Source organism: Triticum aestivum, chromosome 2D, assembly GCF_018294505.1.
Source record: "Triticum aestivum cultivar Chinese Spring chromosome 2D, IWGSC CS RefSeq v2.1, whole genome shotgun sequence".
Taxonomy (NCBI): Eukaryota; Viridiplantae; Streptophyta; class Magnoliopsida; order Poales; family Poaceae; genus Triticum; species Triticum aestivum.
In genome coordinates this window covers 567,441,912-567,514,000 of record NC_057799.1, presented here as the reverse complement: position 1 = coordinate 567,514,000, position 72,089 = coordinate 567,441,912, and the positions used below count along the sequence as shown (strand labels likewise).

The window sequence follows — 72,089 nt, the reverse complement described above, 5'->3', positions numbered from 1 at the left end:
TGCGGACCCTACGGGTTCGAGAACTATGTAGACATGACCGAGACACATCTCCGGTCAAAAACCAATAGCGGAACCTGGATGCTCATATTGGCTCCTACATATTCTACGAAGATCTTTATCTGTCAAACCGCATAACAACATACGTCATTCCCTTTGTCATCGGTATGTTACTTGCCCGAGATTTGATCGTCGGTATCCTCATACCTAGTTCAATCTCGTTACCGGCAAGCCTCTTTACTCGTTCCGTAATGCATCATCCCGTAACTAACTCATTAGTCACATTGCTTGCAAGGCTTATAGTGATGTGCATTACTGAGAGGGCCCAGAGATACCTCTCCGATATACGGAGTGACAAAACCTAATCTCGATCTATGCCAACTCAACAAACACCATCGGAGACACCTGCAGAGCATCTTTATAATCACCCAGTTAGGTTGTGACGTTTGATAGCACACAAGGTGTTCCTCCGATATTCGAGAGTTGCATAATCTCGTAGTCAAAGGAATATGTATAAGTCATGAACAAAGCAATAGCAATAAAACTTAAACGATCATTATGCTAAGCTAACGGATGGGTCTTGTCCATCACATCATTCTCTAATGATGTGATCCCGTTCATCAAATGACAACACATGTCTATGGTTAGGAAACTTAACTATCTTTGATTAATGAGCTAGTCAAGTAGAGGCATACTAGGGACACTCTGTTTTGTCTATGTATTCACACATGTACTAAGTTTCTGGTTAATACAATTCTAGCATGAATAATAAACATTTATCATGATATAAGGAAATATAAATAACAACTTTATTATTGCTTCTAGGGTATATTTCCTTCAGGTATAACGCTGGTGCTTAGGCGGAAGTCGCCTGCCGCTCCTCGGCCAGATCTAGTGTCATGGAGGTGGATATTGTAGCAAGGCGCACGCCGAGCTAGACGTCTCGGTGGTGGGTTGGAGTTTGAATCTCTTCCAAGGGACCGGTCAAGCCGAAGCGTGGGAAATTCCGGCGCAAAAAGTTGTGTCATCGCCGATCTGATCATCGGTGACACCATCGAGTCGCTTTGACTACTCAGAGGGACCTGCATGGGCCACCAATGATATCGAATCCGGCAGATCTCAGGTAGGGGCCCCAATCTGGTAGTCTTAGCTAGATGGTAACAAGACACAAGGGGACACTGCTGTTTACCCAGGTTCAGGCCCTCTCGAAGAGGTAAACCCCTGTGTCCTACTTTGATTGTAATGATGGATGGGGTACAGAGTATAGGTTGATCTACCTCGAGATCGAGTATGAATGAGTTGGCCTCTACGGTGTACACCCCTCGGCTTGTATAAACGCCAGTGGTACCTGGTGTTACATAGTCAAGATTGCATATGAAGTTAAGTATGTTGAAGATTGCATTCGTGCTTGGGAGCATGCGCCAAGTCTTTGGGAGATTCCTCAGGGGGCCTGATGACTGTGGCCCACTGGCTGATTGTTTTGGGGGTCCTCGGCCAGGCCCACGCGCATTGGGTACGAACATGGTTTGCACCCTCTAATTCAGGACACCATCACGGGGGTTTAACCTCCTTTTAAAAAACAAAAACTAATTTGGTTAAATGCTATATCTAGTGTGTATGTTATTTTTCGATAAAGGGCGGTTTGTATTGATTCACAATGTAGCATCAAAGGGGATACATACATAATAAACACACACCCAAACTCTGCATAATTAAGATGCACACAACCAATATTAATGCACACACACAAAGGATCATGTTGGCAAGTAACAAAGTCATAGAAAACCAAATCTATGCCTAGGATGAATAAAAAGAAAAAAATGAAGCGAACAAAAAAAAAATATTCATGAGCACTAGCACCCAGGACATATTTTTATAGAAGAAGCCCACCCAATTGACGCACTAGAAATTTGCTTCCGACGAGATTCAAACTATGGGCACAGGGTGCACCACTGTGACCCTTGCCACACCTAGTTCTCAAGCGAACAAAACAACAACAACCATGGGCATCAACTATCTCTTGTCAACACAAGGACTGTAAGAAAGGTTATCGAAAAGCAACGCCTTCGTAAAAGAAACGATGCTCAAATGCCACCGTCGCCGGATCCAACCACTAAAAGCTATATCGTGGGTTTTCACCCTAAATATAGAGTCCGAGCAAGTTCAAGTCAATGCCTTCAACAATGTAACGGCGAAAGATGCCGACAATGCCAGGTATAACCAACTATATGTCATTAGGGTAGATTACAAACTTTGTTCCCAGCTCGTTTCGAATAACAAACTCGTCGAGAGGAGAGCAGCGACGAACATAAATACTCCCTCCGTTTCAAATTACTCGTCGCAAAAAGATGTATCTAGAACTAAAATACATCTACATACATTCATACCTGCGACAAGTAATTCGGAACGGAGGGAGTACTGCATAATTTCACAAGGAAACCGTAGTCAACACTCGGCAGTACAAGGCAAGCGTACAACTCTCCACGAAGCTCACCTCCCCGTGAGGGAAGTGGAGGCCAAGGAGCAGAAACTGCTGTGCTGCCTAGCCCCTCCCGTGAACAGCAACCCGACGTCCGGCAGCTCCATCTCCTGCTGATTGCCGCCCGGAGGCCAAACAAACGCAGGCTTATTAACCGGCGGCTCCGGCGCTGGGGCACCATCGATCAACACCTGCACCGCCGTCCTCATGGACGGCCTCTCCCTCGGGTTCGGGTGGCAGCACGCCAACGCCAGCCTCACCGCACAGTCCACCTGCGCCTGGTCAAACCCGCCGCCAAGCAACGGGTCGGCGGCATGCAAGGCCTTCCCCTCGCCGTAGAGCCTCCATATCCAGTCCACAATGTGCATCGGCAAGGGGTGTCGCGCTCCCCCGCCGCTCGAGTAATCCTCCTCACCACGGTGGTCGCTGTCGTGGATGTAGTGGTGCTGCACGGCGTTGCTGGGGCTCCTCCCGCTGACCACCTCCATGACGAACACCCCGAACGCGTAGACGTCCGTGTCGAGGCTGGCACGGCCGGTGAAGAAGCTCTCGTACGCCATGTAGCCACGGGTCCCTGCCACGACCTGCGTCGAGTGGTGCGTGACGCCGTCGTGCTGGATGACGCGGGCGAGGCCGAAGTCCCCCAGTCGCGCGTTGTACTCCGCGTCCAGCATCACGTTGCTGGCCTTGACGTCCCTGTGCAGGATCCGCTTGCTGCTCCCGTGGTGCAGGTAGTCCAGCGCCGACCCACGCCGCGGATGATCTTGTACCGCCGCTCCCATGTGAGCTCCGGGGTGTGCGTTGACGCCGACATGGACGAGGACGACGCGGTCCTTTCTCTGGCGTAAAGGAGCTTGTCAAGGCTTCCCATGGGGAAGTACTCGTAGACAAGCAGCAGCTCGCCCTTCTTGTGGCACCAGCCGATCAGCTTCACGAGGTTCCGGTGTGACAGCTTGCTGATCGTGTTCACCTCCGCCACGAACTCCTTCTCTCCCCGGTTGGTGTCTTCCTGCTTGTCCGTCGACACCCGCTTGACGGCCCCCTCCAAGTTTATCCCATCGACGTATCCAAGGTAAACAGTGCCAAAGCCTCCTCTGCCGAGCTTGCGGGTAGGACTGAAGTTGGCAGTCGCACGCCTGAGCTCCCTGAGCTTAAATTTGACCGGACCATGTGCGTCGATCATCTTCTCCAGGTTGCGGTAGGCGAGCCTTCTCCGCCGCGTCAGCCTTCTCCACATGAACAGCCCAGCAAACAAACATATAGAGAACACAAGCAATGTAACCAGAGCCAAAAGCACCTTTCTCCAATGCCCTCTTCTAACTTTGACATCGATGTCTACTGTGGTGAAGTTCCATGACTTTATCTGGTTCAGTTGTGTGGCGTCGCCTGTGGAACCTGTGAACACCAGATATATGTCGTCCACTAGATACTGTGACAAATCAATGTATATATCTCCTTTGAAAAGATGCTGTCCACGGATGCTGTACTGGACTAGAAATACTCGAAGTAACTGTAATGTGCCGTGGTACCTGATACTGACCCATACATCTGACCCAGTTGAGAGGAAGATGGAGAGATTATTAAGCGGGTATTGCCGAAGAGATTTGATGCTGTTGATGTCGATGCCGACATGGTTGCCGTCAAGGTCATCCTTGTAGCTCTTCCTCGTGTCAAATTCCACGGCCACTACTCGGTTCGTCTTCACGCCGTCTGTCTGGTTGTTGCACACACCCAGCCACTGACCGCTGCTGTTGCTGGGCAACGACGGATTATTGGTGAGCACGAAGGCCATACCTTCTCCAGTCCCGTTCTGTGGGAGGATGTTGAGCATCAAATCTGTCCTGAAGGAGTTGAGCGCCGTGCGCTTGCTGTTCCACAGCTTGAGGGTCTCCTTGGCGTACACCACTCTCCCCGACCGGTGGGTCATGTTGCCGGCGTTCGGCGTGATCTGCAGGGAGTTGTTGGAGATTCCTGAGCCAGGGCTGAAGCTGAAATCATCCCTGTTGCTTGCGTTGAAGTTGGGGTAAGTGAACTGCAAGCAACTGCAGGTTCTGCCTAGGATGACAACAGCTGCACAAGCTATGCAGAAGAAGCTCGGCAGGCTGCTGGTATTGGGCTTTGTCATGGCTAAATGGTTCCTGTAGCTTCCTGCAACCTTCTCAGGGAAGAGGAAGATACCACTTCAGGTCAATGGACGAGGGGATGAGTTGACAAATACTTGGAAGAGACATGGTCAATGGGACTTGTCTGTCAGGTACATCGGCCAATACTATTTCTGTAGCTGCAGAAAAGTTACCAATTGTTAAACTAATAATCTGTGCAAAATGTTCAGCAATATGCTACTCGCCGGTAATATATTTGACTAGGTGATCATCCCCTTTTCTTCTCTAGAGACAGATTAAAAGAGGCGTGTCTGGGAGGAACGACGACGCTGTTGAACAAGTAGAACAGTGACATTAACATAAGAAAAACACTAAGAGGGTACAGGAAACTGATCCCTGAAGAACTTGGATAGAAATTTCTTTCATCTAACAATTCTTTATTGAAGATGCCTCATGAATGTAGAACTAGTCTTTGCGGCTGTTACAACTTTTAAGTGGTACCAGATTAAAAGAGGGGTGTCTGTGCGGAACAGCGAGGCTGTTGAACAAGTAAAACAGTCACATTAACATAAAAAAACACTAAGGGTACAAGAAATAGATTGGCGACAACTTTGATAGTGCCAGCCCTGAACAACCTGGGTCCAAATTTCTTTCATCTAACAATTATCTATTGAAGATGCCTAGTCAATGTAGAACTTGTCTATGGAGCTGTTACAATCAAAGAACAAAGGCATTGCCAATTCAAATATTCGCAAGTTATCCCCCCAAAGGGAAAGTTTCTCTATGATTACAATTTCTTGGAGTATTCTAGTTTGCTTAAATGCTATCTTTAGTGCGCGTATTTTCAATTATCCTCATAATGTCTTGATCTAGCGCTTAACATGGAAGATCATATTGGACCAGAGTTTTTCATGCTACGCTATATAACATGAGGCCAATTAAGTCTCCCTTTTTCGTTCTCCATCTGTAAAATCAAAACTGGAACAGATTAAAGTGCATTGTAATTCCTTTAGAAAATTTGAAGTGACTAGAAATAAGAAGTTAAGAGTACTATTGGTCGGACCAAGCCATATGTATCCTAAATGGAAGCACGGATAGAAATGGAATCAACGAAAGCCAAATCATTTTTCTCACATGTCCATCTTACTGCCAGAAATTTGTGAACTTAAAGATTTCACTTCTCACCGTAAAAAACTAACGTGGGTGGTGGCTGAACCCATCGCACCAAGCTGACAACCCTGCCTGAACCGCCGCTTTTCCATGAGTCAGTGATCTGCTGTTATTTATCTCAGCCGCCATGGTAGTACTTTTCTTCTTATGTTTATGACTTATTGTGGCTTTGTGGGACTCCAAGGAGTTTGATCTGATTAGGTCGCTTAAACAAGCTGAGGATTGATGTTCTGAGTTTAACAAACTAGTTGCATTTCTCTTGAGCCCGATTATGAAAATTTGCTATACCGCCCACATGACTTTCAAAGAAGTCAAATCTATTTCATTTGATATCCTCTAGCAGAACTTCCAGCCCTCACAATTCTCCCCTTCTTTTTAAACAAATAACAGACAAAGCAAATATGTGCCATCCTTTTAAAAACTACATTCAATCCGATTGCACCAACAGTATCAACTAATGCTGACTAAGCGTTTTTCAATTGGCATTCCCCTACCAGAAAATAACGGTGACAGAGTTGGTATGGGCCTTTAAGGATATATCTTCTCTGAACAGCTTCTTGAAAATTGATCGAATGCACCGTGGTAGTTATCTTTGTGCAACCAATAGCACTAGCGTTGGCCACGCTCTCCGAAGCTTCCTTCAGTACATCGCCTATGTTGCTGATGTCCATGGTAAATCATGTATTCAGATATTCCCCCTGCGTGTATCCATAAGCTGACGCCTCTTCTCCGTGATGTTGCGGCTAGTCCCCGAGGGATTGTGTCCAATGCTGGACCAAGGCCTGGTGACGGGCTTGTACCACCGCTAAGTAACCCAGGATGATGCTTAGTTTCAAAGATGACATTCTTGATCTCTGCTGTGATCTGAACGTTCTTGGTATGCCAGAAGTTGCGCCAGATCTCCTTGGCTCCTACCGGATTCATCATTTTCCCCATGATAGACTCAGAGAAACAGGAATTGAGAAAACTGTATTGCCCCATGGAATTTGACCACCACGGCCTTGACTCTGGCTGTAGGCTCATGAAAACAGACCAAGCCACACGGGCAACTCTCCGGCACTTACAGGATTCCAAGAATGCCCATGTACATGGAGACATCATCACCATCAAGAAGTCGGCACAAACTTGAATGCAGAACACTCCAATGAACAATGCATAGGTTATTGCAACAATAACTCCACTGTAAAACCTTACTTGTTACCCACAAGGCCACAAGGAAGAGCACAAAAGCAACTACCAGTGAAATGTGAGTGAGACAACGGGGTACAGCCCCAAGCCATGTTCAAACCACCCTTGCCTAGTTGCCTTGGTGTACAGATTGTCATACATCATCCCTAGCTCAATCTCCAGAATTTTGAATATATGCTGCCCATCTGCTGCCCTGCTGGTATTTGAAAAACAGTATCAGCAGTAAAATGTTCTCTGTATGTTACCTTCCTTTTTTTTTTTGCGGGTGAAAGGAAGATTTTATTTCATCAATCAGGACATAAGTCATTCTTACAAATATCAGGGACGTCTCCTGGTCCCGAACCCAACCACACCACAGTGCGACCTTCTGTCCGTCCAAAGGAGGCCAGATAATGGCTTGCACCATTCTGTTCCCTACGAACATGAGATAGCTTGAACATCCTCCCTTCCCTCAAAAGCCTTTGAATTTGATCAACCAACATGGTATAGCGAGACCTTCCATTTTAGCAAGCATGCGACCAACAAATAGATTTCTGACACCTGGTGCGCTAGATAAAGCATACTTCACAACTGTCACATAGTCCAATTTCAGCTTGCCTTCTAGATCAGGAAACTGACTTGTTTTCACATTAAGTAGAATCATCACCCCTAAGGGCATTTCGGCTTGCGCACTTCAGAGCTCATGTCCGCTCCACATACTTGACGATTCCAGCCACGAAGAAAAACATGGCTGGGATCAGAAACTGGATGTGTGCCGATGACTTCCAAAACACGTACAAGGCCAAGCCAATTTGGGTGAGTACATTGAGCATGTGCCTCAGCCATAACTCATTGTCCTCAATGGAGAAAGCAGTGATGGTAGTATCTTGCCCACCAAGATGAATGAGGAGGAAAGGCATCCAGAAAAACGAAAACCTGTGCATTTCTCCAGCTCCAGGCACAGCACTTTTATGCAGTGAAAGCTGGCCAAGAGCGTAGACTGCGACCATGTCAGATAGCAAGTAAGCCAACAAAATCAGAAGCCTCAGTCCTGAGTTGGTGCTGCACCACGGGAGAGATGCTTAATTTCCAAGGATCATGTGACCAGGGTTCATATCAGGGCGCTGATACATGTTCATGGTTGGCCTGTTATGGATGCGAGAACAGTGATCGCTATGAAGAAAAGCTCCAATCTTGAAGTAAAATGGACAGTTGACCTTGTCTTTCTCTGTACCAAATATCGAAGCCAAGCATTCCGCCATTGTTTGAAACCAGTGAAGCTGACCACAAGCCTGCAAAGTCAAATGTTTAGTGATGAACATCATCAAAACACATGTTAGCAGTGCTCCGGTATGCATAAGGCTCCCAGTCTATAAAAGAGTAGCGCCTTGCGTAATCAGCCTTTAAATTAATGTCTAAATGTTTCATAGATTCCTGACCTAAAACTAATTGAACCGTGATTTCTTTCGAAACATAGAAGGAGTAAAATTAGACGTCAAACAGTGATCAAAATGTGTGATGTTGCAAGAGCTGCTAGTTGATGCAAGAAGAACAGAAGGGCAAGCTGTATGTGCCAGATTCTAACCCATGTAATCTCACAAAAGCAAAATGCCTTGCGCACAACTAGCCTTCGACAGGTGCTATACTATTTGACAGACTCTGTTTCAGATGTTTTTTCAAGTGGATGAAGCTCTAATAGCATGCCAAACTTTTATTTATTATCTTTAACATTACAGATTGGCAACCAATAACTTGAAGGACTTCGATTGAGCATTAAGGTTATTTTCGAAGGAGCAGCAACTATGGCCTGCAGTACAAAGCATAACAATTTCACATTCTTTCAAGATAACACTAATCCATACTGCGTCTTATGAACTAATCTGCACCAACTCATAACTGTCAATATTAGAACATGCAGGATATAAAATAAATCATATACAGGGTTATAATGTTTTTCCAATGAAGCCATTATCTATGTCATACGGGTGTCATTTGACCAAAAATCCGCACTAAGTTCAGATAGTTAAAAACTGAAGGACGAAACCCTGCAACTGCACAAACAAGATATATTTTTAAAGTAAGATGCTTAGTGCCTCTGTCCCTGCAACAGCAAAAGAGCCCACAAAACCAAAAGGCACAAACAAAGCAGCTTTTTCTGTCGCACATGAAGACTTCCTTCTCAGGTAGGCCATGCTATATCCATCCAAAAAGTATTCCATTTCGTCCATTTAAAAACCTAATCTGCACACCATTTTAGATCATTATAAATCGGGGAAAAAAGGTCCAGGAAATATACTACCATCCAGAATACTATGCATGTGGAGCACTTGATATGCATAATTACAGCAGCGTTGTTACGGGAGCAGAATTAGTAGGCAGACGAATTACCGTTGCTCTACAGAATCCAAGTATATATTGGAGTTAGGACTGTACAGGTTAATAAAAGTTAGGACTACGTGTAGAAATGCACGAGCTGCGTGCATATATGGTCCAAGGCTAAGCCTGCACTATATCCTATTTCTGATTCAAATTCATTTCAACTCCAATCAGCCTTATTGATTCAAAGTCCACGTGCTGAATAAGCTCATCGCATGTGCTGCTGCAGCCAACAGCAAGGCAAAAAACAAGGCCTATTACCCATTGACCATATTTGCTGTTGAGCTTCTCTGTATCAGGATATCAGCACCATGAACCCATGATCAAGAAAGTAACATGCCAAATTTCGGGAGGGGAGTCGAGAGACAGGACTTACATTCTGAGATTGTGCAGTTTCCATCTTTGTTCCTGTCGTGGTCAGACCTTCGCCGGTTGCCGCCGACCTGCCGCCGGAGTCGGAGGAGGCGGGGCGGCACGGGCGTGGCAGCGATGGCGTACGTTCAGTAGTTTGTACTAGCGGCAAAATGTTACGAAATGAATGAACTGAATTATCTGAATCAAGAAAAGAAATGTGGAACCAGTAGTTTCTACTAGCTTCAGAGTTCAGACCATCTTTTACCAGGTGTACACTACAGACTGATAAATCCAGATGACAATGACACCTACTACTGTTCCCATTCAACACTTTTTACTTTTGTATTTACAGGACTACAACAGTTTCAGACAAGCCCCAGGCTAACAAAACCCATCATGATATCCCTTTTCCAAGCATGATCAGATTAGCACTCCACTAAAGTAAGACACCAACATCTGTGCATTGTGCAAAACAGATTAAAGACCACCAGTACACTTCGTGACAAAGAGATCTGTAGGAAGCAGATCAACAATCTAAATATCAGACCTTTCCAACATAAAAAATAACAAGACCAATAATACAAGTCATGTACAAAACCTGAAAACAATACAGCTCACATCCAGAAACTAGATTAATTTAAAATTGTAGGAACCTGAATTTTGTTCACAGGCTAAACCAAACAGAAATCACAATTTTCTCAGGTAAGGTTCGAAAGAGAATAATCAACTGATTCGTATATTTAAGTTCCATAGTTTTAACTAGCTTTGAACACACACAAAAAGGTACTGGTGTCCAATTGCACCAAGTAGAGGTACTGAACTATCTGAATCGAGTTTGAGTGTAAAATGTTATTTATAAAATTTGTCCCCACAATAACCAACTAGTGTACACCAAAACCAAACAAAAAAGATCATGGTCAAGCAGCAAAGAGTATCTACACAAAAATTTGTACGAACCTGAATTTTCTTCACAGGTTTAATCAAAAAAATATCACAATCTTCTATGTTAAGGTTGAAAAGAGATTAATCAACTGATTTTTTTAGTTAAATTGCATAATATTTGCTAGCATTGAACACAATTTTTTTTACTGAAGGCAACTGGCACCAAATAGAGGAACTGAATTATCTAAACCAAATAGGACAGTAGTATGAAACTAACACTTCTCATATCAAGGTTGAGTGAAAAATGTTACTCCTTACTTGTGAAATTTGTTCACCCAATAACCAACTGGTCCACACCAAAACCGAACCAAAAAGATGATGGCCATGCAGCAAATAATATAATCCCAATTTCTGGAGAACCACCAACAATCCAAGTAAGAATAATCAGGGACTAAATTGTACTCCCTCTGTAAACAATATAAGAGCATTTAGATCACTACTTTAGTATTCTAAACGCTCTTTTTTTTAAGGATAAACGCTCTTATATTAGTTTAGAGAGGGAGTACTGTGCAAATGAAGAAGCTGAATTGAGAAGGATTATATCATCCAAACAATCACGAAGTTCTAGGTTGATGAGTAGTTGAACACCACATTCGAGAAGATCTGACCAAATGAAAATAACAGTTGACCATAACGAATCAAATCAGCCATGAACAGAAACCAAACCTCTCCAGCCTTTGATTCATCTTTGACTGTAACTAAAGAAGAACATACACACATACCAAAAGCAAGATCAACTGCTACAATAAGAATCAATCAGGACACTGAATCCACCTCCTATTAAATGATGAATGATGGAACTCATGAACTCAAATCAGACCTTCTTCAAAACCCCTTCGACATGATCTCCACATACCAGATTCAGTCCTGCAACCAACGCATGGAGGCCAACACAAATGAATCGAACAAACCACCGAAAAGGCACTGACCTGACTTAGTTAAAGAGCAAAGGTTTGCCCATGGGACCAAACCTCCTAAATATATCGTGCAACCGACAGGCGCAGAAGACCAACACGGGGATCAAGGGTACATATAATGGACTGAACCTAGAGAGATATATCGCAAACCAAATGATTTAAACAGATTCCAACTCACTACCAGAGTACCAGTGATGGTGCAGAAAACCGTCAGTGACCCAGTTAGGGTGCAGACCGTAGTGGGAAGTAAAGGGAATTCGCACGGGAGTTTTACCCAGGTTCGGGGCCTCATGATCGAGGTAATACCCTACTCCTGCTTTGTTTTGGATTGATGTGGGAGCACCTCGTGCGAGGGGGTTACAAGTGGAGGATGATGAATGCTGCCAAGGTCTGAGCTATGGAACAGATGCCTCAAACTACCCCTAGCCTCGCCTTATAAAGGGGATGAGAGCTAGGGTTGATGGGGATCCTAACTGACCTCACTGTGAGAGCTTCTTGGCTTGCACGCCAAGGATAAATTTTATCTCCAAGCCTAGACCCCTGGACCGATCGCTAGGTAAGGATGCCGCTAGGCCTCTTGGGCCCTGAAGCCAGCCAAGTCTCGAGCTTCCCGGTGGACGGGCCACCCTCGGTATATTGTACCGTCAGTAGCGACCGAGCTTGTCTGGAGTTGTGGAGTCTTGCTGCCTTGAGAACGAAATCCAGGCAGGCTCTTTTTCAGTGATGGAGACAGTCTAGCTCTCGGTAGCCCGACCTCAAAATCTATGTACTTGGCTATCGCGCGCCCCCAGCAACGCATCTCTGTGGCTTCGTAGCTCCTGATTTTGTGGTGCCGCGATCTAGCGGCTTTGCATCTTTCACCTTCACGGCTTTGCGGCCTGCGTCTTTGCAATGTTGCGGCTTCACGGCTGCATGGCCTCCGGCGTCGCATCTTCGCAGCTTCATGGCTGAACGGCTTCCGGTGGCAAGTCTTCTTCAAATCATTTATTGCTAGCCATAGGAACCTAGGCGTCGCTGCCACTCGCTTTGTCACATCCCGTCATAACTGTCAAAAGATAGGGAGATGGTCAGTCGGTTTCGCTTTGACCGCTGCATCATGATGATAATGCCTGGATCTCCGCGCCCACATCCTGCGTAGTGGGAAACCGCGAAGGAAATGGGGCACATGTCGACCTACCGAAGCCGTTGCTTGGGTTTCCCGGTGGGATATAAAGAAGGGGGAGAGAGACATTCCCCACTTCCTCTGTTCCTCTCGCAGATCCCGCTACTACTTCTCCCTCCCCTGTCGGAACTGCCATTGTCGCAAGCTCTTGCTCCTCGAGCCCTCCCTTTCTTTCATTCTCCACCCAAGCGAGACGCTGATGGTGCGAGGCGAGGGAGACCGCGGTCGAGGTCGTGGCCGGACCGTTCCCAAGGCCACCACCGCTGACGAGCGGAAGGACAACGCTTCCGCCAACGAGGAGGCAGGCGAGACCACAGGCAAGTGGTTCTCCACTGTGTTGGTTCAAGACGACTTTCTGCTGCCTTGGGAGGTACTTCAATGGAGGACGGCGGGGGTCGTGGCCATCCTGGCACCAGCCGGTACAAGCGAGTGTTGCACCAACAGTTCTTTTGTCGAGGTTTGGCTTTCCTGCTGGACAGCTTTGTGTGTGGACTTTTGCTCTCCTACAGGTGTCAATTGCATCATTTGACACCCAACGCCATTCTCCACATCGCCAACTTCATCACCCTTTGCGAATGCTTCCTTGGGACGAACCCGAACTTCGAGTTGTTTTGATACTACTTCCTGGTGAAGGTCCAGAAGAATGGTGATGATATCCGCGACCTTGAAGGCGCCAACCTCCAGCTCCAGCTTGAATCGGACTGCTTCAAGATTGCTTTGGCAAAGTCAGTCTGCAACTGGCATAAGGGTTGGTTCTATGCTTCGGGGCTCGTGGGAGATCTGCCGCCCTTCATCAATGAGCTACCCAAGCGTCTGAGAGATCTTGGAAGCCGATGAAGAAGACATCCAGCAACGCCCGGGGGCTGATAGACGCGGTGGAGAGCCTGATCGACCGCTGGCTGACCGGGGAGCAAGTCTTGAAGACGTGACTCGAGCCGTGAGTCCAGCCACTCGGGCTCACCCCATGTATCTTTACATGGGACCTTAAGATCCGACTCAAGCAACGACACAAGAGCTCAGCAATGACGAGCTGCGAGCCCGCATCGACACCCTAAGAGATCTAGGGTCAAACAAAATTCCGCTCACTGTCGTAATGGAGCCTTTTAGCGCTGCCAGCCCTCTAGTGACGTAAGTGTTCTTGAGCCCAGGGCCATGTGGCCTTAAGATTCATAGTGGCTTTCCTTCTCTTCTTCGTCCTACCTTGACTTGTTGATGTTTGCAGTAGTTCGTGGCTTTCGCCGCCTTCCTATACATACCTCTGCTGCTCGGGCAAAAGCTTTGAGCCCAAGGATGGCAGCACTGCTCGAGCTGGAGCCAGTGAAGGTGACTGCGGCTCGCCGCGCTCCTTCCTACCAAGGGGAAGACCGCCGCACCGCCTGAAGAGGAGGAAAATGACGACGGCGGCAACGAGGAGGAAGATGAATCTTTAGAAGGTGAAGAATATGATGATGCCCTTGAAGAACCTGATATCTATGCATATTGGGGAGTACCCAACCCTACATATGCAAGGGATACATACAAGGTGAAAGCTAAGAACAAATTAAATAAAGATAGTTCATCCAAAATAGATTAACAAATAAGTTGCTCCCGCCAAGCCATATTTAGAACCACCGATAATCCAAGTAAGAATCATAAGGGACTAAATTATACTATGCAAACAAGAAGTAATCAAACGGGATTATATAATCCAAATAATCAAACTCCAGTTCAACACCAAAACATCATCCAAGAAGATCTGACCAAATAAAAAAACCGTTGAACCATAATAAATCAAATTAGCCATTAACAAAAACAAAACCACTCCAGCCATTGATTCATCTCTACGGAACTACTACCCTCCGTCTCTGTGGCATCCAAAGATGACATACATACATACCAAAATGAGATCATCGAAGTCAAATTAGCCATTAACAAAAACAAAACCTCTCTAACCATTGGTTCATCTCTACATGACTGCTACCCTCCGTTTCTGTGGCATCCAAAGAAAACATACATACATACCAAAACAAGATCATCGAAGTCTACCAAACCTATAATTCCAATTTTTAAAGAACACCAACAAATCCAAATCAGAATTCATGACAAAATTAAACCCTGAAGAAAAGAAAAGAAATAGGATAACTATAATCCTAACTCATCATGAAGACACTCCCGTTAAGACGTATAATCCAAATTTCTAAGCAAAAGGACACAAATGCAAACCAGAATTGTTGAAAACATAGACGAAGAAGAAATTAAATAGGAGAGATCATACAAACGAAGATTAATAAACAGATAAGTTGCTAATGCTTAGACATATATGATAATCCAAGTTTCTAGAGAACCTCAAATAATCCAAGTGAGAATCGTCAAGGACTAAAATTTGATAAAAAAAATAAAGAAGTAATCAAGAGGGGATTAACATCCAAACAGTTAGGAGGTTCGAAGAGTGAACCAAACAACAGTTCAACTAAATAAGACGCAAACAAGAAATCTTTTTGCAATTTTTGGGTTTTGCAACTTAAACACAAAGGCGAAAGAAATGATAAAAAGAAAACAACAAAGAACAGCCAAAAAAACAACCAAAAGAACAACGGAAGAGAAATATTTTTGGGTTTTCAAAAACATAAAAGGCAAAGAACTCAAGTAAACACAACAGAAATATTTTCAGAAAATTTTTTCTCAAAGAAGGCAAACAAGAACGAAGAGAAAAGCAAAGATAAGAGATTTCCAAAGTTTCAACAAAGAGGCAATCAAATAAACTTTCAAAGAAAAAGAGTGGGATTTTTTTTCTTTTCTTAGAGAACTTCAAAAGAACAAAAGGACAAAGAAATCTTTTGGGGTATCATTTAAAAGCAAACAGCAAACAAAAGAAAAATAGGAAGAAAAAAAATCAAAAAGAACACTTCAAACAATTAACGCTCAATAAGACGCAAACGAGAATTCTTTTTGGAATTTTTGGGTTTTGCAACTTAAACACAAAAACAAAAACAAAGAAAAGCCAAATGAAAAACCTAAAAGAAAACAAAAGAACAACGAAAGAGAAATATTTTTGGATTTTCGAAAACATAAAAGGAAAAAAACTTAAAAAAACACAATAGAAATATTTTCTGGAATTTTGGTTTTTTCTCAAAGGCAAACAAGAACGTAAAGCGAAGCAAAGATAAAATATTTTCAAAGTTTCAACAAAGAGGCAATGAAATAAACTTCCAAAGGAAAAGCAAAACGAACGAGGAAATATTTTTGTTGTTTTCTCAAAGAACTTCAAAAGAACAAAAGGCCAAAGAAATATTTTAGGGTTTATTTTAAAAGAAAACAACAAACAAACAAATAAAAGAAAAAATAGGAAGAAAAATAAATCAAAAAGAACACTTCAAACAATTGACACTCAAGAAGACGCAAATGAGAAATCTTTTGGGGTTTTTGGGTTTTGCAACTTAAACACAGAGATGAAATAAACGACAAAAAGAAAACAGCAAAGAAAAGCCAAAAGAAAACAAAATAACACCGAAAGATAAATATTTTTTGGAATTTTGGAAACATAAAAGGCCAAAAAGAACTTAAAGAAACACAACAGAAATATTTTTGGAACTTTTGTTTTTTCACAAAGAAGGCAAACAAGAGCCTAAAGAGAAGCAAAGATAAAATATTTTCAAGTTTTCAACAAAGAGGCAATCAAATAAACTTTCACAGAAAAAGCCAAACGAACGAGAAAATATTTTCTTTGTTTTCTCAAAGAACTTCGAAAGAACAAAAGGACAAAGAAATCTTTTGGAGTTACTATTAGAAGCAAACAACAAACAAACGTCCAAAAGAAAAATAGGAAGAAAAGAAGAAAAGAACACCTCAAATAGTTGACACTCAATAAGGGCAAAAGAGAAATCTTTTTGGACTTTTTGGGTAAACACAAAGACAAAAGAAACGATGAAAAGGAAACAGCAAAGAAAAGCCAAAAAGAACAACCAAAAGAAAACAAGGAAAACAAACGAACAACGAAACAGAAATATTTTTGGATTTTCTAAAAGATAAAAGGCAAAGAAGAACTTAAAGAAACACAACAAAGAAAAATTGGAATTTTTTTTCTCGAAGAAGGCAAACAAAAATGTAAAGACAAGCAAAGATAAAATATTTTCAAAGTTTCAGCAAAGAGGCAATAAAATACACTTCCAGAGAAAAAGCAAAACGAACGAGTAAATATCTTTGTTGTTTTCTCAAAGAACATCAAAAGAACAAAAGCACAATGAAATCTTTTGGGGTTTCTAGAAAACAAAGAAACATACAAAAGAAAAAATAGGAAGAAAAAAGAAAAAAAGAACACTTTGAACACTCGACACTCATTAAGATGCAAACAAGAAATCTTTTTGGAATTTTTGGGTTTTGCAACTTAAACACAAAGACTTTCAACAAAAATAAACAGCGAGAAAAGCCAATAAGAACAATCAAAAGCAAACGAAGGAAAACAAAAGAAAAATGAAAGAGAAATATTTTTGGATTTTTTGAAATATATAAAAACAAAGAACTGAGAGAAACACCACTGAAGTATTTTTGGAATTTTTGGTTTTCTCAAAGAAGGCAAACAATAATGCAAAGAGACAAGCAAATACAAGATTTCCAAAGTTTCAACAAAGAGGCAATCAGATAAACTTCCAAAGAAAAAGCAAAAAGAACGAAGAAATATTTTTGTTGTTTTCTCAAAGAACTTCAAAAGAAAAAAGGGAGAAAGAAATGTTTTGTGGTTGCTTGTAAAAGCAAACAAATAAACAAAAGAAACAATAAGGAGGAAAAGAACCATAAAGAACACAAAAGAAGGAGATCAAAAACCAAATGAAGCCAAACAAGAAGAACGAGAAATACATTTGGGTTTTCGATCTTTAACAAAACACCTACTTCCTACTTCTAGTTTCATTGCCCAGTACTTCTTTGTCAACCTCTTCAATTGAGACCCTGACTACACCGAAGGATAGGCGACTTTAGTATCTACTAGCGGCTTCTTTTGGTTCAACATCAACAGGTTTTGCTACTAATTTTTCTTGTACCGAGTGACCACTTTTTACACAACCAGGTACATCTCCATGGATCCTTGGTACTGGATGTATTTTAATATAACTTACGATTCTTCTAGTTTGTCAGCCATTCGACCTCCAGATTCTCATGTTCATGTTCTGATTAGAATCCTGACACGGATGCTCTACTTGGTGTTGGCCCTCGACGTTGTAATTCCCAGGTCCTCTGGGTGCTTATCTGGCTTAACCTTCCCTTTGCTGCCACCGCCGCCAGTCTCTCTGCCTCTGTTACTTTGTTTATCGGCTCTTTTGGAATCATCGTCTTGGTCACTTGTGTGGCTCTAGTCTCTCATCCTTAGTTCGACATGGTCTTCTTGGATCTGTCTCTGGCGGTGTGTCTTTAGGTTGTCAGTTTGTCGGCTTAGCAAACAGGTTAAGTTACATTATCCTCATAGCGACATTGTGTCCCATCGTCCTTTTGATCTTGTTCACTTCGATGTTTGGGGTCCAGGTCCCTTTGCCTCAAAAGGAGGATATCGCTACTATATTATCTTTATAGATGATTTCTCTCGAAACACATGGATATATTTTATGCTTTTCTTCTAGTGAGGTCTTATCTATCAGTAAGAAGTTTTCCGCCATGCTTCATACCCGGCTTTCCACTCCTACCTGTGTCTTCCATGCTGATTTTGCTTGCAAGTTTATCAATCATTTATTGCGCGGATTCCTTGCTGAGCAGGGCGCACTTTCTCAGTTCTCTTGTCGTGGTCCTAATGCTCAGAATTGTTTGCTAAGCATCGTCACCTTCTTGAGGCAACTTGTGCATTGAAGATCAACGCATCTCTTCCACCTCACTTTTGGGTTGAGGTTGTTTCTGCATCCACCTACCTGATCAACGGTCATCCTTCCTTGCTTTGCAGGGTGATATTCCTCTCGAGTGTCTTTTTGGTCGTTCTCATGGCTACTCGGTGCTTCGTTTGTTTTATTGCGTTTAATACGTTCTTGCCCCTCAAACTGATTGCTTAGTATATTGAATGTGTCTTCTTAGGTCACTTTTGGGTTGAGGTTGTTTCTACATCCACCTACCTGATCAACAGTCAGCCTTCCTTGCTTTGTAGGGTGATATTCCTCTCGAGTCTCTTTTTGGTCGTTCTCATGGCTACACAATGCTTCGTTTGTTTTGTTGTGCTTAATACGTTCTTCTTGCCCCTCAAACTGGCTGCTTAGTACATTGAATGTTTCTTCTTAGGTTACGCTGATGAGCATAAGGGCTATCAGTGTTGGGATCGTATCGATCAGCGGATAAGCATTCCTCGGGGTGCAACTTTTGATGAGCCTCATCCTTTCTATCCACGTCAATTCTCTCCTTCGGCCTCTCTCATTGAGGATATTTCTTTCGTGGCTTTTGCCGATACACCTATCACTCATGTATTGCCCTTGTCCATCCTTTCCAATGTGTTTTCCTATACGAGTGTTGTAGACCCCACATCATCGTCACCTGTGGCTTCCCAACCTCATTCGTCCCCTAAGGCTTCCCAGGTGATTCATCCTCATCCTCATCCTCTTCTTTACTAAACTAGTCGTCCACATCTTGTGAATTCTTCTGATGCGTCATCTTTCGATGAGCTATATCCCTCGACTACTATGTCTCCTTCTGTTGACAACGCACCTCCTCCAGCTCAACCTACTTATGGCTTCTATGCTCGCCCGCTTCCGCTTATTGATCGTTGTGGGTATTCTAGCGTTGCTCTTCTCAATACGACTTACCGTGACGCCATGTTCATTCCGAACATCGACATGTGATGACAGAGGAAATTGCTGCTATTGAACGCACCGACACGTGGGATCTCATTTTCCTTCCTCCCATGCTCATCCCATCACTTGTATATTGTAAGTAGGTCTACAAGATTTAGACTAATGGTTCTCTTGCATTAGAAAGCTCGTCTTGTGACCCGTGGCTTTCAACATGAAGATGGCTATGACTACGATGAGACATTTGCTCATATGGCTCACATGACCACTCTTCGCGCACTTCTCCTGTGTTATTTGTTAGACACTAGTCTGTCTCTTAGCTTGATGTCAAGAATGTCTTTCTTAATGGTGAGTTGCATGAGAAGGTATACATGTAGCCACCACCTAGATATTTTTTTCCTGATGGCACGATCTGCCGTCTTTGACGCTCTCTCTATGCCTTTAGCCTCTCGTGTCCGGTTTGAGTGTTTGTCTCAGCGATGACTGCAACTAGTTTTTGCCAAATGCTTATGATCTGCACTTTATAGCATCTTTCAGCTTAGGGTCAAACTTTGCATCTATATGTTGATGCCATGATCATCACTGCCAACAACTCTGAGTGCATTGCCTTTTTTGAAGGTTCGAGTTTTTATGTCTAATATTGGTCCTCTTTGTTACTTCCTTGGAATTGAGGTTTATTCTTCCTCTGATGGCTTCTTTATTTCCTATATAAGAGAATTCATTTAGTATCTTCTTGCTCGTGCTGCTCTTAGTGATAGTCACTATTGACACTGCCATGGAGCTCAACGTCCACCTTTGTGCTTCTCACAATGAGCCTTTGTTCAATCTGACGTGCTACCGTCATCTTGTTAGGAGTCTTGTATTTAGATGTCACTCGTCCAGACATTTCATATAACGTTCTCATTCTAAGTCAGTTTGTCTCTGCTCCCACTTTAATCCACTGCCAACAACTCTGTGCATTTGCCTTTTTGAAGGCTCGACTTAGTGAATAGTTTTTATGTTCGATATTGGTCCTCTTCGCTACTTCCTTGGAATTGAGGTTTCTTCCGCCTCTGATGGCTTCTTTATTTCCCGAAGAGAAGTACATTCAGTATCTTCTTTCTTGTGATGCTCTTAGTGATAAGGTCACTGTTGACACTCCCATGGAGCTCAACGTCCACCTTTCTGCTTCCGACAATGAGCCTTTGTTGTATCTGACGCATTGTCGTCATCTTGTTGGGAGTCTTGTCTATCTAGATGTCACTCGTCCAGACATTTCATATCACATTCTCATTCTAAGTCAGTTTGTCTCTGCTCCCACTTTCATCTACTTGAGTCACCTCCCCCCTGTTTTACGATATCTTTGTGGAACTACCTCTCCCCGTCTCTCTCTTAATCCTATGCTCAATTTCGCTCGTCCCTTTCTACTTACTGTGTTTTCTTGATGGTTTTCTCATTGCCCGGAAGACAAAGAAACAGACTACACTTTAGTATGTGCCTTTCGATTTACACTTGGTCCGTTTCTTCACAAAGACTCAGACAGAGCACAGCACACGGCTTCCCTCTCTCTCCAAACCCGGTGTAGTTTATTAACGACCTTGAGGATTTTGGTGTTTCTATCACTACATTACTCTTCTCTTGTCACACCATACAGTATATGTGCTATCAAGATTGCACCTCACCATATGAAGCATGAGCTCACCAAGCATATTAATGTTGATGCCTCGTTCGTGCATGAACTCCAGAGTGCAGGATCATATTATTACTCCTCAAATGTGCCTTTTGATTTACACTTGGTCCGTTTCTTCATGAAGGCTTAACCGAAGCACAACACAGACTCTCCAAACCCACCCACATGGCCCAATAGTTGTGACACCTCACTCAACAAGCATGTCATGTCATCCCGAGTAGTAGATCCACATGCAGACACCGGATCTGCCCACAACCACCTGTCGTCGCGGCTAACACACAAGCATAGGGTGGATGATGCCTTTCTCCTCTCGGTGCCCTCTTCCGGCCTTCCTCGCTTCCCCTGTCGCCGTCCCCTCATCGCTCAACTCCAGGTCCAAAAGCTAAATGGCGGCGGCGGTCCGCTCCCGACCGCTTTTTCACCCCTCCTCCACACCCCTCGTGCACGCTCCGCTCCCTGTCAGTCCGTTTGAGCATCCTTTGTCTGGCTACGGGTTGCTCTGTCGCTGTCTCAATCCCACAACTCGTGTTCCCATGGTGGGCGCAATAGCTGAATGCTCAAGCACCACCTATCGGCGAAGCAAGAGCAGGGGCAGTCGGCACCGCAATGTCTAACCAACTGTTCAAGAATTCACCCGATTAATGAGTTAATTGGCCAGTTAATCGCTACTCATCGGGTGGCCGACTCGAATAACACGTATTCATCACGTTAACTTGCCAGACCAATTAAATGGTCGATTAGACCGACTAATCTGTTGTCAAGCTGATTAATCGCTGCTGGCCTGTTAACTTGTGGGCAAACAAAGCCTAATTATTTGGCTCATAAACCCTCCCGCTCCTAAATAGCTAGGGTTTAGAACCCCTCCTGCTGCTCTCATCCCCTCCCGACCTAGATGGCGACTGACCAGGTCCTCGTTGGTGTGCTGCCACTTCCCTCCTCCCCTGTGTGTCGCCGCTTCCTCTTCTCCCTCTACACGCCGCTACTTCCCCTCCTTTATTTGGCACAAAACCTGCAACCAGGGGAAGGACGCCAAACCGGATCGAGGAGGAACAGAGATTACACGACTTCGACACCTACTTCTTTTAGTTTTTATTCATAGCCTTGTGCTTCTTCGTCAACCTCTTCAGTTGAGCCCCTCACTACACTCGAGATCACGCGACTTCAGTGTCTGCTAGCTGCTTCTTTTGGTTCTCCATCGATATGTTTTGCAGGTTTACTATTGGACAATTTGTACAAAAGAGAAGAGAAGGGAAATATTTTTGGTCTTTTCATTAGTTCAACAATAAAGCACATAAGAGCCAATCAGAAATTCATTCACTTCAACACTTAAGACAAGAAATCTTTTTGGAATTTTTAACTTTTGCAACTTAAATAAACGCAAAGACAAAAGAAACGACAAAAAGAAAACAACAGAAAAAGCCATAGAAAACAAAGGAAAACAAAAGAACAACGAAAGAGAAATATTTTTGGATTTTCTGAAACATAGAAGGCAGAGAACTTGAGAAACAGAACAGGAATAATTTTGGAATTTTTGTTTTTTCTCAAATAAGGCAAACAAGAATGCAAAGAGAAGCAAAGATAAAAGATTTTCAAAGTTTCAATAAAGAGGAAATCAAATAAACATCCAAAGGAAAAGCAAAAAGAACAAAGAAATATATTATTATTTTCTCAAAGAACTTCAAAAGAACAAAACTATAAAAGGACAAACAAATCTTTTTGGGTTTCTTTTAAAAGCAAAGAACAAAAAACAAAAGAAACCATAGGAAGTAAAAAACACTACAAACACTTAAGACTCGAACGAGAAATCTTTGTGGAATTTTTGGGTTTTGCAACTTTTTTTTGAACGTCCGCAACTTAAACACAAAGACGAAAGAAACAGCAAAAAGAAAACACCAAAAAAATGCCTAGAAGAACAATCAAAATAAAACAAAGAAAAAACAATAGAGAAACAAAAGAGAAATATTTTTGGATTTTCTAAAAAATAAAAGGCAAAGAAGAACTAAGAGAAACACATAGAAATGATTTTGGAATTTTTGTTTTTCTCAAAGAAGGCAAAGAGAAGCAGAGATAAAGGATTTTCAAAGTTTCAACAAAGAGGCAATCAAATAAACATCCAAAGAAAAAGCAAAAAGAACGAGAAAATATTTTATGGTTTCCTCAAATAACATCAAAAAAATAATAAGATAAAGAAATCATTTTCGGTTTCTTTTAAAAGCAAACAACAAACAAACAAACAAAAGAAAAAAATAGGAAGCAAAAAAAAACATTTCAAACAACTAAGACTCAATAAGACGCAAACAAGAATCTTTCTAGAATGTTTTGGTTTTACAACTTAAACACATAGACGAAAGAAATGAAAAAAGAAAACAGCAAAGAAAAGCCAAAAAGAATAACCAAACGAAAACAACTAAGACTCAATAAGACGCAAACGACAAATCTTTTTGGAATGTTTGGGTTTTGCAACTTAAACACAAAGACGAAAGAAACGACAAAAATAAAACAGCAGAGAAAAGCGAAAAAGAACAACCAAAAGAAAAACAATGGAAAACAGAAGAACAACAAAAGAGAAATATTTTTGGATTTTCTGAAACATAAAAGGCAAAAAAGAACTCAAAGAAACACTTCATAAATATTTTTGGATTTTTTTCTTTTCTCAAAGAAGGCAAACAAGAACGCAATAAGAAGCACAGATGAAAGAATTCTGAAGTTTCAGGAAAGACGAAATCAAATAAACTTCCAAAGAAAAAACAAAAAGAACGAAGAAATATCTTTTTGGGTTTCTTTCAAAAGCAAACAACACACAAACAAAAGAAACAATAGGAAGTAAAAAAAACATTACAAACACTTGGGACTCAATAAGATGCAAACGAAAAATCTTTTTGGAAATTTTGGGTTTTGCAATTTAAACACAAAGACAAAAGAAACAACAAAGAAAAGTCCAAAAGAAGAACCAAAAGAAAACAAAAGAACAACGAAAGAGAAATATTTTGAATTTTCTAAAACATAAAATGAAAAGAACTCAGAGAAACACAACAGAAATAATTTAGAATATTTGTTTTTTCTCAAAGGCAAAAAAGAACGCAAAGATAAAAGATTTCCAAAGTTTTAACAAAGAGGCAATCAAATAAACTTCCAAAGAAAAAGCAAAGAGAACGAAGAAATATTTCTGTTGTTTTCTGAAAGAACTTCAAAACACCAAAAGAACAAAAGGAGGGTTTCTTTTAAAAGCAAACAACAAACAAACAAACAAAAAAACAATAGGAAGCAAATAAAACCAAAGGAACACAAAAGAAAGCAATCAAAAACCAAATTAAACTAAACAAAGAAGAACGAGAAATACTTTTGGGTGTTTGATCTTTAACAGAACACCTACGTGCTACTTCTAGTTTCATCGCACAATACTTCTTCGGCAACCTCTTCAGTTGAGACAGTGACTACACTGGAGATTAGGCGACTTCCATGTCTACTAGCTAATTCTTTGGGTTCTCCGTCAATAGGTTTCGCTACTGATTTTTCTACTACCGAGTGACCACTTTTACACAACCAAGTACACCTCTATGAATCCTTGGTACTAGACGTATTTTCAAATAGTTTATGATTCTTTGAGTTTGTCAGCTATTCGACCTTCAGATACTCATGTTCATGTTCTTACTGCTGATGGAACTTCCCTCCAAGTCGACAGTCGAGGCACTCTACTACTTCGTCTTTTCATCTTATTCTTTTGCTCATATTCCTTGGCCCATGCAGCTCATTTTAGGTGGTCAGATTGTCGACTTTGGTTGTACAGTCATTCTTTAGTTTAACTCTTGTTCTTATTAGGATCCTCAGATGGATGTTTACTTAGTGTTGCCCATCGTCGTTGTAACTCCCAGGTCCTCTAGGAGCTTGACTGGTTTAACCTTCCCTTTGCTACCATCGTCGCCAGTCTCTCCGCCTCGGTTACTTCGTTTACTGTCTTTTTGTGGCATCATCGTCTTTGTCACTTGTGTGGTTCTTGTTTCTCATCCTTAGTTCGAAGTGGTCTTCTTGGATCTGTCATTGTCAGGTTTGTCGGCTTGGCAAACAGGTTTAATTACTTTATCTTCATAGCGAGACTGTGTCTCGTCCTTTCTATCTTGTTCATTTTGATGTTTGTGGTCGAGCTCCCTTTGCCTCAAAAAGAGGCCATCGCCACTATATTATCTTTATAGATGTTTTCTCTCGACGCACATGGATATATTGTATGCTTTTCTTGTAGTAAGGTCTTATCTATCAGTAAGAAGTTTGCCCCCATGCTTCATGCCGGGTTTTCCACTCCTAATTGTGTCTTCCATGAAGATTTTGCTTGCGAGTTCATCTATCATTTGCTGTGCGGATTCCTTGCTGAGCAGGGCACACTTTCTCAGTTCTCATGTCGTGGTCCAAATGCTCAGAATGGTTTGCTGATCGTAAGCATCGTCAACTTCTTGAGGCGGCTTGTGCATTGAAGATCAACACCTCTCTTTCACCTCACTTTTGGGTTGAGATTGTTTCTACTTCCACCTACCTCGTCAACAATCAGCCTTCCTTGCTTTGCAAGGTGACTTTCCTCTCGAGTGTCTGTGTGGTCGTTCTCATGGCTACTGAGCGCTTCGTGTGTTGGGATCCTATCGATCGGCGAATGTGCATTCCTCAGGGTGTGACTTTTGACGAGTCACGTCCTTTCTATCCACGCCCATCCTCTCCTTCGACCTCTCCCATTGAGGATAATTCTTTCCTAACGTTTTCCGATACACCTATCACTCATGTTTTGCCCTCCTACGTCCATTCCAATGTGTCTCCCTATACTACTGTTGTAGACCCCACGTTATCATCACCTGCGGCTTCCCCACCTCATTCGTCCCCTAAGACTTCCCCAGTGATTCTCCCGCATCCTCTTATTTACTACACTAGTCGTCCGCATCTTGTGGATTCTTCTGATGCATCATCTTTCGATGAGCCATCTCCCTCCACTACTATGTCTCCTTCTGTTGGAAACGCACTACCTCCAACTCAACCTAGCTTCTGCGCTTGCCCGCTTCCACATATTGATCACTATGGGTGTTCTGGCGCTGCTCTTCTCAATACAACTTACTGTGATACCATGTTCACCCAAACGGCGACATGCAATGGCAGAGGAGATTGCTGCTCTTGAACGCACTAGCACTTGTATACTGTAAGTGGGTCTACAAGATTTAGACTCTGATGGTTCCCTTGCCTTACAAAGCTCGTCTTGTGACTTGTGGCTTTCAATAGGAACATGGCTATGACTACGACAAGACATTTTCTCATATGGCCCACATGAGCACTCTTCACACACTTTTCGTTGTGATATTTGCTCGCCACTGGTCTATCTCTTAGCTTGATGTCAAGAATGTCTTTCTTAATGGTGAGTTGCATGAGAAGGTCTACATGTAGCCACCACATAGATATTTTCCCCTGATGGCATGATCTGCCGTATATGTCACTCTCTCTATGCCTTTAGCCCTCGTGCACGATTTGAGGTTTTTTGTCTCAGCGATGACTGCAACTAGTTTTTGCCAAATGCTCATCATCCTTCACTTTATATCCACCTTTAAGCTTGTGGTCGAGCTTTGCTCCTATATGTCGATGACATGATCATCACTACCAACAACTTTGAGTGCATTGCCTTTTTGAAGGCTCGTCTTAGTGAATAGATTTAATGTCTCATCTTGGTCCCTTTCACTACTTGGAACTGAGGTTTCTTCTACCTCTAATGGCTTCTTATTTCCCAAGAGAAGTACATTTAGGATCTTGCTCGTGCTGCTCTTAGTGATAAGGTCACTGCTGAATCTTGGTCCTCTTCGCTACTTCCTTGAGATTGTTCCTTATTTCCTAAGAGAAGTATATCCAAAATCTTCTTGCTCATGCTGCTCTTACTGATGAGCGCACTATTGAGACTGGAGTCAACGCCCACCTTTGTGCCCACCTTTGCTCCCTGCCAGTCTGGATGGGCATTCTTTGCCTTGCTGCGGGTTGCTATGAGTACTGACTCAATCCCACATCCCGTGTTCCATTTATGTGCGACACCATCACCGCACGCTCGAGCACCACCAATGGTGAGCAGGAGCTCGGACAGTCGACGCGTACCTGGTTTATGCACGGGACGAGCCGAGGACAGGCGCTACCTAAAGTCGAGGCCAAGGGCGCAGTAGGAGAACCTGGGGTGCTTAATCAAGTGCGTGACCCACAACCCGCAAACAGGAAAAGAACGCCAAGCCGGATCGGTGGGGTACGAAGAGTGGATAGGCACGTGGATGCTGGATCAAGTCCCTCTGCTGCCACCATCGTCAGTCTCTGCCTCCGTTGCCTTGTCTACCAGTTATTTTCAGGATTGGCATCATCCCCTTGGATCACTTGTTATCTCTCATCCTTAGTTCGACGTGGTCTTCTTGGATCCGTCTCCGATGATGTCTCTAATCCACGGTCCAATTACCTTATACTCATAGCGAGACAGTGTCTCGTCGTCCTTCCGACCTTGTTCAATATGATCTCAGGGGTCCATCTCCCTTTGCCTCCGGTAGTAACTTCTCTCGACACACCTGGATATACTTTATTTCTTGTAGTGAGGTCTTATAAGCCTTTTGCTGCCACAGTTCACACTCAGTTCTCTACACCTATTCGTGTGTTCTATGATGACTCTGGTGGAATCCTTTTTTAGCAGACTTTGGTTCTCTTATCCTGGTGCTCATGCTCAAAATGGCGTGGCTGAGCGCAAGCATCATCACCTTCTTGAGACGACTCGTCCGTTATGGCCACCGCATCTCTTCCGTCGCACTTTCGGGTCGAGTTTGTCTCCACTTCCATCTATCTCATCAACCTTTAGCAATCCACTGCTCTGCAGGGTGACGCTCCTTTCGAGCGTCTATTTGATCATTTATTCGGCGCTTCAATTGTTTGGTTGTGTGTGCTATGTCCTTCTTGCCCCTCGTGAACGCACCAAACTGACTTGTCAGTCTGTTGAGTGTGTCTTCTTAGGATACAACGATGAGCATAAGTGATATCGTTGTTGGGATCATGTTGGTCGTCGGATGCCTATTTCTCGGGTCCATCTTCTTCGGCCTTCTAAGTGGAGTATATCTCTTTCCACAATTTTCCCAACACTCCTACCACTCCTATTGAGCCCTTATCCAGTCGCCGTACTGCTCCTGCTTCTCTGATTATTGTAGAACCAACGCCATCATCTCCTATAATTTCCTCACCTCACTTATCATATGATTCTACACCTTCATCACCGGTGGCTTCCTTGTCTCCATCACCTGAGTTTATCCTAGTGATTCCAACTCGTATTCTTCCATCTTTTCCTAATTTCTATACAGGACGTCTACGTGTTGTGGATGCATCTACCGATGTGCCATCTTCCCCGTCTCAGCCTACTTATGGCTTGCGTCCTCGTCCGCTTTGGCCTATTGACCGCCTAGGTCTTCCAAGCGTTGGCGATGTTATTCTTGAGCCAACTTCTTATTGTGATGTTGTTCATACCAAATGGCACCTTGTGATGGCAGAGTAGACTGCTGCTCTTGAGCGCATCGGCACGTGGGATATTGTATATGTTCCTCCTCGTGTTCGTCCCATCACTTGGTGGGTCTACAAGGTTAGGACTCACTGATGGTTCTCTTGGGCGTTACAAAGCTCATGTTCTGGGTAATGGCTTTCAGCAGGAGCATGGTCCTGATTACGATGACTTTTGCTCACCACTGTTCGCACACTTCTTATTGTGTCTAGGCTTGATGTTAAGAATGCAATTCTTAATGGTGAGCTGCTCCTTACGACATGCTTTCTCATCTTCATCGCTCTCACTATGGCTCTAAGCAAGCCCCTCACACCTGGTTTGAGCGTTTTGCCTCTATGGTGGCTACTGCTGGTTTTCATCGAGTGCTCATGATCCGACATTGTTTGTCCTCCTTTCTGTTCTTGGTAGGACTCTTCTTCTATATGTTGATGACATGATCATCACTGACGCAGATCGTGAGTATATTGCCTTTGTTAAGGCATGTCTTAGTATGCAGTTTCTTATGTTTTATCTTGGCCCTCTCTGCTACTTTCTTGGGATTGAGGTCCCTTCATGCTGAAAAATAATAATTTAGGATCTTCTTACTCGCGCTGCTCTTACTAATGAGCGTATGTTGAGACTCCCATGGAGCTCAATGTTCACCTCCCTGCTACTGATGTTGACCTACTATCTGATCTGGCGCTTTATCGACATTTTGTTGTGAGCCTTGTCTATTTGTCTAGCACTCGCCCGAAAGAAGAAACAGACTGCAGTGCAGTGCCCCCCGTTCGAGTGCACCTCCTCCTGCGCGTCGTCGCTCCACTTTCCTACTCTACCCTCCACTATATGCTTTGCGGCATTGTCGTCGTGGCTAGGATGGTGGCAAACTCGCTAGCACCGATGCCTCTCGCACGATGTTGCTAGAGCCTTCATCATCTCAAGTGGCATGACACTCCCATGGAGCTCAACATCCACCTTTGTTTGATCTGACACGCTATTATCATCTTGTTGGGAGTCTTGTCTATTTAGATGTCACTCGTCGAGACATTTCATATCACGTTCTCATTCTAAGTCACTTTGTCTCTTCTCTCACTTTTATCCACTTGAGTCACCCCCATGTTCTATGATATCTTCGTGGAAATATCACTCACCGTCTCACCTCTTCCTATGTTCAAGTTCGCACGTCCCTTTCTACTTACTGTGTTTTCTTGATGGTTTTCTCATTGCCTAGAAGACAAAGAAACCGATTTGCGATTTTCCCTTCTAGTGCAAAGGCTGAGTTGCAAACCATGGCTCTTTTGACAACAAAGGCATATGATGGTAGCTTAAGGATTCTTTTTGTTTCTATCACTACACCTACTCCTCTGTTGTAGAGTACATGTGATGTCACTCATCCAAGGATTACGAGTCGACGAGTCGTTGAGTCGTTCCGAGGTTGAGACTCATAGACTAATCGGACTAGTCTTAGACTAGTGCTAGACTAGTCGACAAAGTACTGTAGTAGTCAACTACTAATACCTAGTAGCGGTATGTAGTAGTAGTATGTAGTAAACTGTACAGCACATTAGTGCTAGCCAACGCTCGCCAGGCCTAGCCCAGTGCTGCTCAGCACGCCACCCCCAGCTGGCCCATTTGGGCCCAAGTAGCCAGCCTACTTAATTAGCCTACTTCCCATCCCAGCCTCTGTAACCCTAGCTCCCGATCGATCCCGTCGCCGCCGCCTGCGCCATCACGCACAAAAGCACGCACGCGCGCGACCCGCGCCTCCAGCCGCCGCCGCCGGTGAGCCCGCCGACCACCGCCGTGCCTCTTCTCCTCTCTCTCTTTCTCTCTTCCTTCTTTCTCGTCACAGGGTCGCACGCGCCTACAGCGCAGAGCCATGGCCGCCGCCCGAGCACGAGCTCCCGCCAGCTGCCGCGCCTTGCTTCACCGGCGGCGGGTCAGTGGGTGCTGGCAGTGGCCTCGTCCAGGCGGCTCGTTCTCATAGCTCGCTTTCCAATTTTCCCCTCCCAAATTTGAGTCGAGCGACTCAGACAGCAGGACTAGTTGACTAGTCTCTCGACCGCTCGACTCATCGAATTAGCCTACACGAGATTCGCAGTCGACACCACAGTTGCGACCCATGGACTAGTCCTTTGACTCGTAATCAGTGCACTCATCTACTCCTCTATTGTCAGGTGCTATCAGTATTGTGCACGACCCTGTGCAACATAGCTCACCAAGCATATTGGTGTCGATGCTTCGTTCGTATGCTCCAGTGTGCAGGATCAAATAATCCCTCTATCTCTTCAGACTCAGTGTTGCTGATCCACCATTAGCTAGGGAAGGATTTTATTCTCTAGTACTTCCTCCATTAACGATTATAAGATGTTCTAACTTTTTTTTGAATCAGGTGTACATAGACATGTTTTAGTGTGTTTTGTTCACTCATTTCTGTACATAATTCATATTAAAATATCCAAAACATCTCATAATAGTGAACAAAGGGAGTATACTTTTTATACTTAAAAGAAGGAATTCTCCCTCGCCCTTTATTGTCATCCAGCCGGGCATAGCTCCCCCCTGTGGCCTCCGCCCCGAACATACCTCCCCCTAAACATGCTCGAGTGCACTCTTGCTCCTTTTCTAGACCACACACCATACTCTAGATTCTCTCGACCGAGATCCTTATTTAGTAGCAGTACGGGACTAAAACATTGCACATTATTTTTGCTTCCCTGGGTCAAATGAATGGTCGGCACCTCCTTCCGCAATAACGTCACCCACCATCCCGTTCTACCCTCCGCTGTGGCATTGTCGTCGCAACAAGGATGGTGGCAACCTCGCTTGCGCCGATGTCCCTCGCGTGACGTCACCAGAGCCTTCATCCTCTCAAGTGGCATGAATGGCCGAAGGGGACACTGTCGCCATGGTTGCTGGCATTCCCTTCCTTGGATCGTGAAGTGATTGGGAGTGAGACTAAGGGAAATATGGGAAATGAGACGATTACTAGCGTATTAGGGGAATGAGGCCCAAACAAAACCGCTGAGATGAGTTAGTCCCACTACCAAAATGGTAGGTGTATTCTTCAACAAAGTGGGGACACACTTTTGATGGAAACAAGACCGGGTGGGATATAGTCGTACTCTATCAATCTCAAATTATAATCTGCTTTTTTCTTGGCAAACTTTAACCCCTACTTTCAAATAATCATTTGACCCAAACACTAAACTAGCGTTGACCATAAACTTTATACATCACACCATATTTTTAGAATCTACTAAGGCATATGAAAAAAAGGGATAAATCTACACACATAATTTACATGTAACTGTTATAATTATATCATTTTAGAAATGCTATAGGTAGGTTTGGCTAGATGTCTAGGCCCGTGTCTACACTCTATAACATCGTATGTTTGTAAAAGAAACATTACAAAATATGCAAGTCTATATAGCAGCTAGTCTCCTACAAAGAAACATGCTTTTCTCTTTTGGAACAAAAGACCATAACCTCTTTTTTTTTGCGGGGGAAATAACCGTAAACTTAACAGTCAACTGAACAGCAACACAACTAAGAAAATGAAAATATAATCACAATATACATAGAATAAGAATGTGTGAAATAGATAACCATGTCGTAAACATCAGTTGTGGACAAATTAGGGTGGTTGATAAAACAGAATCATTACCTTTGAAGCAGAATTGAGATTTGGTCATTCCAGAGTTCCAATAATTCTGTAGAATGAATCAAAACTGTCACATAACTGAGTGTAACTGGTTGGGTGGTGAGCTGATCTAGAGGTGGGGTTGCAACTGCATCAGCTGGAGCCTCGGACTGTCGATTTGGACAAACCGATTTAAATGCAACAGCAGCAGCTCCCACAATGCTAGAGAAATTTTCACTATCTGCAATATCATTAGAAGCATTAATGCTTAGGAATGAGAAGCAGGTTGCACTGAACAAACCTCATCCAAATTTGTATTTTGTACTGGAAGCAAGTTGTTGAGCTTACATAGCGCTTAAGTTTCACCTCCTAACATACGGCGATGGACTGTTTGCACCTTACCTTGCAACCAGCAATACAAGTGGAGCGACAACGTGCAAACAGATGCCGCCATGGTGCCGAAGGCCCAAGCCATCACTTTTACGTGCAAAATAAATCCTTCTGGAATATGCTAATCTATGTTTTTAAGGCGTCTGTAAGGCGTCGCTTAGGCGACACCTAGGCGTCAGGGCACCCTCCAGGCTCAGGGCGTCGGTCTTGCCTTAGACAGTTGCGTAAGGCGTCCGCCTTAGGCTGTAAGGCGTCTGAAGCGTCCGCCTTAGCGCCGCCTTGCACGCCTCAAACCAAATCAGACGCCTTAGCTTGTCAGGCAGGGAAACAGAGATTGCAGGCGGGAAAACTGACCTGGGCGGGAACACAGGCGCGGGAAACATTGGTTCAGGTGCGACCAGTTATGAGAAGGGGAAAGAGAGAGTGAATCAACGCGAGAGGTCTCTCCTGTCTCCTCTCTGGACCATTGACGGAGGCTTCCTCCTCAGATCTGCGGCAGCCGCCAGCCTCCTCCCTCCGGCCACAGTTCCTCCCCCTCCTCTCCGGCTGCAGCTCCTCCCCATCCTCCTCTGGCGCAACCCTCTTCTAGCAGATCAGCACCACATCAAAGTATGAATCCCGCCCTCTCTTCTCCCCCCTTCCCCCCTCTCCTCTTTCTTCCATCCAGCAGTGTAGCTTGCCATGCTTGCCTGTTTTGCACTTCTGTTGTGCACAGCTCCTCTACTAACTGTTAGGTGATGCCTCTCTTATGCACAGCAGTGTAGCTAGATGTGCTTGCCTGCTCCTTCTCATCTGCATCTGTTTCTTCCCAGATCTGCTTCTCCACCCACAAGGCAGCAGCCCCACCACTGCTTCTCTCCTTCCCCATGCTTGATCTGGCTGCTCTAGTGATTTGGCTCTTCTCTCTTTTTCTTTGACAGTAGCCAGGTGTACCTGCTCTGATGGATCTAGCCAATGATTCTAGGAGAAGAGCTACATCAGATGATCCAGCCTGGAAGTATGGGTTCTGGCCAGATTTAGAGAGGAAAGATTTACTCCAGTGTACATTGTGTGGCAAGATAGTCCATGGTGGAGTGAGAAGGCTAAAGCAACACTTCTCTGGGGGTTCCAGTGATGCGGATAAGTGTCCCGAGGCATCCATGGAGATTAGGATAGAGATGCACAATTCCTTAAACACTAGAAAGTTTAAAGCTATGGAGCGATATATTGATGAGGAGGATGAAGCTGAACTTCAAAGGCGCCGTTCTGTCATATACACATGATGATTTGAGGCCTATGCTTTGGTAACAGTTTATATGTTAACATTAGTTGTTAAATCTCCTAATTGGTTGCCATCTATTATATATGTATGTACAATTTATTAAGTTAATGCTAGTTGTTAAATCTCCTAATTGGCTGCCATATATTATATATGCACGTGTCTAAGGCGTCGCCTCGCCTTACGCTTTAGCGCTTAGGCGGTGAGGCGCCCCCCCAGCGCCTCGCCTCGCCTTACCGCCTTAAAAACATAGATGCTAATGGAAATTATAGCTCCATTTTGTTGCCTGCCGCAATAGCAAGAAAATTTCTGTTGTCACTTTCCAACAACGCTTGCCAATTACATAAAGAAATACTCCCTCTATTCACAAATATAAGATGTTTTGGATATTTCAATATGGACAACATATGGACTGAAATGAGTGAACAAACACACTGAAATGCATCTATATACATCGAATCAGAGAAAAAGGTAGAACATCTTATATATGTGAACTGAGGGAGTAACATTCTACTAGCACATGCCAATTACATACAGAAATAACATTCACCAAATTCAACTAGTTGCAAGATCACAAAATAGTGGATAGCTAGTTAATAAATCAAGCTATTCCGATTATTCAGAGCCAGTATTTTAGGTACTAATTAGCTAGCTGTGTTTTTGTTTTTTTCCTCGATGATAGAATACACTATCATTTTCCAATCAAGTCGAGGACCTATGGCGTAACAGAAGAAACCTCCAAAGATTAGTCAGACCAAGAAGAGCTGATCAACTTCTCAGGAGGGCAACATTCATCATAAGTGCTGGAACAACTGATGTGTTCTCCCACTATATTGCCACAAACCGTTCAGGAACAGATAGCTGGCCACCGTATGAGAACCTACTGATAACACATGTCACTAACTATACCCAGGTAGACACCGTATGAGAATCTACTTGAAAACCTAACAATTTACCTTCTTCTGACATCACCACCTAAATAGATGAATCAAGTGTACTCTTGCTGATTTGCTTTTTTCATTGGCTAGCAACTATAGAAAATTTCTACCTCGTCATTAGCAAATGCTTGATGGTGGTAATCTGTCATCATCATCTTTAAAACAGCACTACAGCAAATTAGCAGCAGCAGATTGTATCTTGAATCTCCTCAATGAACCCGCACCGAAAAATGTAGGAAACTTTGCCATGATTTATGTAGATTGATAGTCCTTTCAAATCACAATTTCCGTATATGTTTCCCTAAAGAAAAAGAGTGTGTGCTCTGTGAACTGAGTGCACATTATGATTCTTTGCCTGATGCTAGAAAAAAAATCTATGTTTTGTAACAGGACAGCTGATCAAATATGCTCTAGTCACAAAATTTATATCTTCCTTGTGAGTTCCAACGGGGCAAATTAGCAGCAGTAGCAAAGTAGTAGCAGCAGCCGAGCATCACGCGGCAAACAGCTGGGAAGCAACAATATCACGCTGTAGGAGGGTGTCTACCTTGTCCGTGGTGGCGGGCGAGACGAGCGTTCCGCGGGAGCGAGAGAGCATCCTCCGCCCCGAGCACATGCTCTGTTCGTTTGCCGCGGCGCGACCGGCAGGCGGAACCAGCGGCAGGAGGCGCCACGCCCACCGGCGTGAGGAGATGTGGACGAAGACGCGCACGGTAGCACGACGACGGGGAATTCGACGAGGAGCACGACTGGATCCGCCGCCGCCCACCGCCTCGGGCTCGCCTCCTCGTGCATCGCCGTGGCCGTCGTCCAGCTACCTCAGGCTCTCAGCGTGCTCGCGGCGCAACAGCCTTCGTCGGCAGCTTGGGCCTGAGGTCGGATGCCGAGACCACAGGCGCCCGCCGCGCCGCCGCCTCCCCCTCATCCTCTCCAACTCGCGAACCCGACGATGCTCAGCCGCCGTCGAGCTCGTACTCGCGAGTCACCGCCGCCTGACTGCTCTCTCGATCTACATCCCCGCGTCTTTAATGCCGGCGGCGTGCTTGGATCCAAAAGCGGAACCCCTTTGCTGTTCCGAGTTGTAGACGAAATCCCTTGCTCTGCTAGAGCGGCAAATAGGGTTTTCCTCCTACACGAACCGGACGAGCGAGGGGGGAGACCGGGAGAGACGTGCGCGGCCCAAGGCCCATTCCGTTGCAGCGAGCAAACCGCATATGCGCCAGCCCAAGTATGCTAGGAAATGTATTTTTTCCTTCACGGTTCTTTCTGTTTTTTTTCTTTTTTTTGTTAATCCTCCTTGACTAGTTTTCCTTTCCTTTTCCTTTTCCTTTTTGTTTTTTATTTTAATTTAATTTTTTTTTACAAAAATCAAATTCCTTTCTCTATTTCTTCTTCTCATTTTTTTCTATTTTCACAGTTTTTTAAAAATGATCAGAATTTGGAAAACTGTTTGCTATTCCAAAAATCCCCTATTTACAAATAATGTTCGAAAATTTCAAATTCTGTTCGTGCTTTTATAAAAATGTTCACTCTTCAAGAATAATTCGTGTTTCCATATTTTGTTTGAATGTTCACAAAAAGTTCCCATCTTTAGAAACAAATCACAGGTCTAAAAAATCACTTTTAGAAGAAAAAATGGAGTTTCGAAAAATGATTGTGTTTCCAAATTTGTTTGAAATTGCCAAAAATGTTCTAGTATTTCGAAGATGTTCACAAATTCAGAAAGGTTCCGAGATTTCCAAAAATTATTCGTGGTACCTAAAAATGTCTGAGTTTTTAAAAATTGTCACAATTTTAAAAATATTCACGTTTAAAAAATTCACTTTCTCCAAAAACAAATGCCTTTGAATTTCAAAAATGTTTAGATCTATTGTTGCTCATAGTTCTGATGTGTCCGCGCTGCCTATCATACACTAAAGCTCATCAACTTGAGTGGCTAGTCACTCGCGTTCACTGGTGGGAGGTCCTATGTTTGATCCCTCACACGTGCGTACTTTTTTTTAGCAATTTTCACTGCTTGTACCACTCGCATACTTTTTTAGCATTTTTCACCCGTGTTCCCCGGCGGGGTGTCCTATGACAGATGAGTTATATGATTAGTCCAAAAATTATAGGTATACAAAGGTGGTATAATAAAAACTTGCATTAACATGTAGATCATTGAGTATGATATATTTGATTCTTCCAATATTTTTGTGATAATGAGATGATGATATACGAGTGTATTAGTGAATGATTGTGGTTCAGTATAAATATCTGTGTTAAGGTTTGTGAGTCTCAATACATGAATGTGTTGGTCTTTGACATAGCGAGGAAGTGCCTGCTTAACTGGTTTGAAACCCTCAATAATATTCAGACTGTGCTCCGTGAGGTTTCTTGGAATACCTAGCATATCAGAAGGGTGCCCGACAAAGATGTCTCAATTCTCGCGAAGAAAGCCATGTAGTGCTTCATCCAGTGGAGCATCAAGACGAGTTACAATAGAGGTCGTTTTAGACAGATTCTCGGGGTGAACCTAAAATTTTACCATTTCATCAGTTGGTTTAAATGACGTCGATTTTGATCGTTTGGCGAGGACAACATCATCCTTATCAACGGTTACTCGTAGCTTAGATAACTCCTCGGCAGCTAAGGCCTCAGATTCTGCTTCCAGAGCCAAAGTTGCGCTCTTGTCCTCGGCTTTAAGCGATCGGTCTGGATTGTTGTTTACTGTAATCGTCATTGGGCCCAGGCATTTTTAGTTTCATGTATGCATAATGGGGCACAGCGTGAAACTTGGCGACACAGATCGACCTAGCAGTGTGTGTTAGCTGCTCCAGAATAGGACGATGTCAAAGATTAACTCCTCGACCTGGTAATTGTCGGGTGTCCTGATTACCACGTCCAGCATGACTTTACCGGTGCGCCATGCTTCCTTTCCTGGGACTATACCCTTGAAGGTGGTCCTGCTCGACTGGATGCGGGATCTGTCGAACTGCATTTTTGCAAAGTATCCTCGTAGATGAGGTCGAGGTTGCTGCCTCCGTCCATAAGGACCTTGGACAGTCGATATCTGTCAATGATAGGGTCAAGGACGAGAGCTGCAACTCCTCGGTCGTGGACTCCTATCGGTTGGTCTTGGTGACCAGAGGTGATCAGAATGTTAGACCACCTATTTTCCGATGCCGTCGTGTTGTCAATGTGGCAGATCTCTTGAAGTGCTCTTTTTCATTGATTTATTGAGGAGTGGGTCTCGTGGATCATGAGGACATCCCTGGCTTCAGACACGTCGTGCCCTTGATTATGATTGACTGTTGCACCTTGGTTTAGATGAATGCCAAGGTTGTCTAGGAACTCCACTCCTCCTTTCACTATTTGTCATACGATCCAACAACTCCCGAGCTTGTGGTGACTTGCTTATTAGGGGAGGTCGGGTGAAGCATGGCTCGTCGAGTATGGTCTCCAGCAATGATTCGGTTTTGTCATCCCGACTTTTCTTCCATGGCGGCTGGTCATCTTGCTCATTGGTGTTGGCGCGCTTTGATCATCTGTTCCGACATGGGCGACTGCTTTCTTCCCCTGCTTCGGGTAGGTCCGAACTGGGGCTCTGGTGCCATTGTTGGCCGACCAAGCGTCCTCCATAGCGCAATATTTTGTCACTATGTCGGAGAGTTCAGCGAACGTCCTGAGACGTTTTCGTGAATCAACTTTTCCAATTCCCTTATCGTAGACGTTGTAAAGGAATGCCGCTATGGCCTCCCAATCTGTGCAATCCAGAATTTTGTTTTTCATAAACAAAAAACGTATCCAGAATTGCCAAACCATTTCGTTTGTCTTTTCACGACGAGGGCTAAATCCCAAATGTCGCTTGGGCCTGATTGATCGGGCGGTACTCGACGTGGGGGGTGGGTTGGAGAGAAAAGTGTATTCAGATCTGACATCGGTCTCCCGGACGGATTTTCCAGAGGTTGATCTGACGTACGCCCTAGTCCTACTTGCGGGGCCTGGCTAGCCTAGCCACCACACCGTGTCCTCGGACCCGGGCTCCAAGCCTGGTCCAACACATCGTAGTTTCCGTCCCAAGCCTGGTATAACGCTGGTGCTTAGGCGGAAAGTCGCCTGCTGCTCCTCGACCAGATCTAGTGTCATGGAGGGGGATATTGCAGCAAGGCCTAGCCCACCGAGCTAGACGTCTCGGTGATGGGTTGGAGTCGGAAACTCCTCCAAGGGACCGGTTGCAAGCCGAAGCGTGGGAAATTCCAGCGCGAAAGTTGCGTCATCGCCGATCTGATCATCGGCTGGTGACACCATCGAGTCGCTTTGACTACTCAGAGGGACCTGCATGGGCCACCGATGACAGAGTCGAATCTGTCAGATCTCCAATCTGGTAGTCTTGGCTAGATGGTAACAGGACACAAGGGACACCACTGTTTACCCAGGTCCAGGCCCTCTCGAAGAGGTAAACCCCTGTGTCCTACTTTGGTTGTATTGATGGATGGGGTACAGAATATAGTTTGATCTACCTCGAGATCGAGTATGAATGAGTTGGCCTCTACGGTGTACAACCCTCGGCTTATATAAACGTGGATGGTACCTAGGGTTACATAGTCGATTGCATATGAAGATAAGTATGCCGAAGATGCATTCGTGCTTTGGAGCATGCGCCAAGTCTTTGGGGGATTCATCCGGGGCCTGATGAATGTGGCGCACGCCCATTGGGAACCAACGTGGTTTGCACCCCCTAATTCAGGACACCATCACCGGGGGCTTAACCTCCTTTAAAAAACAAAAACTAATTTTGTTAAACGCTATCTCTAGTGTGTTTGCACCCCCTAATTCAAGTCATAGAAAATCAAAGCTATGCCTAGGATGAATAAAAAGAAAAAAAATGAAGCGGACAAAAAAAATAGATCCATGAGCACTAGCACCCAGGACATATTTTTATAGAAGAAGCCCACCCGATTGAAGAACTAGAAATTCGCTTCCTACAAGATTCAAACTCTGGGCACAGGGTGCACCACTGTGATTCTTGCCACTAGGCTACTACCTAGTTCTCAAGCGAACAAAACAACAAACAAAGAAAAACAACAACAACCATGGGCATCAACTATCTCTTGACAATACAAGGACTATGAGAAATGTTCTCGAAAAGCCACACCTTCATAAAAGAAATGATGCTCAAATGCCACCGTCGCCGGATCCAACCATTGAAGGCTATATTGTGGGTTTTTACCCTAAACACTAAGCAAGTTCGAGGCAATGCCTTTAACAATGTAACGACGAAAGATGCCGACAATGCCAGGTATAACCAACTACTCCCTCTGTCCCATAATATAAGAACGTTTTTGGCACTAGTGTAGTGTCAAAAACGTTCTTATATTATGGGACGGAGGGAGTATCTGTCATTAAGGTAGATTACAAACTTTGTTCCCAGCTCGTTTCGGATAACAAACTCGTCCAGAGGAGAGAAGCGACGAACATATAATGTACAATTTCACAAGCAAACCGTAGTCAACATTCGGCAGTACAAGGCAATCGTACAACTCTCCACGAAGCTCACCTCCCCGTGAGGGAAGTGGAGGTCAAGGAGCAGAAACTGCTGTGCTGCCTAGCCCCTCCCGTGAACAGCAAGCCGACGTCCGGCAGCTCCATCTCCCGCTGATTGCCGCCCGGAGGCCAAACAAACGCAGGCTTATTAACCGGCGGCTCCGGCGCCGGGGCACCATCGATCAACACCTGCACCGCCGTCCTCATGGACGGCCTCTCCCTCGGGTTCGGGTGGCAGCACGCCAACGCCAGCCTCACCGCACAGTCCACCTGCGCCTGGTCAAACTCGCCGCCGAGCAAAGGGTCGGCGGCATGCAAGGCCTTCCCTCCGCCGTAGAGCCTCCACATCCAGTCCACGATGTGCATCGGCAAGGGGTGCCGCGCTCCCCCGCCGCCCGAGTAATCCTCCTCACCACGGTGGTCGCTGTCGTGGATGTAGTGCTGCTGCACGGCGTTGCTGGGGCTCCTCCCGCTGACCACCTCCATGACGAACACCCCGAACGCGTACACGTCCGTGTCGAGGCTGGCGCGGCCGGTGAAGAAGCTCTCGTACGCCATGTAGCCGCGGGTCCCCGCCACGACCTGCGTGGAGTGGTGCGTGACGCCGTCGTGCTGGATGACGCGGGCGAGGCCGAAGTCCCCCAGCCGCGCGTTGTACTCCGCATCCAGCATCACGTTACTGGCCTTGACGTCCCTGTGGAGGATCCGCTTGCTGCTCCCGTGGTGCAGGTAGTCCAGCGCCGATGCCACGCCGCAGATGATCTTGTACCGCCGCTTCCATGTGAGCTCTGGTGTGTCCGTCGACGCCGACATGGACGAGGACGATGCGGTCCTTTCTCTGGCGTAAAGGAGCTTGTCAAGGCTTCCCATGGGGAAGTACTCGTAGACAAGCAACAGCTCGCCCTTCTTGTGGCACCAGCCGATCAGCTTCACGAGGTTCCGGTGCGACAGCTTGCTGATCGTGTTCACCTCTGCCACGAACTCCTTCTCTCCCCGGTTGGTGTCGGCCTGCTTGTCCGTCGACACCCGCTTGACGGCCACCTCCAAGTTCATCCTATCGACGTATCCAAGGTAAACGGTGCCAAAGCCTCCTCTGCCGAGCTTGCGGGTAGGACTGAAGTTCGCAGTCGCATGCCTGAGCTCCCTGAGCTTAAATTTGACCGGACCATGTGCGTCGATCTTCTTCTCCAGGTTGCGGTAGGCGAGCCTTCTCCGCCGCGTCAGCCTTCTCCACATGAACAGCCCAGCAAACAAACTTATACAAAACACAAGCAATGTAACGAGAGCCAAAAGCACCTTTCTCCAACGCCCTCTTCCAACTTTGACATCAATGTCTACTGTGGTGAAGTTCCACGACTTTATCTGGTTCAGTTGTGTGGTGTCGCCTGTGGAACCTGTGAATCCCAGATATACGTCGTCCTGCAGAACTTGTGACAGATCAATGTATGTATCTCCCTGGAAAAGATGCCGCCCACGGATGCTGTACTGGACTAGAAATATTTGAAGCAACTGTAACGTGCCGTGGTACCTGATACTGACCCATACATCTGACCCAGTTGAGAGGAAGATGGAGAGATTATTAAGCGGGTACTGCCGAAAAGATTTGATGCTGTTGATGTCAATGCCGACATGGTTGCCGTCAAGGTCATCCTCGTTGCTCTTCCTCGTGTCGAATTCCACGGCTACTACTCGGTTCGTCTTCGCGCCGTCTGTCTGGTTGTTGCACACGCCCAGCCACTGACCGCTGCTGTTGCTGGGCAACGGCAGATTATTGGTGAGCACAAAGGCCATACCTTCTCCAGTCCCGTTCTGTGGGAGGATGTTGAGCATGAAATCTGTCCTGAAGGAGGTGAGCGCCGTGCGCTTGCTGTTCCACAGCTTGAGGGTCTCCTTGGCGTACACCACTCTCCCCGACCGGTGGGTCATGTTGCCGGCGCTCGGCGTGATCTGCAGGGAGTTGTTGGAGATTGCTGAGCCAGGGCTGAACCTGAAATCATCCCTGTTTCTTGCGTTGAAGTTGGGGTAAGTGAACTGCAAGCAACTGCAGGTTCTGCCTAGGATGACAACAGCTGAACAAGCTATGCAGAATAAGTTCGACAGGCTGCTGGTATTGGGCTTTGTCATGGCTAAATGGTTCCTGTAGCTTCCTGCAACCTTCTCAGGGAAGAGGAAGATACCAGTTCATATGATCCGTGTACTTCGCTTTTCAACACGGACGAGGGGCGGAGTTGACAAATACTTGGAAGAGACATGGTCAATGGGACTTGTCAGGTACGTACAGCGGCCAATACTATTTCTGCAGCTGCAGAAAAGTTACCGATTGTTAATAATCTGTGCAAAATGTTCAGCAAGAGCATCCCCTTTTTTTCTCTAGAGACGGATTAAAAGAGGGGTGTCTGGGAGGAACAACGAGGCTGTTGAACAAGTAGAACAGTGACATTAACATAAGAAAAACACTAAGAGGGTACAGGAAACTGATCCCTGAAGAACTTGGATAGAAATTTCTTTCATCTAACAATTCTTTACTGAAGATGCCTCATGAATGTAGAACTAGTCTTTGCGGCTGTTACAACTTACAAGTGGTACCAGATTAAAAGAGGGGTGTCTGTGCGGAACAGCGAGGCTGTTGAACAAGTAAAACAGTCACATGAACATAAAAAACACTAAGGGTACAAGAAATAGATTGGTGACAACTTGATAGTGCCAGCCCTGAACAACCTGGGTCAAAACTTCTTTCATCTAACAATTATCAATGGAAGATGCCTAGTCAATGTAGAACTTGTCCATGCAGCTGTTACAATCAAAGAACAAAGGCATTGTCAATTCAAATATTTGCAAGTTATCCCCCAAAAGGGAAAGTTTCTCTATGATTACAATTTCTTGGAGTAATCTAGTTTGCTTAAACTTAAAAACTATCTCTATTGTGCGTATTTTGAATTATCCTCATAATGTCTTAATCTAGCGCTTAACATGGAAGATCATATTGGACCAGAGTTTTTCATGCTACGCTATATAACATGAGGCCAATTAAGTCTCCCTTTTTCGTTCTCCATCTGTAAAATCAAAACTGGAACAGATTAAAGTGCATTGTAATTCCTTTAGAAAATTTGAAGTGACTAGAAATAAGAAGTTAAGAGTACTATTGGTCAGACCAAGCCATATATGTATCCTAAATGGAAGAAGCATTCTCACATGTCAACCTCTTACTGCCGGGAATTTGTGATCTTAAAGAGCTCGCTTCTCACCGTAAAATATTAACGTGGGTAGTGGCCGAACGCATTGCACCAAGTTGACAACCCTGCCTGAACGTCGCTTTTCTATGAGTCAGTGATGTGCTGTTATTTACCTCAGGCCGCCATTGTAGTACCTTTCTTCGTATGTTTATGAGTTACTGTGGCTTTGTGGGACTCCAAAGAGTTTGATCTGATTAGGTTGCTTAGACTAATAGGTGGAGAATTACAACTTGAGGAATTGATGTTATGGGTTTAACAAACTACAAGTTTTACTTACATGAAAGTATGTATTGTAACTCCTCAATCACCGTAAAAGATATCATTTGAGCCCAATTATGAACACTTGCTATACCGCCCACATGACTCGAAGAAGTCAAATCTATTTCATTTTGTATATCCTCTAGCAGAACTTTCAGCCCACGCAATTCTCCCCTTCTTTTCGAACAAATAACAGACAAAAGCAAAAATGTGGAATCCTTGTAAAACTACATTCAATCTGATTGCCCCAATGGTACCAAACTACCAGCTAACATTGAAGCGGCGTTTTTTCGATTGATATTTTCCTTACCAAAAAAAATGGTGACAGAGTTGGTATGGGCCTTTGAGGATATATCTTCTCTGAACAGCTTCTTGAAAACTATCCACGATGCTCACTTGTCACCTCGCCGTGAGGGGAGTGGAGGTCATGGAGCAGAAACTGTTCTGCTGCCTACACTAGTAGAAAAAGAGGCTTCCATACGCCCCCATTAGTCCCCAAAACAATCGAACCGCGACAAAAGGGGCCTTTAGTCGCGGTTCGGGAGGAGACCCGCGACCAACTATCTGGGCCCAGCGCGCTCGGTCGACAGCTGGCGGACGGGAGGGGCTTTAGTCCCGGTTGGCCTGGCCAACCGCGACTAAAGGTCCCCGAAGGCCTTTAGTCGCGGTTGGCCAGGCCAACCGGGACTAAAGGCCCATCCAGCTGGCGGACGGGAGGGGCTTGGCCAACCGGGACTAAAGGTCCCCGTAGGCCTTTAGTCGCGGTTGGCCAGGCCAACCGGGACTAAAGGCCCATCCCTATATATAGGACTCAGCTCACTTCACTTCACTCAGCTCACTTCACAATTTTCAGAAGGGGGTGGTGGGTTTGCTTTTGGTTCCTCCTATGCACACAAGGTGTTCGATGAAATGCCCGAGAGCCTGAAACAAACATGATATGAAGTGTCCGAGCCACACTTGAGCTTTCTCATTTATTTTTCCTCCGCGATCGCGGTTAGCAACTTGAACCTTTCATGTGTCATTGATAAAATATGCATGTGTGTAGTTCATTGTTTAATTTGTATTATTTCTAGCTAGTTAGTTTAACAAATGCATGATGGTTAATTATATACTTTATATAATAATAATGCAGATGAATCGGCAATGGATGTACGGTCCCCGACTCTCCGGCGAGTTCACTACGGGTTTGAAAGATTTCCTCGTAGTGGCAAATGCGAACAAGCAGCAAGGTTTTATTATCTGTCCATGTGCTGTCTGTAAGAATCAGAAGGGTTACTCCTCCTCAAGAGACGTTCACATGCACCTGCTTCGGCACGGTTTCATGCCAAGCTATAATTGTTGGACCAAGCATGGAGAAAGAGGGGTTAGAATGGAAGAAGATGAAGAAGGGGATGATATCGATGACAACTATCATGATCATTTCGGTGATACTTTCATGGAGGATGATGCTGAAGGTGGGGAAGGGTTAGGTGAAGGTGAAGAAGAGGCACATGATGAGCCCGCTGATGATCTTGGTCGGACCATTGCTGATGCACGGAGACGCTGCGAAACTGACAAGGATAGGGAGAATTTGGATCGCATGTTAGAGGATCACAAAAAGTCGTTGTATCCAGGATGCGATAATAGTCTGAAAAAGCTGGGTTGCACACTGGATTTGCTAAAATGGAAGGCACAGGAAGGTGTAGGTGACTCATCATTTGAAAATTTGCTGAAAATGTTGAAGAATATGTTTTCGAAGAATAACGAGTTGCCCGCCAGTACGTACGAAGCAAAGAAGGTTGTCTGCCCTCTAGGTTTAGAGGTTCTGAAGATACATGCATGCATTAACGACTGCATCCTCTACCGCGGTGAATACGAGAATTTGAATGAATGCCCTGTATGCACTGCATTGCGTTATAAGATCAGAGGCGATGACCCTGGTGACGATGTTGAGGGCGAGAAACCCAGGAAGAGGGTTCCCGCCAAGGTGATGTGGTATGCTCCTATAATACCACGGTTGAAACGTCTGTTCATGAACAAAAAGCATGCCAAGTCGTTGCGATGGCACAAAGAGGACCGTAAGTCCGACGGGGAGTTGAGACACCCCGCTGATGGAACGCAATGGAGAAAGATTGACAGAGTGTTCAAAGATTTTGCAGCTGACGCAAGGAACATAAGATTTGGTCTAAGTACTGATGGCATGAATCCTTTTGGCGAGCAGAGCTCCAGCCATAGCACCTGGCCCGTGACTCTATGCATCTACAACCTTCCTCCTTGGTTGTGCATGAAGCGGAAGTTCATTATGATGCCAGTGCTCATCCAAGGTCCAAAGCAACCCGGGAACGACATCGATGTGTACCTAAGGCCATTAGTTGATGAACTTTTACAGTTGTGGGCCAGACCTGGTGTACGTGTCTGGGATGAGCACAAAGGAGAGGAATTTGACCTACGAGCGTTGCTTTTTGTAACCATCAACGATTGGCCTGCTCTCAGTAACCTTTCGGGACAGACAAATAAGGGATACAATGCATGCACGCACTGCTTACATGAGACTGAAAGTGTACGTTTGGTTAATTGTAAGAAGAACGTGTACCTGGGTCATCGTCGATTTCTTCCCCGAAATCATAACGTAAGAAAGAAAGGCAAGCATTTCAACGGCAAGGCAGATCACCGGCCGAAGCCTGCGGAACGTACTGGTGCTGAGATATTTGATATGGTCAAGGATTTGAAAGTCATCTTTGGAAAGGGTCCTGGCGGACAATCAGTTCCGCGGGGAGTTGACGGGCACGCACCCATGTGGAAGAAGAAATCTATATTTTGGGAGCTAGAATATTGGAAAGTCCTAGATGTCCGCTCTGCAATCGACATGATGCATGTTACGAAGAATATTTGCGTGAACCTGCTAAGCTTCTTGGGCGTGTATGGGAAGACAAATGATACAAAGGAAGCACGGCAGGACCAGCAACTTTTGAAAGACCCAGATGACCGGCATCCGGAATGGTTTCAAGGTCGTGCCAGCTACGCTCTTACCAAAGAAGAGAAGGTCATTTTTTTTGAATGCCTGAGCAGTATGAAGGTCCCGTCTGGCTTCTCGTCGAATATAAAGGGAATAATAAACATGGCGGAGAAAAAGTTCCAAAACCTGAAGTCTCACGACTGCCACGTGATTATGACGCAATTGCTTCCGATTGCTTTGAGGGGGCTCCTACCGAAAAATGTTCGAGTAGCCATTGTGAAGCTATGTGCATTCCTCAATGCAATCTCTCAGAAGGTAATCAATCCAGAAGATCTACCACGGTTACAGAACGATGTGGTCCAATGCCTTGTCAGTTTCGAGTTGGTGTTCCCACCATCCTTCTTCGATATTATGACGCACCTCCTGCTCCACCTAGTCGAAGAGATTTCCATTCTCGGTCCTGTATTTCTACACAATATGTTCCCCTTTGAGAGGTTCATGGGAGTATTAAAGAAATATGTTCGTAACCGTGCTAGGCCAGAAGGAAGCATCGTCAAGGGCTATGGAAATGAGGAGGTAATTGAGTTCTGTATTGACTATGTTCCTGACCTTAAGCCGATTGGTATTCCTCAATCGCGGCACGAGGGGAGACTAAGTGGAAAAGGCAAGATCGGAAGGAAATCCACGATATGTATGGACGGTCATTCTATGACTGAAGCACACCACACAGTTCTGCAAAATTCCAGCTTTGTGGCTCCGTACTTCGAGCAACACAAGAATATTTTACGCTCGGACAACCCGGGGAAGCCTGAATCCTGGATTAGAAAGGCCCACATGGAGACTTTCGGCATTTGGTTGCGAAAACATTTAATGAATGACAATGATGTTGGAGATCAGCTGTACATGTTGGCCAAGAAACCATCTTCGACTATAACGATTTTCCAAGGGTACGAGATAAATGGGAATACATTTTACACCATCGCCCAAGATAAAAAGAGTACCAACCAAAACAGTGGTGTCCACTTTGATGCAGCAACCGAGAATGGGCGAAAGGTCACATATTATGGTTACATAGAGGAGATATGGGAACTTGACTATGGACCCTCCTTTAAGGTCCCTTTGTTCCGGTGCAAATGGTTCAAGCTAACAGGAGGTGGGGTAAAGGTGGACGAGCAATACGGAATGACAATGGTGGATTTCAACAATCTTGGTTACCTTGACGAACCATTCGTCCTTGCCAAAGATGTCGCTCAGGTTTTTTATTTGAAGGACATGAGTAGCAAACCGAGGAAACGGAAAGATAAGAAAACGATCAGTACATCATGCGATGATCCAAAGCGCCACATTGTTCTTTCAGGGAAAAGAAACATCGTGGGAGTGGAGGACAAGACAAACATGTCAGAAGATTATAATATGTTTGGTGAAATTCTGCCCTTCAAAGTGAACACTGACCCAAGCATTAAGTTAAATGATGAGGATGCTCCATGGATACGGCACAATCGTAAGCAAGCAGGGACACAAGGGAAGAATTGATGTGTAATAATTTATTGTACCAAACTTTGTATTTGGTCAATGAACTGAATGATGTATCAAACCTTTTGTCAAACCTTCAAGGGATCGATGAACTGAATTTTTTGATATATTATTTGTATTTTTAAGATTTTAAAATGAATTAGTTTTTTTTTTCTAAATTTTTTGATATATAATTGTATTTTTAAGATTTTAAAATGAATTAGTTTTATTTTTCTGAATTTTTTGATATATAATTGTATTTTTAAGATTTTAAAATGAATTAGTTTTATTTTTCTGATTTTTTGATATATTATTTGTATTTTTAAGATTTTAAAATGAATTAGTTTTATTTTTCTGATTTTTTGATATATAATTGTATTTTTAAGATTTTAAAATGAATTAGTTTTATTTTTCTGATTTTTTTGATATATTATTTGTATTTTTAAGATTTTAAAATGAATTAGTTTTATTTTTCTGATTTTTTTGATATATAATTGTATTTTTAAGATTTGAAAATGAATTAGTTTTATTTTTCTGATTTTTTGATATATTATTTGTATTTTTAAGATTTTAAAATGAATTAGTTTTATTTTTCTGATTTTTTTGATATATAATTGTATTTTTAAGATTTTAAAATGAATTAGTTTTATTTTTCTGATTTTTTTGATATATTATTTGTATTTTCAAGATTTTAAAATGAATTAGTTTTATTTTTCTGATTTTTTTGATATATAATTGTATTTTTAAGATTTTAAAATGAATTAGTTTTTTTTCTGATTTTTTGATATATTATTTGTATTTTCAAGATTTTAAAATGAATTAGTTTTATTTTCTGATTTTTTTGATATATAATTGTATTTTTAAGATTTTAAAATGAATTAGTTTTATTTTATATGAAAAAGGACCTTTAGTCCCGGTTGGGGAGGCGGACCGCGACTAAAGGGTACCCTTTAGTCGCGGTTGGTGTCCCCAACCGCGACTAAAGGCTCTTTCTGCGCGGGAACGAAAGCGGCGCCAAAACCCTTTAGTCCCGGTTGGGGAGGCGGACCGCGACTAAAGGTACCCTTTAGTCGCGGTTGGTGTGGCCAACCGCGACTAAAGGGTACCTTTAGTCGCGGTCCGCCTCCCCAACCGGGACTAAAGGTATGTCTATATATACTGCACTTAGCAGTTTCCGCCACTTCCCATTCTCCTCTCTCGACGCCGAAGCCCTGCCCCCCGACGCCCGAAGCCCTGCCCCGACGCCGATCGACGCCGAAGCCCTGCCCCGACGCCGATCGACGCCGAAGCCCTGCCCCGACGCCGACGCCGAAGCCCTGCGCGCCGCCGCCCCCGTCCCCAGTGAGCGCCGCCGCCGCCCGTGCCCTGCCCTTAGCGCTCCGCCGCCGCCGCAGCGTGCCCCTGCCTTGCCCGCCGCCCGCCGCCCGCCGCCCGCTGCCCCTGCCTGCCGTCCTCCGAAAAAGGAAGAAGAAGAAGAAAAAAGGAAGAAGAAAAACAAGAAAAAGGAAGAAAAAAGGAAAAAGGAAGAAAAAAAGAAAACAAAGAAAAAGGAAGAAGAAAGAAAAAAGAAAACAAAAGAAAACAGAAGAAAAACAAACAGAAGAAAAAAACAGAAGAAAAAGGAAAAAGGAAGAAGAAGAAAGAAAAAGGAAGAAGAAGAAGAAAAAAGGAAGAAGAAAACAAAAGAAAAACAGAAGAAAAACAAGAAAAAGGAAGAAAAAAGGAAAAAGGAAGAAAAAAAAGAAAAAAAAAAGAAAAAGGAAGAAGAAAGAAAAAAGAAAACAAAAGAAAACAGAAGAAAACAAACAGAAGAAAAAACAGAAGAAAAAAGGAAAAAGGAAAAAAGGAAGAAAAAAACAGAAGAAAAACAAAAGAAAACAAAAGAAAACAGAAGAAAAAGGAAGAAGAAAAAAAGAAGAAAGAAAAAGGAAGAAGAAAAAAATGAAAACCAAATGAAAACCAAATGAAAACAAAAGAAAGAAGAAAGAAAAAGGAAGAAGAAAAAAAGAAGAAGAAAGGAAGAAGAAAGGAAGAAGAAGAAAGAAAGAAGAAAGAAAAAGGAAGAAGAAGAAAGAAAGAAGAAAGAAAGAAGAAAGAAACCAAATGAAAAAAGAAGAAAAGAAAGAAGAAAGAAAGAAGAAAGAAAAAGGAAGAAGAAAAAAGGAAGAAGAAAGAAAAAGGAAGAAGAAAAAAAGAAAAGAAAACAAAAGAAACCAAATGAAAACCAAAAAGAAAGAAGAAAGAAAACCAAATGAAAACCAAAAGAAAGAAGAAAAAAAAAGGAAGAAGAAAAAAGAAAGAAGAAAGAAGAAGAAAAAGGAAGAAGAAAAAAAGGAAGAAGAAAAAAGAAAGAAGAAAGAAAGAAGAAAGAAAAAGGAAGAAGAAAAAAAGAAGAAAGAAAAAGGAAGAAGAAAAAAAGAAGAAAGAAAAAGGAAGAAGAAAAAAATGAAAACCAAATGAAAACCAAAAGAAAGAAGAAAGAAAAAGGAAGAAGAAAAAAAGAAGAAGAAAGGAAGAAGAAAGGAAGAAGAAGAAAGAAAGAAGAAAGAAAAAGGAAGAAGAAGAAAGAAAGAAGAAAGAGGAAGAAGAAAGGAAGAAGAAGAAAAAAAGAAGAAAAAAGGAAGAAGAAAGAAACCAAATGAAAACCAAAAAGAAAAACAAAGAAAACAAAAACAAAATACTTGGCAGTGCTCAATAATCTTATTTTTTAATTCCTCCTCCTCTATGTCCCCTTAATCTTATTTTTAATTCCTTTATACTTAAAGAATTTTTACTACATGCAGGAGTGACATATGGCGGACGATAGAGCCGAGCCGCTTAGGGATCCGGAGGCTGAACGTTATTTAATGGGCATCATCAACAACGAGATTCCTTATGTGCCGGGCTCAGAATATGAGCAAGAAGAGGATGTAGTCTCTTCGTTTCTGAACCTTGACGGTGGAACAGAGATTGTCGATGATCAAGAAGGTGAAGGAATGGACATTGTCGACGGAGGTCAACCGTCAACAAACGACGATCTCGAATTGCAAGTAGCAACCACCTCCGGCGAGGTATATATATACATTGAGCCTCTCGTGATACAAACTTACTGAAATGTGAATACATATGTATTAACGCGCGCGACTCTCTTTCTTTTTTTGGCCCTCCGGATCGAGTACGACAAAGCGTGGCAAATCCAAGGCGATGAAAACAGGAGAAACATATGCCATTGAGTTTGTCAGTGAAACCGGCAAGCCCCTACAGCACACCTCAAAGTTTATCAACCAATGCGGAGTCGTTGTTAGAGACAACGTCCCGATCACCGTCCAGGAATGGAAGGAGCCAAAGAAGGCACGTCTTGGTTTCAGTTTTGTCGACAAGAGAACGAAAAAGGATTGCTGGAGAAAGCTTATGGAACATTTCATTCTACCTCCGGAATACAACAAAGTCGATGAATTCGGTAACGAGGTTCCGAGTGGACGTTAGAGGAGGAGGCTAGTTAAAGAGTTCGCTCTTCAGAAGATGGGCGAAGCATTCCGGAACTTCAAGAAAAATTTAACCCGTGACTATGTCAACAAGGGCAAGACTCCGGATTTCAATGGACAACATGAGAAACTGAAAGATGATTGGCCAGAATTTGTGAGGCAAAAGCAATCGGAGAATTTCAAGGAAATATCAAAAAAAAAATAAGGATAATGTGAGTAAGAAAAAGTTCCATCATATTATGGGGCCAGGAGGATACCGCCTTTCGGAGCCTAGGTGGCAGAAGATGGAGGAGGACCTGAGGGTGCGAGGAATCCCTCTAGGTACAGAGGGATGGGACCCAAGGGCCAAAAGCTGGTGGTACGGGCATGGGGGATCGCTAGACCCGGAGACAGGGGTGTGTGTTCACCGGCAGTGACAGTTTGCTCCCACCCAAGCCCTTATTGACGCAATGACCCAAGCTCAAGAGGGCTTGATCAAGTTCAACAGAGAGAAAGACGCACTGACAACAGCCCTCGGGAATGATGAACAGGGAGGACGTGTACGAGGCAAAGGCAAAGTTCCGTGGAAAGTAGGGTTTTCCCAGGACAATGACCCGTACTGTTACAGAAGCCGTAAGAGAAAGACGGACCGGGATGCAGATCTTATGACAAAGTTTGCATCGGAACTCCATGAGTTGAAGCAGACCGTGCATGAACTAGTAAAAGAAAAATCGGCTGCAGGGCCGCATGAAGATCATGAAGCGGATCGCGGAAGCCAGCAGCGGAGAAGCAGCGTGGCTTCCACGGATGCCCCGCCTGGTGCTAGTGCACCGATGATCGAGATTCGTGCACCGGAGCCTCACTACCCCGTGGATGATGTAAAGGAGATGAAAGAATGTGATCTGCATTATCCCGTGGGGAACGTTTCCACGAAGGTAGCTAGCGGCAGTGCTTTACCCTGTACACCTGGAGCACTCCACCACAACAACCCCATTGCATATGGCTATGCTCGTGTCACGGTGGAAGACATAGTCCAAGGGTTTGAGGACCTAGAGATTGACAAACCTACACCCGAAGGGGAGAGAAGACTTGGAGATGTCAAGCGCCAGTTCATTCTATGGAAAAAGAAGTACATAGTGTTTCCAGGCGAGGCGCCAAGGCTAGCAAGTCCACCCCCCTCCGATGGTGGTGGTGGTGGTGGTGGCGGTGGTGGCGGTGGTGGTGGTTCACCTACACCTCCTTCACGCCATTCGACGCCGTCCCCCGATCCACAACCTCCGGCGGGTACGACGCCCCCCAATCCTCCTCCGGCGGGTACGACGCCCCCCAATCCACTTCCGGCGAAGAAGCAGAAGCAGGCGGACAGCAAGGAAACCCGCTCCTGGACTATTAACCCGGACCCTTATGTACCTAAGACCACAAGGGTACCGGAGCCATCACTGAAGCCTCTCCTCCCAAGGCCTTGGGAACTTAGTGAAGCTGAAACCAAATTGGCCGCGTCTGCTGATTATGAGAAATGGAAGGCGGATATGAAGGCGATAAAAGAGCCTGAGCCCAAGCAAGTATTCACTGAGAAGCAAAAGAAGTGGGCTAAGGATTTTTTGATGACACCGTCCCAAGCCGAGCTGAATATGCCTGACGACTATGGACATGAACTTCGTAGGCAAGCAAAAATATTGAAGGAGGAGAAAGAAGAAAGTAAAAAAAGCGGGAAACAAGTTGACCAGCTCGGGATGCAGAAGAAACAATCGATCCCCCCGCTCATAGTGAAAGCCGGTCCGGAAGAGGACCCCGAGATCATAGCAGCTGCGGCAGCACTTGGATTGACTGTAGCGAGTGCCATGAAACAAGCGTCCGAGATGGGTTTGACTCTTCGTGCCTTCTTAGGCCTTGAGGATGCGCCAGTATGTGAGATAGCATTACAATATGTGCGGAATGGGCCTCTCGTCGAGCCTGCGCGGGAAAAGAGTCTACCACCACAAATGCGAAATCTGCTACGTTGGTACAAGCAATTCATAACATGGGCCGACAAAGAATATGTTTATGCGGATGTTACAGATGAGCATCACACCAAACGGTACTCTGTACAAGTTCATATGAGTGAATTGTTCCAGTTGTTCAATCTGCGCGACCTCGACAAATCTATGCTGAGTTGCTACGTTCTGTAAGTGATTTATTTCTACCTCATCTCGTTCTTCATTGCCTGCACTATATATATATATATATATGGTCCTAACTATATTGTTGCGTACGCTATTATGCAGATTGAAGATTTGGGAATGCAAAATAAGAAACATCCATGATGTTGGGTTCATTGACCCACATATCGTTAATGGACATGTGTTACAACATCACCCCGAAGACGTGGAGAAAGACTTGTACAAGTTTCTTAAAAAGCATCAACTCAAAAGTCATATTCTATTTCCTTACCATTTTGGGTGAGTGTTTCTCTCTTGTGCCCATTCTCTTTTGTTTACTCCATGCATGGTATGTCTAATCGATGAGTTATGCATGACTGTGAATGTAACGTGTCCGCAGGTTCCACTGGATTCTGCTAAATATTGAACTTCACACCTCCAGAGTTCTAATCATGGACTCTATGGATTCGGATCCAAAGCGTTGGGCCGACATGAGAAAAATGCTGCAAAAGTAATTATTTTCAATCATTTGAGCTCTATATCGATCGGTCTCTTTCGTTCATTTCCTAATATCAAGTAACTAATAACTCCCTTGTTCATTTAATTTTCTTTGCCCTGTAGGGTTTGGAGACGGTTCTCAGAAGAAATTGTCGGTGAATTCAAACATGAGCTAGATTTTAGAAGGTTAGTTAATGTGGATAAGCAGCCACCGGGGACCAATCTATGTGGATACTATGTTTGTGAGAACATCCGGAGACACACCTCTGAGCGGAAGGCATCGGATAGCGTGCGGAACGCGACGGATAACTTGCGGAGGAGGCTTAGTCCAGAAGCTCGCTTCCGACCAATTCAAGAAGAATTAGCAGGATTTTTCATGAGGGAAGTCATCAATCCTAAAGGAGAACACTATACCGAGGACGAAGAAATTTATATGCATACCCGAGATTGAAACTTGTTCGAAGTTGTATATGGTCATCCATCCTAATTGTGTATGGAAACTTGTTCGAAGTTGTATATGGTCACCCGAGATTGAATATATATTATATATTCCTCTTGAATTCTTCTTGTTTGAAATTTCATATGCATGTATATAGTAGCGTAGAATATGTGTACTGAAACTTCATCAAAATTAAAATAAAACACAAAATAAAATATAAAAGAAATAAAACACTACAAATTAAAAAGAAACCAGGTTTAGGGGGGCTAAAACCCTAAACCTGCGGAGGAGGCCTTTAGTCCCGGTTAGCCACAAGAACCGGGACTAAAGGTCCTCCGCCCCGACGGACCACTGGAGCCCACATGGACGGGCCTTTAGTCCCGGTCAGCCACGCGAACCGGGACTAAAGCCTTTAGTCGCGGTCCGTAAGAGGCGCGACTAAAGGGGGGGGGGGGTCTTTAGTCGCGCATATTTAGTCCCGGTTGCACAGCCGGGACTAAAGGCTGTTGCAAACCGGGACTAAAGGGCTTTTTTTCTACCAGTGCTAGCCCCTCCGGTGAACAGCAACCCAACATCCGGCAGCTCAATCTCCCGCTGATTGCCGCCCGGAGGCCAAACAAAAGCAGGCTTATTAACCGGTGGCTCCGGTGCCAGGGCAGCATCGATCAACACCTGCACCACCGTCCTCATGGACGGCCTCTCCCTCGGGTTTGGGTGGCAGCACGCCAACGCTAGCCTCACCGCACAGTCCACCTGCGCCTGCTCGAACTCGCCATCGAGCAACGGGTCGGTGGCATGCAAGGCCTTTTGAAAGATCGTGGATGTCGCCTAGAGGGGAGCGGGGGTGAATAGGCGCTTTAAAATAATTACGGTTGAGGCTTGAACAAATGCGAAATAAACCTAGCGGTTAATTTGTCAAGTACAAAACCTACAACAACTAGGCTCACCTATGTGCACCAACAACTTATGCTAAGCAAGAAAAACTATTTAGGTGATAGCAAGATATATGACAAGAAACAATATGGCTATCACAAAGTAAAGTGCATAAGAAAGGGGCTCGGGTAAGAGATAACCGAGGCACGCGGAGACGACGATGTATCCCGAAGTTCACACCCTTGCGGATGCTAATCTCCGTTTGAAGCGGTGTGGAGGCACAATGCTCCCCAAGAAGTCACTAGGGCCACCGTAGTCTCCTCGCGCCCTCGCACAATGCAAGATGCCATGATTCCACTAAGGGACCCTTGAAGGCGGTCACCGAACCCGTACACTTTGGCAACCCTTGGGGGCGGTCACCGGAACCCGTCATATTGCTCGGGGCGATCTCCACTACCTAATTGGAGACCCCGACGCTTGTCCGGAGCTTTACACCACAATGATTGAGCTCCGAACACTACCAACCGTCTAGGGCGCCCAAGCACCAAAGAGGAACAACCTCAAGGATACCAAGCACCCAAGAGTAATAAGCTTCTCAACTTGTAACTTCCACGTATCTGTTGGGGAACGTAGCAAAAATTCAAAATTTTCTACGCATCACCAAGATCAATCTATGGAGTTTACTAGCAAAGAGAGGGAAGGAGTGCATCTACATACCCTTGTAGATCGCGAGCGGAAGCGTTCAAGAGAACGGGGTTGATGGAGTCGTACTCGTCGTGATCCAAATCACCGATGATCCTAGCGCCGAACGGACGGCACCTCCGCGTTCAACACACGTACGGAGCAGCGACGTCTCCTCCTTCTTGATCCAGCAAGGGGGGAGGAGAGGTTGATGGAGATCCAGCAGCACGACGGCGTGGTGGTGGAAGTAGCGGGGATCCCGGTAGGGCTTCGCCAAGCACTAACGGGAGGGAGAGGTGTCACGGGAGGGAGAGGGAGGCGCCAGGGGCTAGGGTTATTGTTGCCCTCCCTTCCCCCCCACTATATATAGGGCCAAGGGAGAGGGGGGGCGCAGCCTTGGCCCTTCCTCCAAGGAAGGGTGCGGCCAGGGAGGAGTCCTTCCTCCCCAAGGCACCTCGGAGGTGCCTTCCCCCTTTAGGACTCTTCCTTTTTCTTATCTCTTGGCGCATGGGCCTCTTGGGGCTGGTGTCCTTGGCCCATATAGGCCAAGGCGCACCCCCTACAGCCCATGTGGCCCCCCGGGGCTGGTGGACCCCCTTGGTGGACCCCCGGACCCCTTTCGGCACTCCCGGTACAATACCGATAAAGTGCGAAACTTTTCCGGCGACCAAAATAAGACTTCCCATATATAAATCTTTACCTCCGGACCATTCTGGAACTCCTCGTGACGTCCGGGATCTCATCCGGGACTCCGAACAACTTTCGGGTTACCGCATACTAATATCTCTACAACCCTAGCATCACCGAACCTTAAGTGTGTAGACCCTACGGGTTCGGGAGACATGCAGACATGACCGAGACGACTCTCCGGTCAATAACCAACAACGGGATCTGGATACCCATGTTGGCTCCCACATGCTCCTCGATGATCTCATCGGATGAACCACGATGTCGAGGATTCAATCAATCCTGTATACAATTCCCTTTGTCTATCGATATGTTACTTGCCCGAGATTCGATCGTCGGTATCCCTATACCTTGTTCAATCTCGTTACCGGCAAGTCTCTTTACTCGTTCCGTAACACATCATCCCGTGATCAACTCCTTGGTCACATTGTGCACATTATGATGATGTCCTACCGAGTGGGCCCAGAGATACCTCTCCGTTTACATGGAGTGACAAATCCCAGTCTCGATTCGTGCCAACCCAACAGACACTTTCGGAGATACCTGTAGTGCACCTTTATAGCCACCCAGTTACGTTGTGACGTTTGGTACACCCAAAGCATTCCTACGGTATCCGGGAGTTGCACAATCTCATGGTCTAAGGAACTGATACTTGACATTAGAAAAGCTCTGAGCAAACGAACTACACGATCTTGTGCTAGGCTTAGGATTGGGTCTTGTCCATCACATCATTCTCCTAATGATGTGATCCCGTTATCAACGACATCCAATGTCCATGGTCAGGAAACCGTAACCATCTATTGATCAACGAGCTAGTCAACTAGAGGCTTACTAGGGACATGGTGTTGTCTATGTATCCACACATGTATCTGAGTTTCCTATCAATACAATTCTAGCATGGATAATAAACGATTATCATGAACAAGGAAATATAATAATAACCTATTTATTATTGCCTCTAGGGCATATTTCCAACAGTATCACCGTGGAGAACTCAAACCGATGCACCAAATGCAATGGCAAGGGCACACGGAGTGCCCAAGTCCTTCTCTCTCAAATCCCACCGAAGCAACTAATGCTAGGGAGGAAAATGAGAGGAAGAACAAGAAGGAGAACACCAAGAACTCCAAGATCTAGATCCAAGGGGTTCCCCTCACATAGAGGAGAAAGTGATTGGTGGAAATGTGGATCTAGATCTCCTCTCTCTTTTCCCTCAAAACTAGCAAGAATCCATGGAGGGATTGAGAGTTAACAAGCTCGAAGAAGGTCAACAATGGGGGAAGAACACGAGCTCAAAAAGATAAGGTTCATTGGAGAAGAAGACCCCCTTTTATAGGAGGGGGAAAATCCAACCGTTATCCACCAACTCAGCCTGCGCAGCGCGGTACTACCGCACCTGAGGCGCGGTACTACCGCAGGGGCACGCGGTACTATCGCACCTGAGGCGCGGTACTACCGCAGGGGCACGCGGTACTACCGCAGAGCCCCGCGGTACTACCGCCCACGCAGCAGAGACCAGAACAGCCACACATGTACTAAGGCAGATTGCGGTAGTACTGCTGGCGCGGTACTACCGCTCCCCCTTGCGGTACTACCGCAAGGCAGGGGCTGTCCAGGGAGGGGAAGACACGGATATAAAAAATTACATCCGTGACTACTTCCGCAGAGTTGGAGTCGATGCAAAACCCCGACGCGGTAGTACCGTAAGCCAGCCGCGGTACTACCGCGCGAGGCGGGGATGTAAAAAATTACATCCGCCCCTTACTGCCGCGTACCTGCGGAACTAAGCAGGGACCATGGTACTACCGCTTACTAGAAACGGTACTACCGTGGGTCCTTGCGGTACTACCACACCCCCTAGTTCGGCAAACAAGAGCAATATTTGCATAGACAAGGAAAACATAGGATGCTATCAAAACGCAGCTAAAGACAACAGATGGATCCAATAAACCAGAACTGCCATAACTTCTGCAAATGATCTCCGAATTGAGCAAACTCAAACTTGTTGGATACAAGACAACGAGTGGCATCAAAACAGCGACTGGTTATAGTAAGAAGAGGCAGGGGAGGTATGCCTAACACATAGAGGAGTGAAACCTCCAACAGAGAAGAACCGGCATAACCTCCAACATCGAAAACATCATAGAAGATGCAAGTGAACTCCGTTTTCGATGAACTCGAGCTTGTCAACAAGATGACCAGAAGGTCCAAAACGCACAAAGAGAAGCAAACAAGAACCAAGAAAGATGATGCAAGGATGCAATGGTTTGAGCTCTCTACGAATGATACAATCAAGCTACTCATCGAGAGCCCCCCTTGATAGTACGGCAATCGATCCTATAACCCGGTCTCCCAACTACCATCATGAGACCGGTAAAATAGAAAACCTATGAAGGGCAAACCTTTGCCTTGCACATGGTCCACTTGAGCTAGATGAAGACGATCTTGACTCCCTCAAGTCGGACCACCTTTCTTGAATGCGTTGGCTCGATGAAGACTAGTTGATTGCTCCCCCATACTCCACTATGGGTGAGCCACTCTTCCGCACATCTTCACAAGTCCATTGTCACCACAATGGACGACAAGTTTCAAGTATTTGATCTCTTCGTGATGCTTCCTTGAACTTGCACACCGCAACCTAACCCCACAAAGAACTCTCACGAAGATCATGGGTTAGTACACAAAGCATAATTGACAATGCTTACCATACCATGTGATCGCTTGATCCTTCTCGATACATCTTCTACGTTTTGTGTGTTGATCAACTTGATTCACTCTTTTACTTAGTCTTGATCAACCTCTCACAAGACCAATCTTTAGGTAATTCCTTGAATAGCACCTTGGTCATCACAAACTCTCCTTGAAACCAACAAATGTACTCCAAGAAAAGCCTATGGACAAAACCTTCAAATATAACTCAAGGCAACCATTAGTCCATAGAGATTGTCATCAATTACCAAAACCAAACATGGGGACACCGCATGTTCTTTCACCTTCCCCTCGCCGTATAGACTCCAAGTCCAGTCCACGATGTGCACCGTCAAGGGGTGTTGCCCTAGCCCGCCGCTCGAGTAATCCTCCTTGCCAACCTGGTCGCTATCGTGGATGTACTTCACGCTGCTGCTGGGGCTCCTCCCGCTGACCACCTTAATGATGAAGACCCCGAACGCGTACACGTCTGTGTCGAGGCTGGCGCGGCCGGTGAAGAAGCACTCGTAGGCCATGTAGCCGCAAGTACCGGCCACCGCCTGCGTGCAGTGGTGCGTGACCCCGCCTGCGTGCAGTGGTGCCCAACCGCGCGTTGTAGTCCTCGTCGAGCATCACATTGCTGGGCTTGACGTCCCTGTGCAGGACCCGCTTGCTGCTCCCGTGGTGCAGGTAGTCCAGCGCCGATGTCACTCCACAGATGATCTTGTACCGCCGATCCCATGTGAGCTCAAGAGTGCTAATCTCTGACGACGAGTTGCTCTCTCTGGCACTGGCATACAAGAGCTTGTCCATGCTGCCCATGGGAAAGTACTCGTACACCAGGAGCAGCTCGGATCCCTCGTGGCACCAGCCGATCAACTTGACGAGGTTGCGGTGGGACAGCTTGCTGGTCGTGTTCACCTCGGCGACAAACTCCCGCTCTCCTCGGTTGGAATCGGCGTTGCCCGTTGACACCCGCTTCACAGCCACCTCCAAGTTCATCCTATTGATGTGGCCGAGGTAAACGGTGCCAGAGCCGCCTCTGCCGAGCTTACGTGTAGGACTGAAGTTGGCAGTCGCACGCCTGAGCTCCCTGAGCTTAAATTTGACCGGACCATGTGCATCGATCATTTTCTCAAGGTTGCGGTTGGCGAGCCTTCTCTGCCGTGTGAACCTTCTCCACATGAAGAACACACCAACCAAACAGGTAGAAAATATAACCAAAGCAGCAATAGCCAAAACCACCTTTATTCCAACTCTTATTCCAACTGTGGCATCATTTTCTATTGTGGTGAAGTTCCAGGACTTTATCTGGTTCAGTTGGGTGAAATCGCCTGTGGAACCTGCAAACACCAGATATACATCGTCTGCCAGATACTGTGATAGATTAACATACAAACCTCCGATGGATTCAAACTGCCCTACCCCTATTGTGCTGTGCTGGACTAGATTTACTCCAAACAATCCTGTTGTACCATTGTATGCCATACTGACGCGTACATCAGTCCCACTTGCGAGGAAGATGGACTGATTACTGAGCGGGTATTGCCGAAAAGATTTGATGCTGTTGAAGTCGAAGCCGAAATGGTTGCCGTCAAATTCATCCGCATAGCTCTGCCTGGTGTCGAATTCGACGGCAACTACTCGGTTTGTCTTGGCGCCATCTGTCTGCTTGTTGCATACGCCCAGCCACTGGCCGCTGCTGTTGCTGGGCAAGGATGGATTGTTTGTGAGCATGAAGGCCATACCTTCTGTGGGAGGATGTTGAGCACGAACTCTGTACTGAACGACGTGAGCGCTGTACGCTTGCTGTTCCACAGCTTGAGGGTTTCCCTTGCGTAGGCCACTCTTCCCGACCGGTGGCTCATGTTCCCGGTGTTCGGTGTGATTTGCAGGGCGTTGTTTGAGATTGCTGAGCCTGGGCTGAAGCTGAAATCATCCCTGTTGCCTGGGTTGAAATTGGGGTAAGTGAAGTGCAAGCAACTGCAAGTTCTGCCTAGGATGACAACAACTGCAGACACTATACAGGAAAAGCTCAACATGCTGTGGGTGTTGGGTATTGTCATGGCTAAATGGCTCCCTTAGCTTCCTGCAACCTTCTCAAGAAAGAGGAGGATGCCAGTTCATATGATCCGTGTACTTTGCTTTTCAATGCAAGAGGAGGGGAGGAACTGACAAATACTTGGACACAAAGTCAATGGGACTCGTCAGATACCGCCGGCAGTGATATTTCTGCAGCTGTAGAAAGTTGTTGATTGTTAAATTAATAATCTGTGCAGGCAAAATGTTCGGAGAAATTTTACTTACGATTAATATATTTGACTACGCGATCATCTTCCTTTTTTTTTAACTAGAAACAGAACAAAAGATGGGTGTCTGGGAAGAATAACGAGGCCCTTGAACAAGTAGAACAATGACATTAACATAAAAAAAACACTAAGAGGGTACAAGCAACTGATTAGTGACAACTTGATAGTGCCAGCCCTGAGGAGCTTGGATAGAAATTTCTTTCATCTAAAGATTCTTCATTGAAGATGCCTCATCGATGTAGAACTTGTCTTTGGAGCTGTTACAACAACTTACAATACAAGCATACCAGGTTAAAAGAGGAGTGTCTGTGAGGAACAACAAGGCTGTTGAACAAATAGAATAGTGATTAGTGACAACTTGATATCCCTGAAGAACTTGGATAGAATCTAACAATTCTTTATTGAAGACGCTTCATCAATGTAGAACTTGTCTCTAGAGTTGTTACAACTTACAAGTGTACCGCAGGCAAAATTTGAAGTGACTGCAAATAAGAAGTTTCCAAAATGATTTGCAGATCCATCGCTCTAGGGTCAAGGCAGCTTTTGTTGAACACCTCCTTGACTGGTTATAATCTCTGTTCCTGTAAAAAAATTCTTTACTTTCTTTACCCACCTTATGTACAGTTTGTAAGTTCCCCTTAATTTTGTAGAATATACACCGGGGGGCTTCCCCTACGGTATTGCATTCAAAAAAGAAAAGTTTCAGTATCATTGCACACACCAAGCCTGTACTTATTGTGGCTTTGTGGGATCCCAAGGAGTTTGATCTGATTAGATCGCTTAAACTTGCAGGTTGAGGATTAGAATTGACTTGGGAAATTGATGTTCTAGGTCTAATAAACTACTGTAGTTGTATTTCTCTTAAGCCCAATTATGAACACCTGTTATACCAACCACATGACTTTCAAACAAGTCATATCTATTTTGTAATACCTTCTAGCAGAACTTTCAGCCCTCGCAATTTTCCACTTAGTTTTGAACAAATAACAGGCAAAAAATGCGGCATCTGTATAAAAACTGTATTCAATCCAATTGCACTTATCGTACAAAATCACAAATTAACACTGAAGCTGGCCTTATTTAACTCATACTCCTTTGCTTACCAGTAAATAATGGTGATAGGGTTGACATGGCCCTTTGAGCATGGACCTTCTGTGAAGAGATCCTTGATAATTCATAGAATGCATCGTGATAGATATCCTTTTGTCAGGATCATGTGGAAGAAGCTCAGCATCACAGGCCATTTTCTTACTGCCATTTTCCTTGTGTTTCACTTTGCAGTTGGGGTCGAGGCTGAGGTGGTGCATTCTCAGATGGAATTGAAGTCGAAGCAACAGCCAAAGCCAACTGATTTTCACTTCCTCTTGTTTCCCCTTGAGCGGATCTTTGTGGATTTGCCTTCCCAAAGACATTGGCCGGAAAAAGAAACAATCAGTTTCTAGTTCTCCAGTCTTCAATCAAGTATTTCGGTATGAGAAATAAGGGAAGAAGGAGAAGTACTTCCCTCTGTCCTCCGTCCCGGCCGCCGGAGCTCGAGCAACAGTGAGAGGAGAGACCCTTGGTGCGGCTGAGAGGGGTTAGGTTTCTTAGATTCGCTTCTCCGATTGAGGTGGGCTGTGGCCTATGCGCACTAGGCAGGCTATGCAAATGAGCCCACAAGCGTCAGATATGATGTTTTTTAGTTTTTGTAAATCGGAGATAAATTACCTCAATTTATCAAATTCTACTAAAAACTCTCAATTTATCAAATAAAAGGTAAGTAACAAAATCAGTTTCTTCACAGGGCAAAGAGGCGATCAACAACCCTACACGCAGAATAGAAGCCAAGTCCTAGTCAACTAATTCCCCTCGTCTCCAATAGCCGCCCTCATCTCCCATAATCATTTCGGCAAGCGAGACGACTCACGAGAGTAATTGTTGAAAATATTATTAAATTTTTAAATAATTTAATTTATAGTAAAATCATGATGACAATGTTTTCTGGGGGGTATGACAATGTTAACAATATCAATCACATGTTGTAAGTTAATCATGCGAGTGTGTACGAACATGCAAATCAATTAATATAACATGTACCGCAAGCGCATGGAATATAAAAATAGGATGAACAAATCATGCCCTTCGGAAAAGTCAATGGCACGGTAGCGACAAAAGTAGCATCCGGAGCCTTCTTCGTGGCATCACTGTTGTTACCCATGACGTGGTCGGAGAAGTTGAAGAAGTAGTCGAAGTCATGGATGTAGATGGATGGAAGCGAGCAGTCGTGCCGGAACGTTCCCCCAAAACCGTATATCCCTTCTCCTAGTGTAGGATCCCAAAGGGCACGGCTCCGGCTTGCTCTCTTGAATGGTCGTGCACATGCATGCACATCGGGACGGAGTAGCCGAAAGCAGCAACAGTGAGAGGAACGACAATGGTGTATGTGAGAGGCGGCAGATAACAGATGCCATTTGAATTGGTGACGTCTAGGTCTAGGGTTTGACGACATTTCCAATAACGCGGTCAATTGCATTTCACATGTTCATTCGCGACTTGTAATTGATTAGAAATTAATTATCTGATCATTCAACGGCATTTAAGCACACAGACATGACATAGCTTTGATACCGGCTTGGCTTATTCACGAAATACAACGTGCTCGGGTCAAAGGCGAGTGATAGAGGAGGAGGAGCACATGTGTGTCACTCTTATTCTTATGTCACAATAGGATGATGAAGAGTTCTTTATATGTTTCGTCCAAACTCTCCTCCACTCTCGATGTGGGATTAAAGTTCTAACCCATGTCATGACATTATAAATGGACCACTGAGATTTACCAGGAATCAATTTTTATATGAGTTTGCCGACCTAAATTTCAACAATCCCCCACTAGATTTGGGAGGTACATTATGGTGTCCTCTGTTTTAAACATTGTTTTGATATTCTAGTATCTTCATCGGAGATCAATTAAGGCTGAACATTCACCAAGAGCAAGTGGAAGCACTTATCCACAACTGACTATGTGTTGAATTGTTAGTTTTGCATGAAGTTTCACCTATTTTCTCACTAATACTAAGTGGTGGATATATGTCACAATCATGACATACCCATGAGCTCACTTGAGATTATTTTATCAGTAAATTATTTTCACATGTCCTAATTCACAGGATATCTGATCACGTGGTTTGCTTTACCATGAAAACTCACATGTGTCTCATACCCATCTCCCTTGATGCATTTCTATCACATTTCGTGATAGCCCATTTATGAAGGGATTTGACTGATTCTTAGCATTTTGGATATAATTCGATGCTATCACTTCGTAATTTGTCAATCTCCTCACAGATTTGAGCCTTCTCTTTACATGCCTTAAATAATTCATATTATCTTTCAAACTGTTCACTATGACAATTATAGTTTAATTATCTCAGTTGATGAGGATAGACAAAATTGGTTTTCATCCACTGACAAGTCCATCAAGATATCGCGAAGCCATTCAGCTTGTGGTTGTATCCAATGTTGTGAGTTCTACTCCAATTATTCACCTCAGTTAAGATGGTATGCTTGCAAAACTTTCATGAAATAATGTAACCACCACGTGTGAACAAATATCCACTTGTGACCTTTATCACATGAGCATCAGAAATCCAGTTTGAATCATTATACCCTTCAAGTACTCTCCGATATCCGGTATAGTGTATCACATAGCTCACGTTTCCCTTTAGATAGTGCATGATTCATTCAAGAGCACATCAATGAACACCTCCCGCATTGGAAACAAGACGGATCGGTTTTCTTACCGCAAACACCCATGACTCATAGTTCTAGTAAATACATAGGTAAGCGGATGACTTGAGAGTATCTCAGTTGACCTCCAGCTATTCGTTGGTTCTTTCGAATCAATACAATAGGATCATAAGGTGTTGAAGAATAATCATAATTTGAATAGCCAAAAGCGACTCAAAACTTTATACACATAATGTGACTGCAAAAGTCTAATCCCACCATACTCATGTCTCAATACCTTGATGTTAAAGATAACATCAGTGATCAGTAACACCAAGATCGTTCATCTCAAAGTTATGAGACAAAAGAATACCCTCCTCAATGACTTTGTGGCTGGTTCCAAATATTGCTATGTCATCGATATACAAGTACAGTATGACTCCTTCGCCCCCACCACGACAATAGTATACACATTTGTCAGCTTCATTAACAACAAAGCCATCAGACGTTAAAAAATTACCAAACTTCTCATGTCATTGCTTAGGTACTGTTTCCAAGCCATGCCCATATTTTGATCATTTGCACACCTTTTCTTACTAACCTTGTACCACACAACCATTTAACTATCACATGAGGAGAAGACCACAGAAGGAAACCAATGAGAGTAACACTCGAATTGTGTGTCTAGGCACATGTAAGCATATGAGAAATCTTCGCTTTCCTTCTAGATATATCCATTGACCACAAGAGTAGCCTTGTACTTTCAGAGCCTAAACTTCCTTTGAAGGCTCACTTACATTCTATAGGTGGAGGATCTCCCATGTGCCCTTAGCCATGATTGAATTCATCTCGCTACTTACACGTTCATTCCTGTAGTCAACATCTGGGGATGCATAAGCTTCTGGAATGGAATTGGGAGGGCCATCAACATGTTGAGAAATTAAGCAATTGTTTGATTAATTTAATCCAATAATAAATCATGAACATGACATAGGTAGAGCTAATGACATACTGAATTTTGATGATGTACGCACGTACTAGGCAGATAGTAGAAACATCTACGCAAACCACTAGTACTGCTTACACGAAAATAAACAGGAGCGGGGTAAGTGTGTTATACCCTCTAGTAGGCCAGTCGGCCGTAGCAGCAGTGGAGGCATTGGCCTCGTCGGCGATCGCCTTGTCAGCAGCGGCCTTCTCGGCAGCCACGCGATCGGCGTCAGTGCTCATGGTGCAGACGAAGGTGACGCGGAAGTAGTCGACGTAGAGGAAGTAGTCGAACAGAGGCGAGCAGTCGCGTAGGAGACGCTCCCCAAAACCCTAATCACCTCTCTCCCGTACAGGATCTGGAGAAGCGGGGTTTCGGAGGCCCGCTCTCCCGTCAGCCGTGTACGCGGTAGACGGGATGGGATCACCGAAGACAGCAGCAGTGAAAGGAACGACCAGGGAGCAGTGGAGGTGTGAAGTGTTGTGTTTTTCTCTGAGTTGCGATGCCTCATATATATAGCCAGTCGGGTAGGAGAACGGTCCAGCAATAAAACTGTTTAATTACAGATGTTTCATCTCCATAAAAACACGTTTAATTATAGACATTTCCATCTCCACAATAAAACGTATTTATTATGGATGTTTCCATTTCCGCCATGAATATGACGTCTCACATTCATTTTGTGTCTGTAATGGACTCTCCAAATTTGACCGGCAAAACATTGCATCGGCTCGGCTCATTCTCGCAACCCACGGCGCGCGCGCGTCGTGCCGAGGCGGGCGGCGGAGGAGGAGCGCGTGTGTGAACACCTCTCCTTCCTTCACACCAACTCATACTAGTGGGAGAAGAGCTCACCTTATAAGTTGGTGTACATCTCTCTCAACTAGCCATGTGGGACTAAACTTCCCACCACTCCCTTGACAACATGGGCCCTTAGAGATTTTCTGAAATTGTTAAATGGGCCTATAGCCCGACTAATATTCAGCAATCCCCCACCAGATCCCGAAGGCCCATGGTGTTGTCCTCTGTTTTAATATACCAGTATTTTCAGTGGATACCTGTTAAGGTTGAACATCCACCTAGAACAAATAGCTACACTCCTCCACAACTGAACAATGGACTAGGCCTTGGATTGTCAATTTGGCGTGAAGGAGTTTCACCAAGTGTCTTACCAGTACAAGGCTGCCGAAGGCTGACCCCTCGGGTGGAGCATATTGGTCACTCCTGGCCTGTTCATGAACTTACTAGAGATCACCCTAATCTCATAGACTATGACCAGTAGTCAGGCTCATATAGGTGTGTTCCTCCAAAGATCGCTCTATAGGATAGCATCTTGCTTTTATAAGCCTTGGAACACATTAAGACAAAAGTCAACCTGCCATACAGTTACCGAGAGTTGTGCATCTCCAACGGAGTGGGTTTGTTCAAATACTCTCCTCAGTTAACCACTAGCTTGTTTTCCCAGGTCCTACTTCACGGGATCTCTGATCACATAGGTTGGGTTACTACCATGGCAACTCATGTGGGTCTCATACCCATCTCCCTTGATGCATTATCTATCACAACACGCGATAGCCCTTTTGTAAAGGGATCTGCCAGATTCTTAGCCGTTTGGACATATTCCAACGCTATCACTCCAGAGTTTCTTAGTTTTCTGACAACTTTTAGTCCCATTCTTATGTGTTTGTTGGACTTCATGTTATCCTTTGAACTCTTCACCTTAGTGATGACAGTCTAATTGTCACAGTTCATAAGGATAGCCAGAACCGGTTTATCAACCACTGGCGAGTCCATCAAAAGATCTCGAAGCCATCCTGCTTCGACACCAGATGTGTCTAATGCCGTTAATTCTGCTTCCATTGTCGATCTCGTTAAGATCGTTTGCTTGCAAGACTTCCAGGAAACAACGCCACCTCCAAGAGTAAACATATACCCAGTTGTGGCCTTCATCTCATCAACATCAGAGATCCAATTCGCATCACTATACCCTTCAAGTATTGACGGGTATCCGGTATAGTGAAGTCCATAGTTCATAGTACCCTCCAGATAGCGCATAACTCTTTCAACAGCACGCCAATGTACATCACCCGGTTTTGAAACAAACTGACTCAGTATGCTCACAGCAAAGGCGATGTCAGGCCTCGTAGCGCTCCCTAGGTACATAAGTGAACCAATGATTTGAGAGTATCTTAATTGATCTATAGCCGTGCCTTTGGACTTTCGAATCAACACGCTAGGATCATATGGTGTTTGAGACGGTGTGCAGTCTGCATACCCAAAACGACTCAACACCTTCTCAACATAATAGGATTGCAGAAGTGTAATCCCACCCTCATTATCTCTCAGTAGCTTGATGTTCAAGATAACATCAGCCACACCAAGGTCTTTCATCTCAAAGTTCTGAGATAGAAACGACTTGACCTCCTCAATGACTTTGAGGTTGGTTCCGAATACCAGTAAGTCATCAACATACAAGCACAGTATAACTCCTTCCCCACCATGGCGATAGTATACACATTTGTCAGCTTCATTAACAACGAAACCAACAGATGTCAGAGTTGTATTAAACTTATCATGCCATTGCTTAGGTGCTTGTTTCAGGCCATACAAAGATTTCAGCAACCTACACACTTTTCCTTCCTGACCATCTATCACAAAGCCATCTGGCTGTTGCATGTAGATTTCCTCGTTTAGCTCTCCATTCAGGAAAGCCGTCTTAACATCCATCTCGTGGACGAGAAGACCATGCGAGGCCGCCAAGGAGAGTAATACTCGAATGGTGGTCAGTCTGGCCACAGGTGAATAAGTATCGAAGAAATCTTCCTCTTCTTTATGGCCCTTGGCCACAAGCCTAGCCTTGTACTTTTCAATCGTACCATCGGGCCTAAGCTTCTTTTTGAACACCCATTTACATCCCAATGGTTTACGGCCATAGGGGCGTTCAGTGATTTCCCATGTCCTGTTAGCCATGATGGAGTCCATCTCGCTACGGACCGCTTCTTTCCAGTAGTCAGCATCCGGAGACGCATAAGCTTCTGAAATAGAAGTGGGAGTATCATCCACAAGGTATACAAGGAAATCATCACCAAAAGACTTTGCAGTCCTCTGTCTCTTGCCCCTACCAAGGGTTTCCTTGTCATCCTCCTCAGGATTTCCATCATGTGTCTGTTCATAATATTCCATCGGAATGGCAGGTTCAGGAGTCTCATCAGATTCCAACCTAGAAGTGCTTTGCATATCTTTCATAGGGAAAATATCCTCAAAGAATGTAGCATATTTAGACTCCATAATCGTACCGACCTTCACGTCAGGTACCTCAGATTTCACTACCAGAAATCTATAGCCGACGCTATTCTTAGCGTAGCCCAAATTAACGCAGTCCATGGTCTTTGGTCCAAGCTTACGCTTTTTGGGGATTGGCACATTGACTTTCGCCAAGCAGCCCCAAGTACGTAAGTACGAGAGTGTCGTTCTTCTCTTTTCACATTGTTCATAGGGAGTGATCTCATTGTCTTTTGTCAGAACTTTATTCAGGACATGACATGATGTCAATATAGCCTCCCCCACCATGCCTTGGATAAACCCGATGTATCTAACATAGCATTAACCAAATCTGTTAGAGTACAGTTTTTTCGTTCGGCAACCCATTTGACTGAGGTGAATAGGGAGGCGTCCTCTCATGAATAATTCCGTGTTCCGCACATAAAGAATCAAACTCATTAGAGAAATACTCTCCACCACGATCAGACCGAACTCGTTTTATTTTCTTTTCAAGTTGATTCTCAACTTCTGCCTTATAGATTTTAAAGTAGTGTAGAGCCTCATCTTTAGTGTTTAAAAGATATACATAGCAATATCTAGTAGAATCATCTATTAGTGTCATGGAGTATCTTTTTCCACCTTTAGTCAATACACCATTCATCTCACAAAGATCAGAATGTATGAGTTCTAACGACGCCAAATGTCTCTCCTCCGCAGCCTTATGGGGCTTGCGAGGTTGCTTTGCTTGCACACACGAATGGCGCTTAGAACCTTTGGCTAAAGTGAAACTTGGGATTAAATTCAATTTTGCTAACCGCGTCATACTACCAAAACCAATGTGACAAAGATGTGAATGCCAAACTTCTGTTTCATTAACACTCGAATGAATATTGTTCATGACTTTATTACAAAAATCAACGAGGGAAAAGCGGAACAGACCTCCGCATTCATAACCTTTTCTAACAACCAGGCCATATTTCGTAACAACTACTTTATTAGACTCGAATACCAATTTAAACCCTTCTCTACATAGAATGGAACCACTAACGAGATTCTTCTTGATGGCGGGGACATGCTGCACGTTCTTCAGTTGCACGATCCTTCCCGAAGTAAACTTCAGATCGACCATGCCAACACCATGAACAGAAGCACTCGCACAGTTCCCCATCAGTACGGACCCGTTCCCTATGGCCTGATAAGAAGAAAACAATGAAATGTCAGCACACACACATGAATATTTGCACCTGTGTCAATCCACCAATCGGTAGATTGACAAACTGAAAATACAGTAAAAAAATTACCGTACCCAGATGGCCCACTCTCATCGTTGCTCACAATCATGTTGACAGTCTTGGAGTCCTGTCCTGACTTTTTAAACTTGTTTGGGCACTTGGCAGCGCAATGTTCATCTGAACCACAAGTGAAACAACCACCCTTCTTCTTATCTTTCTTGAAGGTCTTCTTGCCCTTCTTCTTAAACTCGGTATTCTGTTGGACACCAGTCTTCCCCTTGGGCTTGTGGGGGTTGAAGTTCTTCTACACCACATTGGCGACAGAGATCCCTTCGGTCCCTTTTCTGTGCGAGTCCTTTGCCCTCAAATTCTGCTCGACACTCAGATGGCCAATGACATCCTCAACTGAGAATTCACGCCTCTGATGTTTTAGAGTAGTGGCAAAGTTCCTTCAGGAATTGGGTAACTTAGCGTAATGCAACCCGCGACAAATTTGCCCGGCAGCACACACTTGAGAAGCTCAAGCTCCTTAGCGATGCACTGTATCTCATGAGCCTGTTCCAATACAGAACGGTTTTCGACCATTTTGTAATCGTGGAACTGCTCCATAATATACATCTCGCTACCAGCATCTGTTGCGCCGAATTTAGATTCGAGCGCCTCCCACAAGTCCTTGGCAACCCGCATATGTAAGTATGCATCAACCAGCTTATCTCCGATCACGCTCAGAACGCATCCAACAAAGACGACGGTGGCCTCCCTGAACGCCTTCTCCTGTTCAGGAGCGATCGTTCCCGTGGGAGTAACACCGGCGACCCAGAACACGTCCATCGCCGTGAGCCATAAGATGGTTTTGGTTTGCCAACGCCCTA

At 44.5% G+C, this 72,089-nt stretch overlaps 1 protein-coding gene and 2 pseudogenes across 1 annotated transcript; all 3 read right to left on the bottom strand.

Moving 5' to 3' along the window:
- Positions 1-2,303: 2,303 nt before the first annotated feature.
- On the bottom strand, positions 2,304-4,747 carry LOC123050028 (probable L-type lectin-domain containing receptor kinase S.5; annotated as a pseudogene).
- A 35,599-nt stretch (positions 4,748-40,346) lies between these two features.
- Positions 40,347-42,461, bottom strand: LOC123050027 (probable L-type lectin-domain containing receptor kinase S.5). The gene has a single exon (XM_044472874.1). The coding sequence runs from the start codon at positions 42,459-42,461 to the stop codon at positions 40,347-40,349; it is 2,115 nt and encodes a 704-aa protein (XP_044328809.1).
- Positions 42,462-44,227: 1,766 nt separating this feature from the next.
- On the bottom strand, positions 44,228-61,788 carry LOC123050026 (probable L-type lectin-domain containing receptor kinase S.5; annotated as a pseudogene).
- Between the last annotated feature and the right edge of the window lie 10,301 nt (positions 61,789-72,089).

Excerpts from the sequence above, each read along its gene's own strand:
- LOC123050027 (XM_044472874.1), bottom strand. The coding sequence starts at position 42,461 with ATGACAAAGCCCAATACCAGCAGCCTGTCGAACTTATTCTGCATAGCT.